We start from the raw sequence: 72,089 nt of genomic DNA on the forward strand, positions 1-72,089 counted from the left end.
TACCATAATTGGGGTTTGGACAAAAGAACGACACTTGTGGAAATTAGACTATGGGCTAATAATGGGCTTTATATTTGTTTAACTAAATGAAAGTTTGTTAATGTTAATATAAAGATTTACAATTGGGCGTCCCTATAAATTACCATATACACTCGATCGGACACGATGGGCGGGGTATTTATATGTACGAATAATCGTTCATTTAACCGGACACGGGAATGGATTAATAGCCACTAGAATAATTAAAACAGGGGTGAAATTACATTCAAGGGTAATTGGTGTAATTGTTAACAAAGTAGTAAAACCTTGGTTTACACGCAGTCGATAACCTGGTGTATTCATTAAACAAAGTATTAAAACCTTGTTACAATTTGAATCCCCAATTAGTTGGAATATTTATCTTCGGGTATAATAATAATTTGACAAGGACACTTGCAATTTATATTTATGACTGATGGACTGTTATGGACAAAAACCAGACGGACATATTGAATAATCCAGGACAAAGGACAATTAACCCATGGGCATAAAACTAAAATCAACACGTCAAACATCATGATTACGGAAGTTTAAATAAGCATAATTCTTTTATATCATATTTAATTTCCTTTATTTTATATTTAATTGCACTTCTAATTATCGCACTTTTATTTATTTTATTTTATCGCACTTTTAATTATCTTACTTTTTAATTATCGCAAGTTTATTTTATCGCACTTTTATTATTCGCAATTTCATTATCGTTATTTACTTTACGCTTTAATTTAAGTCTTGTATTTATTTTATATTTTACATTAGGTTTTAACTGCGACTAAAGTCTTAAAATCGACAAACCGGTCATTAAACGGTAAAAACCCCCCTTTATAATAATAATATTACTTATATATATATATTTGTATTTTTATAAAAGTAAACTAATATAGCGTTGAGCTTTGTTTAAAGATTTCCCTGTGGAACGAACCGGACTTACTAAAAACTACACTACTGTACGATTAGGTACACTGCCTATAAGTGTTGTAGCAAGGTTTAAGTATATCCATTCTATAAATAAATAAATATCTTGTGTAAAATTGTATCGTATTTAATAGTTTTTCCTAGTAAAATAATAACTATTTTATATACACCTCGTTCGACATCAAGTATATTTTTGGCGCCGCTGCCGGGGAAAACTCTTAAACGCCGGAAGCGCAACGCTAATATAAAAAAAAAAAATTTTAGTTACTTTTATTAAAAGTCGTTTTTGTAAAAATACGTTTTAAATATTCAAAAATATAAAAAGAAAAACAAAAATATAAGTATTTTTAAGATTTTGTAAATATTTAAGTTTTATAAGTTTCTTTATTTCTATTTTAGTTTATAAAAATATAAGTTTTATTTTAAAATCGTTTATTTAAATTAAAAAAACAGAAAACAGAAAATAAAAAAAAAATAAAGAAAACGCGTAAAAAGATAAATCTGTCAGCTCAAATTCTGAACCCCGCGACTCGCGGGGTTTTCTTCTTTATTTGCCGCGACTCGCGGAGGGTTTCTGACAGGCGACAAGGAAGCCCTAATCGAGCATTAATTACGAGATATTATTAATATTAATTATTAATTAAACCTAATTATTATTATTATTATTATTAGTTTTAATTTTACTTTTACTTTTTATTTATATATTTTAGTTAAATTAGTTTTATTAAATTGTAAAATTTGTAGTTTTATTAAATAAATAATATAAAAATAATATTTTTATAAAAATTGTACTTTTTACAACTTTTTTATATTTTGTCCCTTTTTAATCGTTGTAACGTAATATTTGTATTTTTTAGCTCATATTTAATTTTAAACTTAGTTTTTGCTATAGTTATTTTTACTCCTAGATTTTTAGGCTTTGCCGTAGAATTCCTTAAGTGCTTTTTCTTTAGACTAAGATTTAGGTGCTTTAGAATTTTGCGACGCCTTTTTAAGTTTTAGTTTCTTTTTAAGTTATTTCCATTTGGGATTTAGTTTTTCCTGTAAGCTTTAATATTTTTAGACCTTTTACTATGTACCAATTATCATTCCAATTAGTAATTTCAATTTGCGATTATAATTTTAAGTTAGTTGTAGTAATAAGGTTAAATTAGTTAAGTATTTTTAAGTTTTGATAAGTTTCTTTTATTTTTCCGTCACCTTTTATTTTTCAACCATTTTTTCTTTTTCGACCTTTTTTGACGAACTCTTTTTCTCTCTTATTTCTCGCTATTCTAGTTTTAGGACTTAGAATTTTTTTTTCTACTTCTTATCTAAATTTCTTAAAATTACGAAAATTTATTTTGAGTGGTTAAATTGATAGACATCAAAATTTTCTGGTTCGTAGTAATAGTTGGATTTGTACGTGGACCGGGTTATTGGAGCCAAACAGTCCTCAATTATATTGAGACCAAACGAATCCTGCCCCTCTGCTGCATCTTTTGGCTATTCGAAACGTGGGCAAAATCAGAAAAGTCTATTGATTGGATAACTTATTATAATTTTTCTTTCCTTTTAAAAACTAATAGGATATTCTGTGAATGCACCGAGCAAGACGTTCATCACCTTTTGTACGTTCACCACCTGTAACTCGATCAAGACATCGTTTAACAAATATAACCGCCGTTGATTTTTCTTTAGAATCGTCATCCAGTCGACCAAGTACTTCAGTTCAAATTACCGATAATCCATTTTTTGAACCCAACCTCACAATTGAGAATCCAGAAAATATTCAGGAACGGTTCGTAGATCCTGAACCATTAAACTTTCCTCCGAAACCACCAATCATTCAAACAGAGATTGTTGAGGAACGAACCATTAAATCTGAAGCATCTAGTGATACCGATTCAACAAATTCAATTATGGAGAATCTGGAACCTTTAAGTATGGAAGACCGAATGAGAGCTAAACGCACTGGCCAAGGTCACGCAATTACTCATCCAGACATTAATGCGCCAGATTATGAAATCAAAGGACAAATTTTACACATGGTGACTAATCAATGCCAATTTAGTGGTGCGCCGAAGGAAGATCCAAATGAACATCTACGTACCTTTAATAGGATCTGCACACTATTTAAAATACGAGAAGTGGAGGATGAACAGATATATCTCATGTTATTTCCCTGGACTTTAAAGGGAGAAGCCAAAGATTGGTTGGAATCGTTACCTGAAGGGGCGATCGATACATGGGATGTTTTAATTGACAAATTTCTTAAACAATTCTTTCCTGCATCTAAAGCCGTAAGACTTCAAGCAGAAATTGTTACGTTCACACAAAAGCCAAATGAAACTCTATATGAGGCGTGGACAAGATATGGAAAGTTGTTAAGAGGATGTCCGCAACATGGTTTAGACACCTGTCAAATAGTACAAATATTCTACCAAGGATGCGACATCACTACAAGAAAAGACATAGATATAGCAGCTGGTGGTTCTATTATGAAGAAAACCGAAACTGATGCTTACAAAATTATTGATAATACTGCTTCCCACTCACATGAGTGGCACCAAGAAAAAGATATCATTAGATCATCTAAAGCAGCTAGAGCCGATTCTAGCCATGACTTAGATTCCATTTCAGCAAAGATAGATGCTTTCGAGAGACGAATGGAAAAGATGACTAAGGATATTCACTCAATACGAATTAGTTGTGAGCAGTGTGGAGGACCACATTTGACAAAAGATTGTCTCAGTATTGAATTAACAATGGAACAAAGAGAGAATATTTCATACATAAACCAAAGGCCTGGAAATAATTATCAGAATAATTATCAACCGCCAAGACCGATTTACAATCAAAACCAGAATTATAACCGAAATATTCCATACAACAACCAACAAGGTCCTAGCAATCAACAAGTATCCAATAATACTTACAATCAGCAAAGACCGAATTTTCAAAACAAACCACCACAACAAACCGATGATAAAAAGCCGAATTTAGAAGATATGATGACGAAGCTAGTTGAAACTCAAACGCAGTTTTTCACATCTCAAAAACAAACCAATGAACAAAATGCTCAAGCATTTAGAAATCAACAAGCTTCTATTCAAAATCTGGAACAAGAAGTAAGTAACCTAGCAAGGTTAATAGGTGAAAGAAAACCGGGAAGTTTACCTAGTGATACAAATGCTAACCCCCGGAATGAAACAGCTAAAGCTATTACCACAAGAAGTGGTACAACACTTAAACCACCTGAAATACCTGTAACTTCTGATGAAACTATTCCTACTCCACAAGAACCACAACCTGATCAAGATAAGGAAAAAGAACCGGTAGTTGAAAAGGTTAATGAAGATAACACAGTTAAGGATAAACCTTATGTTAAACCATACCAACCACCACTTCCTTATCCGAGTAAAATGAAGAAAGAAAAACTTGAAGCCGAGCAATCCAAATTCTTGGATATGTTTAAACAGATAAATGTAAATCTTCCTTTCATTGATGTGATTTCAGGAATGCCTAGATATGCTAAATTCTTGAAAGATCTGATCACGAATAGAAAGAAAATGGAAGAACTTTCGGCTGTTACTATGAATGCTAATTGTTCAGCAGTGCTGTTGAATAAGATACCAGAAAAATTATCTGATCCAGGAAGTTTCACAATTCCATGTTTTCTGGGTAGTCTTAGTTCAATAGAAGCATTGGCAGACTTAGGTGCTAGTATAAATCTAATGCCGTATTCACTATACGCTAAACTAGACCTTGGAGAATTGAAACCAACAAGAATAAGCATACAACTAGCCGATCGATCAATAAAATATCCTAGAGGGATAATGGAGAACATGCTAGTTAAAGTTGGTACTTTAGTATTTCCAGTAGATTTTGTTGTTTTGGACATGGAAGAAGATTCTCAAGTTCCTCTCATATTAGGAAGACCATTCTTAAACACGGCTAAAGCAATGATAGACGTGTTCGGTAAGAAACTGACCCTAAGTATAGAGGATGAGAGTGTTACCTTTTCAGTTGATAGAGCAATGCAACAACCACAATCTGCAGATGATACATGTTATTATATTCAAACTATAGATGCACATGCAGAATTATTAGAAGAATTTCCAGAATTACAAGGAACAGGAGAATGTTCTTTAGGAGAAGGTAATGAACCAATTGATGAAGCTGAAATGTTAGCTACACTTATAGCTAATGGATATGAACCAACAACAGAAGAAATTCAAATGCTAAAAGAAGAAGACAGATATCGATATAAATCATCGATAGAAGAACCTCCGAAATTAGAATTAAAGCCACTTCCAAACCATTTGGAATACGCTTATTTACATGGTGAATCTGAATTACCTGTAATAATATCGTCTTCTCTTACTGAAAATGAGAAATCACAACTCATTTCTGTGTTGAAAGCTCATAAACCAGCCATTGCATGGAAGATTCATGATATTAAAGGAATAAGTCCTTCGTATTGCACACATAAAATCCTTATGGAAGAAGGTCATAAAACGTATGTGCAACGCCAACGAAGACTAAATCCTAATATGCAAGATGTAGTTAAGAAAGAGATTATTAAACTGCTAGATGCAGGTTTAATATATCCAATTTCTGATAGTCCATGGGTAAGCCCAGTTCAATGCGTGCCTAAGAAGGGTGGCATGACTGTCATCACAAATGAGAAAAATGAGCTTATTCCTACTAGGACTGTAACAGGATGGCGTGTATGTATTGATTATAGAAAATTAAATGACGCCACCAGAAAAGATCACTTTCCCTTACCTTTCATAGATCAAATGTTGGAAAGATTAGCCGGAAATAGTTACTATTGTTTTCTAGATGGATTTTCCGGATATTTTCAAATTCCAATAGCACCCGAAGATCAAGAGAAAACCACATTCACGTGCCCTTATGGTACGTTTGCTTACAAACGCATGCCATTTGGACTTTGTAACGCCCCTGCAACCTTTCAAAGGTGTATGATGGCGATTTTTCATGACATGATAGAAGAATGCATGGAAGTATTCATGGATGACTTTTCAGTCTTCGGTGATACATTTAAATCATGTCTAGTTAATCTGGAACGAATGCTAATTAGATGCGAAAAATCAAATCTAGTACTTAATTGGGAGAAATGCCATTTCATGGTTAAAGAAGGCATCGTTCTTGGACATAAAATTTCAAAAGAAGGAATTGAAGTGGATAGAGCTAAAGTAGATGTAATTGCTAAACTTCCACATCCCACCAATGTTAGAGGAGTTAGGAGTTTTCTAGGGCATGCCGGTTTTTACCGACGTTTCATAAAAGATTTTTCTAAAATTGCCACTCCTATGAATAAACTCCTAGAAAAGGATGCGCCATTCATCTTTTCAGATGAATGTATCAAATCTTTTAATATTCTTAAAGAAAAACTCACTAATGAGCCGATCATGATAACACCAAATTGGAATCTACCATTTGAACTAATGTGCGATGCAAGTGATTTTGCAATGGGAGCCGTTTTAGGACAAAGGATTGAAAAACAATTTCAACCTATATATTATGCTAGTAAGACATTACAAGGAGCACAAACGAACTATACAACTACTGAAAAAGAACTCCTTGCTATTGTCTTTGCTTTTGACAAATTTCGATCATATCTAGTTCTAGCAAAAACGGTGGTCTATACCGACCATTCTGCTCTTAGATACCTATTTTCAAAACAAGATGCTAAACCAAGGTTAATCCGTTGGATCTTACTCTTACAAGAGTTTGATATTGAAATCCGAGATAAAAAAGGAGCAGAAAATCTCGCCGCTGATCATCTTTCTCGTCTTGAAAATCCCGAATTAGAAGTTCTAAATGAATCGGCCATACAAGACAACTTTCCTGATGAATATCTATTGAAGATAGATTATAAAGAAATCCCATGGTTTGCAGACTATGCAAACTACTTAGTTTGTGGATTCCTTGAAAAAGGATTATCATACCAAAGACGAAAGAAATTCTTCAGTGATATAAAACACTATTTCTGGGAAGATCCACATCTGTTTAAAAGTTGTCCCGATGGAATAATACGCCGATGCGTATTTGGAGATGAAGCTAGTAAAATTTTAAACCATTGTCACACAGGACCAACAGGAGGGCATTATGGGCCTCAACTAACAGCAAGAAAAGTTTATGAAGCTGGATTCTATTGGCCTACAATTTACAAAGACGCACACCTTCTTTGCAAATCCTGTGATGCATGTCAAAGGACCGGAAAAATAAGTCAACGTGATGAAATGCCACAAAATGTCATCCAAGTATGTGAAGTATTTGACATTTGGGGTATTGACTTTATGGGTCCATTTCCAAAATCTCATAATAATCTATATATACTCGTAGCCATTGATTATGTATCTAAATGGGCGGAAGCACAAGCTCTCCCAACTAACGATGCACGAGTTGTAGTCAACTTTTTAAAACGTCTTTTTGCAAGGTTTGGAACACCGAAAGCTTTAATAAGTGATCGGGGTACTCATTTCTGTAATAATCAACTTGAGAAAGTTCTTAAAAGATATGGAGTAACTCATAAAATCTCCACCGCATATCATCCACAAACAAGTGGACAAGTTGAAAATACCAACCGAGCTTTAAAACGTATTCTAGAGAAAACCGTAGGATCAAATCCGAAGGAATGGTCCATTAAATTGGAGGATGCACTCTGGGCTTTTAGAACAGCCTACAAAACTCCAATTGGAACCACACCTTTTAGACTTGTGTATGGAAAAGCATGTCATCTTCCAGTAGAAATTGAACACAAAGCATTTTGGGCTTTGAAGACATGTAATCTTGATTTACATGAAGCCGGGCGTCTACGATTAAGTCAACTAAACGAATTAGAAGAATTAAGACATGAAGCATACGAAAATTCGTTAATCTATAAGGAAAGAAAGAAGAAATGGCATGATAAAAGAATCAGAAGTTCAAAAGAATTTAAAGAAGGAGACAGAGTTCTTCTTTTCAATTCACGATTCAAGCTATTTCCTGGAAAATTGAAATCAAGATGGTCTGGACCATTCATAGTAAAAAGAGTTTTCCCATACGGAACGATAGAATTGATAAATTCAAATGGGATTGAATTTAAAGTTAATGGTCACAGAGTTAAACATTACATACATGGTCCGATGGAAGTCGACAACGAAGTTAATCACAATTTCGACACCACAGCTAACTAAGTGTGGGGAGAATCTAGTCTTTAAAGGATAATATGTATTTCTGTTAGAGTTAGATTGTCTGTTTTCGTGTAGTTCTCGAAAATGGAACACGTATGGTCTTTCCCTAGCAGACCCTAAAGAACTAGTCTTCTCCCCCCATTCTGAATTTTTATTTTTTTAGGTTTTTACGAAATGAAGACTGCCTGTGAATTAAACCATGGTCTAATGCTACACGCTTTGATCACTAAAAGAAATAATGACATACTACCGAGTGAAATAGTATCAGTAATCAGAGAAAGAATGGACGGAGTTAGAAAAGGATCCAGATGCGAAGATAATAAGTTACAATTTGGTAAAGGAAAATCAAAATCCGCAGCGAAAAGAAGAGCACGACACCTAGAACGATGTCACAAATGCGGAAAATGGTCACATGGAGGTAAATGTTCAAATAATCAAACCTATTCAAATACCGAATTTGTTACTTTATGCAGAGACGGACCGTTCATATGTTTAGAAGAAAAGACAATGAATGCTCGAGGTTACGCCTATGCAGCCATGGAAAACCAATTAAACCGACTATCTTATGAATATAATAGATCATATAACTAAGAAATCTATTTCACAGGTATGTCTGTACAGTTTTTATTTTTATTTTTATTTTTAACCTTTTGATAATAAACGCTAATTTGTTCGCTAAAAAGTATTAAATTGGTATTAAATAAAATTAGGTTTGGCGACCGAAATTATTGATATCGTTCAAAAATTTATTACATCACTGCGAAATTTAACGTTTATTCTTAAGGTATAAATATCTTTAATCAATCAACCCAAAATATTTCAAGAATTCGTCATGAGTTAAATTAGGTCTTGGAACCGAAATTACTTTACCGAAAAGAGGGGCGCATATTTTTGATAATATTTGATTGATTAAAAGTGGGATAAAAAGACAAAAAGATTTTTAATTTTTTTTTTTTACCATGTTTTTAAAATTAATATTTAAATCTTAAATTAATATTGTAAATTTTGTAAAAATAATATATTTAAAATTGTAAATATTTGAAAAATTAATATAAGTGTGGTATGAATTTATAAATTTTTAAATTAAGTTTGGTGTGAATTTTTAAAATATTAATTTTTAATTTTATGCATTTTAAATTTTGAGTTTGGTGTGAATTTTTAATTTTTAATTTTTAATTTTGAATTTTATATTTAAGTTGTGTGAATTTAAAAACAAAAATTTACTTTATCTCATTAAGTTAAAAATATGATTTTTAAAATTCGTCGTAAGTTGAAGACTAGGTCTTTGAACCGAAATTGCTTTACCCAAGGAAGGGACGAGAACTTTTATTATCATTATTTTTAATCTTATTGATTTAAAGTATGCCAAAAACATTAAAAAACCCAAAAATCTTAGCTTTTAAAACAATCGCTACAAAAAGACAAATTTTAAAATTTTGTCGAGGGACGGACTAGGACATCGATCCGAAACGACCTCGTCCTAAATAACAAGGGAAACAAAATTTTAAAATTAATTTCTTAATTGTTTTATAAGTTAAAGATTATATATAAAAAAAAAAAAAAAAAAAAAGGGTAAACTCCGCGACTCTCGGAGTTTGCAGTGCAAACCTCCGCGACTCGCGGAGGGACCAAATTACAGAAAAAAAAAATAAAAGAGCTGCACGATCAGTTCACTCAACCCACACAAAAACACCCAAAATAACAGCGAAATAGCTGCGAAAAAACCCGAAAATCACCCCCAAAAATCTCAATTTTTAACCGTTAATCACCAAATTTTTTGCTAAAATCATGTTGAGAAGGATGATATCTAAGAACTACTCAAGAAAAACGGTATATTTCTACACCTAAACACCATTTAATTCGAATTTTAGTGTTCTTGAGCTATTTTTCCCCAATTTGATTTTGATGCTTTTTAGTGTAATTAGACTTAAATTGTTTATGTATTATGCTTGTATAACCTAGATTGATGCTGTTTAACATGATTAGAAGCCTTAAACTTCAAATTTTGAATAATCTAGGGTTTGTGTTCTTGAGCAATTTGGGGCTTTTTGATATAAACAGGTTATGGCCGATTTTTTTCATGAATTGTTGCTAAATTGAGTAGTGTAACATGTCTAGGTAGTTAAATGATCCAAACTTTGAGCCTAAACATGATTTTGAGAATTAAAGTGGACTTTTTCAAGTCCAAAATTCATGAACTTGATTTTTGAAAGATAATGCCATTTGAGACTTGTTTATTTGCTAGTAATGATTATTTTGACATGTTATTTGAGTTGAATGCTTATGAACTTGGCAAAAATTTTCGTATATGCTTATTTGAAAAAGTGTAGATTTGATAAAAATGTGAAAATAAGCTTAAGTTTGATATAAATTGATAATGTCATTATAATTATTTTGATTGATGATTTTGCTGACACTAATGCATATTTGGATGCACAAAATTTGTGTTTGATGTGTTTTGCAGAATGAAAGGGGTGAATCTTCATCCCAAGCCCGCCATGCTCCTGCTGAGAACTTGGAACAACAGGAGGTAGATAACTACTACAAGCAGGATGTACCTCATCCAGTCATGACCTTTTCAGATATGCACTTGGAACAGTTGCACCCGAACCTGCGATTTGACAGACTTTGGATAGATTATCCAAAATATCAACGGGGTTTGCATACTCTTCATTCCAAGGTTGTTGAGGTACCGAGGGTCATAGAATGGGGACCCTTGGAAGCTGTAGAATTGGCCGGGCCAATTAGGGAATTACTAGTACAGAGGTATGGTAATTCTTCTTTTAATGACTGGATATGTTTATTCACCATACGCAGACCTGTATATAAAGTATGGTGTGAAGAGTTGTTATGTAGTATAGAGTTGAATGATCGGGTAGCTAGTTTAACCGATCGTTCTTTTATTAGATTTTTGTTAGGCGGTTCGATGCGCCACATGTCTTTACTAGACATGGCTCAGGCTTTACGTATATATACGCCTGAGGAGTTAGCGTCTGCCGATTGTAGAGGATTGATACTAAACGGTAGAAAGATAGATGAGAATTTTGATACACACGGTGTGTGGAGTCAAATGACAAGCCATCACCGTTTCAAAGGGGGAAACTACTCTTATTTGGATATAGATAGAGCCGAATTAAGAGTGATACATAGGTTTTTAGCCAATTCGATTACACAAAGGGGTAAGAACAAAGAAAAGGTAAATGAACAAGATTTGTTTTACCATATGTGTATTCGAGACCCACAGAGCGCTGTAAGTATACCATATTGTGTGGGTTATTATTTATCAGCTATGGTTCGGGGGATGCGTCCACATAGCATAATAGGAGGTGGTATTTTTATTACTTTGATTGGTGAATATCTCGGTGTGGATATAAGTCGGGGGGGATTATTACTAGAAGAGCCGGAACCCCGCGACACTATAGGTTTAAATGTATACCATGGTGCGAAAGTTTTGAAGCGGCGAAATAACGCCGCAGTACGATACCATGGTAGACATCCACAGGTGGAGAGAAACCAGGAACAAGGTAATGTAGGAGGGGGGAATGAGATGCAAGAAATGCATAGGTTTATAGCTTCTCAGGAATACGAAAATGCTAGACAGAGAGCATTTGAAGATTGGCAAGTTCATCAGAACCAGATCATAGCGCATTGCCAACATATAGGTAGAAACTATATTCCTACACCGAAACCCGTCTTCCCTCCTTGGTCGATAGAGATGCAGCCACCATATCCTACGTATGATCCTGCCGAAGCATTCTATAGCACGTATGGTTATGCCTGGAACCCCTATTGGTACCAATATCATCCTTAGTTTACTTATTATTTTTTATTATTTTGTAATTTGTAATTATTGATACATTTAATATTTTTGTTAATATTGTAATCATTTTTATAATTATCTAACTTTTATTCTTAGATTTTAATAATTTTTGAATGTGGGGTAATAAACCAAACTTCAAAAATATGTATATATGTTTGCAGTTTATCTTATTTACACAACAGGGTAAAACAACGCATTTTCAAAGACTGGCATTAAGTTCAGCAAAAGCAACTAATTTTGACGACAAGATGCAAAATATATGTGAAATAACAACAAGACGGGATGAACAAATGATGTGCACCATTTATCATTCAGCAAACAAACGCCAATATATTTGGAAACTTTGGTAAAAATTTAATCATTTTCACACAAATCACCCTCAATAATTTAAATTGTTACTGATTTCTTGCAAATGAGGGCATTGCAAGATCTTAAGTGTGGGAAGGGATTAAATTCTTTCGGATTTTAAAATTTTTATATTAAACACTTGGTTACCATTAAAAATACTAGTAAAGCAGTAGTTGTATTAGAATCTAGTGCTCTCTGATAAAAAAGAACAGCCCTAGTCTTATATACTGACTACCCAATTCTAGTAAAATTTTTCAAAATTTTCAATTAAATGAATTCAAATCATGTTTATACATATTTATGAACGATAAAACTAGGTTTTAACACCGAAATTATTGTTACCTCGGAAAGGACATAAATTGAGAAACAAACTAAAATGTTAAAATTCATTTAAAATGGAATAGAGGACGATAAAAAGGAAAATAAAAGCCAAGTGTGGGAAAATTTACCAAATTATTTTAAACATATGTCACATATATCTGTAACAAATAACTGAAAATACTTTTGCTTTGAACTAAACTAAACTGTTTTACCCGATGAAAGAAAAGAAGAGATGGATCTACACGATGAATCAATTCCATCATTAAAAGGAAGTAAAGTCTTCCAAAAAAGAAACGCGCTTCTTGATTTAGGTCATGAAGTTGTCGTCCAGACCAGCTGTAGGTTGACGAAAAATCTAGAAAAGTCATCACTAAAATCAGCAGGAAATCCACGGACCTCAGCATTAAACAGGGTCGCCAAGTGGTCAGATTTATCCTAACCATGAGAAGGATTTATCTCGTACAATGGGGAGGCACCATGCAAATTAGCTGGATAAGACTAATGAATCAGATCCCCAGAAAGGATAATCTCCTTAAAGATTAAAAATCAGCTTTTAAGCCTGATATTACTCAATCCTAGAGATTGACCTTAAAGATTGAGAATTACAAACTCATGGAATTCGATGATATCTAAACTCGAGCTTAAACGAGAAAATATTTTGATCAAAATTATAAACCGATTTGTTTTCTGAAAACCCTATTTTCAATGCGTTCATTACCATTGAACGTAAAATCCTAGGAATTCACCTGGAATTCATTAGGTCACCTGAACCAAATCGGGTGTCAACCGTAAGAACGGTGGTTGCATAGCATGGTCAAAGACAGGACCTTGTGCCAGACCGACAAATTATAAGGGTGAGCTTTACTATTGCTCCTACCAAGGATAGTAATTGCGTCCGACACGTTATAGACCATAATCAAAAGCATGTCACAGGACATTGCCTTAAACAGTTGCTTGTTCAACGCTTTCCTTTACAACCGGACGGTAGTTTGCCGAAAGGTAATATACGGAACAAGTAAACTGGACGTGTTGCTTTCCAAATACAAGGTTAGCAAGTGGGTGACACAAAACCGCAAGTTTTGAGCTAAAATTTTCAAATCTGAAACCCACCAAACCCACAAAAATATTTTGCAAACACCGGTAAAGGGTTATCCCGGAAAACTTATCTAGGGTAAAAACTAGATTTAATTTTCAAAAGATCAAATGTTTTCATAAAGATCCAATTTCCTTAATGGATCTAAATTTTTATAGTCATGTGGGACTGTAAACCATATCGTTACTACCATTGTTTATACCGCCGTATAGAAATCACTGATGTACAAAGTGTGAAGAATAAAGAAGTGATTCTAGTATTTCAAGACGATATTGCTTGAGGACAAGCAACGCTCAAGTGTGGGAATATTTGATAATGCTAAAAACGAACATATATTTCATAGCATTATTCCTCAAGAAAGACAAGCTTTTAGTTGCAATTGTTCTATTTACAAGAGTAAAAAATGGTTGAAAAATAAAAGGTGACGGAAAAATAAAAGAAACTTATCAAAACTAAAAAATACTTAACTAATTTAACCTTATTACTACAACTAACTTAAAATTATAATCGCAAATTGAAATTACTAATTGGAATGATAATTGGTACATAGTAAAAGGTCTAAAAATATTAAAGCTTACTAGGAAAAACTATTAAATACGATACAATTTTACACAAGATATTTATTTATTTATAGAATGGATATACTTAAACCTTGCTACAACACTTATAGGCAGTGTACCTAATCGTACAGTAGTGTAGTTTTTAGTAAGTCCGGTTCGTTCCACAGGGAAATCTTTAAACAAAGCTCAACGCTATATTAGTTTACTTTTATAAAAATACAAATATATATATAAGTAATATTATTATTATAAAGGGGGGTTTTTACCGTTTAATGACCGGTTTGTCGATTTTAAGACTTTTGTCGCAGTTAAAACCTAATGTAAAATATAAAATAAATACAAGACTTAAATTAAAGCGTAAAGTAAATAACGATAATGAAATTGCGAATAATAAAAGTGCGATAAAATAAACTTGCGATAATTAAAAAGTAAGATAATTAAAAGTGCGATAAAATAAAATAAATAAAAGTGCGATAATTAGAAGTGCAATTAAATATAAAATAAAGGAAATTAAATATGATATAAAAGAATTATGCTTATTTAAACTTCCGTAATCATGATGTTTGACGTGTTGATTTTAGTTTTATGCCCATGGGTTAATTGTCCTTTGTCCTGGATTATTCAATATGTCCGTCTGGTTTTTGTCCATAACAGTCCATCAGTCATAAATATAAATTGCAAGTGTCCTTGTCAAATTATTATTATACCCGAAGATAAATATTCCAACTAATTGGGGATTCGAATTGTAACAAGGTTTTAATACTTTGTTTAATGAATACACCAGGTTATCGACTGCGTGTAAACCAAGGTTTTACTACTTTGTTAACAATTACACCAATTACCCTTGAATGTAATTTCACCCCTGTTTTAATTATTCTAGTGGCTATTAATCCATTCCCGTGTCCGGTTAAATGAACGATTATTCGTACATATAAATACCCCGCCCATCGTGTCCGATCGAGTGTATATGGTAATTTATAGGGACGCCCAATTGTAAATCTTTATATTAACATTAACAAACTTTCATTTAGTTAAACAAATATAAAGCCCATTATTAGCCCATAGTCTAATTTCCACAAGTGTCGTTCTTTTGTCCAAACCCCAATTATGGTACAAAGCCCAATTACCCAATTTTAGTAATTAGCCCAACATCATGATTACTTCGTTTTAAATAAGCATAATAATAACTTAGCTACGAGACATTAATATAAAAAGGTTGAACATAACTTACAATGATTAAAAATAGCGTAGCGTTACACGGACAGAATTTCGACTTACACCCTTACAACATTCGCTAACATACCCTTATTATTAGAATTATAATTAAAATTAAAATATAAATTATAAATATAAATATATTTACGTATGAAGAGGAAGAAAAAAGATGTGATAAATTTGATCAGAATTCGGTTGGCTTTATAGCCAGACTTGATTTTTGGGGCTCCGCGACTCGCGGCAAAATGCCCTTAAAACTCCGCGAGTCGCGGAGAGGTATTTACAGCTCACACCCTTGGAGTTTCTTGCTGCCGACGGTTTTTATTATATATATATAATATATATATAATTAATATAATTAATTATATATTATATTATATTTATATACATAGTTAACTTGTAATTTTTAGTCCGTTGCGTCGAGCGTTAAGAGTTGACTCTAGTCCCGGTTCCGGATTTTCGAACGTCCTCGCGTACAATTTAATATCTTGTACTTTGCGTTTTGAATCTTGTACTCTTGTGATTTCGAGACGTTTCTTATCAATAATTGGAACCTTTTTGATTGTCTTTTGTACTTTTGAGCTTTTTGGTCGTTTGCGTCTTCAATTCGTCGAATCTGTCTTTTGTCTTTACCTTTTATTATTTAAACGAATATCTCTTGTAAATAGAACAATTGCAACTAAAAGCTTGTCTTTCTTGAGGAATAATGCTATGAAATATATGTTCGTTTTTAGCATTATCATCTATATACACATAATTGTTCGTGAATCGTCGAACACGGTCAAAGGGTAATTGATTACATGAATGTAGTTCCAAACTTTTTGAGATTCAACATTACAAATTCTGCTTATCGTGTCGGAAACATATAAAGGTTAAGTTTAAATTTGGTCGGAAATTTCCGGGTCGTCACAGAATTTAATGCCTAGTGGGGTTAAACTCCTCCACACTTTATCGGACGAGACGTGAAGTCGGTGGAAAAAGTTCCACGAATCAGAATAGTGAGCCAATCATTTACACCTCGGGTGGTGTATATTATATGTGATAAATCCTTTTTTAGTTTCCCGAAAAAGGATGACCTAACCGGAGGGTTAACATACGACTCCTCTCCAAGTGCGTATTTCAGTAAAACTTTTATTCTTATTGGTGGATCTTGGTCAAATGGGTCTTTAAAGATTGTCTTCCCCAAATTGACATCCTCTGGATTAAGCGTGGACCCGCTGTGAATCTCAACTATTGAGCGGAGCTCAATTTCCAGCTTCAATTCCTTTAATTCTTCAGTTGTACGTTCATAACCATTAGCCATGAGAACGAGTAGCAAACCGTCTTCCTCCTTTACCACAATCTCATCTTTATAAGTAGAAGAGTAAGAATGTAACTCGGGGAAATCCTGCAAAAGCTCAGAAAGTGGATCTAAACGAGTACATTTTTCAACAACCAGTTCGTCTTACAAAATAAATTGTGAAGTTATAAGTTGTGGAGCTAGACTGGACTCTGTCACATTTGAATGTTCCGGAAATAGAATCAATGGTGAATAATGATCGGTAGAGAGTTGCATAGTGGGTAGGGGACTCGAATGTTTTACGTCCGGATTCATGCAACATTGCCAAGACCCATAAAAACACGGGCAGAAACCTTCGACTATCATCCTCTCTTTCATAGACATGTTTTTAATGTTAACCACAACTTCATCTTCTTCTTTCTCTTGGTACCCCTCGTTGGTAACACTAGGAGATAAATATAATTCGATTAGTTTCCTTCGTTCTACTCTCATTCTCTCACCCATTGTCATATTCCTGTGGTCAACCATTTCCCTGCAACTGGTAAAAACTAGAAAAGAATAAAAGCATCGACACTAAACAGTGATAAAAATAATAATAAAAACTCTACAAAAAAATGATAAAATCTAAAAAATAATAATCACAACTTAGTTAACAATTCTTATCTTGACACAACTATCCCCGGCAGCGGCGCCAAAAACTTGATGTGCGAAACGTGGTATATGAATTGTTGTATGGAAAATACTGGTTTTAAAGATTACACACACTAACGGGCAGTGTACCCGATCGTGTAGTAGTATGGATAATGGTAAAATCCGTGTATCGTTCCAAGGACAGTTATATGTGCAAGTTAAGATTGCATAAACTAAATTGAGTTTTAACTAGATAAAATGAAATCAAACAAATACAAGATATTGGGTTGCCGTTTAACGATGGACAAATCAATAAAGGAATAAGTTTAAAGGACAATATTTTTGGTCTTTTAAGTTTATGAAAACAAAAAGATAGTTTTGATATCAAATTAAAGAAATATGCTCATCTAGACTTTTTACCCTTAATGTTGATTGTTATTTAGGATTAAGATCGGATTGATTGGTTATGCACGAGAACTAATTAATTGGTTTACCAAGAGTAGTCTTGTGCAAACACTCAAACGGGATTACACGACGCAAGTGATGTTCTTGTCATCTAAGACCTCCTATTTGTAATCAATTAATTCAACTAGCCTAAAGACTTGAATGATGATCATGCCAATGATGTGTTGATCATGATCCACTCCTATGTCAGCTAATGGTTTAGCTTAGTTCATTCCCTTGGTCCGGTTAAATGCCCAATTTACCCAACCCAAGTAATCAATTTAATGTAGCAATAGGATCCTTATAAATGTCACTAGATAAGGCAAATTACTAACACCTATTAGTTATATGGAATTAAGTAATGAAAATATGTATAACAGATTCTAGGGAATTGATCGTTCTCCTTGACAACTATACATATCAATTAAGCTATCCGAAAGTATCTACAAGAGTCGTTCTTACATTCCTATATAGATTAATCGTTTGAACGCAACTTACCCCTTTTGGTAAAAGACGGGCAAACACTTGTCACTAGGTGCAAATCAATATACTAAATCAACAAGATGGTGTTTCTTAGTTGAACAAGTATACTAACTAATTGAATCGAAAAGATTAAACTTAACAAGAATGGTTCTTATATTCAAACATCAAACTATCATGCATAAGAACAATCAATCAACAAAGGTAAACAATCAACATCTCGATTATTAATCTAGACAAGCATAAAAAGAACTAGCTAACAATCATATTTAAAGACAATAACAAACTGCAAACAAAGATAGAATTCATTGATCTAACAAGAATCGACCTCTTGAAGAAATCTTGGATGATGATCCTGATGATTCTTGATTCCGGATTGAAATGATGGATTAGGTGATCCTGGATTACTCCAAGGATCACCTTGAATCATAACCTCTGCCTCTGAAAATGACTGTGTAGTGGTGTCTCAAGAATGAAGCTGGAAAGGGGTTTAAAAAGGCTGAACAGTAGCTGGAAAGTAGGGTGCGCCGAGCGCACAAAAGCACGTGCGCGACGCGCACTGTTCACCTACCACAATTTCACTTTACAGCTCGAGTTGCACGTTCAGATCTGCTTTACACGTCAGAGTGCGCGGAGAAAGTGCGCTGAGCGCACTCCTTGGCGCACTCCACTATTCATGCTTTTTGACTTGTTTTCGATCCCAGAATTCTCTGATCAAAATTTGGACGAGTGAGCTGAGCGCACACCCGTGGCGCACTCCTTGGCGCACTCTACTATTCATCGACTTTTTAACTTGTTTTCGATCTCTGAGTAGTATCATCCAAAATCTTCCATATTTCTTCAATTACACAATGATTCTAACTATTTTACAATAAAATGGAATACAAACGAAAATACTATGTTTACACACGAAATAAACAACGATAGAACTTGATATTGCGACTAAAGATATGTCTAATTTGAGCAATATCAAGCAGACCTGACGGTTTCTGATGTTCCGCCCTGACTTTGGAGCAAGTCAAACATTCTCCGATGTACGTTGCAATATCAGCTTTCAAATTTGGCCACCAAAAGTGTGCTTTAAGATCTTGATACATCTTTCCATCTCCGAGATGTATCGAGTATCTCATCTTATGTGCCTCATCCAAAACCAATTTTCTTAACCCTTTAAACTTCGGTACCCAAATGCGTCCAGCGAAGTATCGGGTTCCATTCTCCTGTGTAACAAGCTGTTTACCTAACCCTTTAAGCATCTCATTTCCAAAGTTTTCTTCAGAAAGAGCTCCTTGTTGAGCCTCCTTAATTTGGGTAGTGAGGTTCGTACGAATTTTCATATTCATTGCTCGTACTCGAATCGGCTCTCTTTCCTTCCTGCTTAAAGCATCTGCTACTACATTTGCTTTCCCGTGATGATATCGAATTTCACAATCATAGTCGTTTATCAGCTCGACCCACCTACGTTGCCACATGTTCAGTTGTTTTTGGTTGAAGATATGTTGAAGGCTTTTATGATCGGTATACACAGTACATTTAACCCCGTACAAGTAGTGTCTCCAAATCTTTAATGCAAGCACCACTGCTCCCAATTCTAGATCATGAGTCGTATAATTTTGTTCATAAATCTTCAGTTGTCGGGATGCATATGCAATAACCTTCTTTCGTTGCATGAGGACACAACCAAAACCTTGTCGCGAAGCGTCACAATAAATTACAAAATCATCGTTCCCTTCAGGTAACGATAGAATAGGCGATGTAGTCAACTTCTTCTTCAATAATTGAAATGCGGCTTCCTGCTCAGAAGTCCATTCATACTTCTTCCCTTTGTGTGTTAATGCTATTAATGGTTTGGCTATCCGGGAAAAATCTTGAATAAACCTTCTGTAATAGCCAGCAAGACCCAAAAATTGGCGTATTTGCGTTGGAGTCTTTGGGGTCTCCCACTTTTCAATGGCTTCAATCTTGGTTGGATCAACCTGAATTCCTTCACTGCTGACAACGTGACTAAGGAACTGTACTTCCTTCAGCCAAAAGGCGCACTTGGAAAACTTTGCGTATAACTGTTCTTTCTTTAACAGTTCTAGTACCAACCTTAAATGTTGTTCATGTTCTGTTTCATTCTTAGAATAAATAATAATGTCATCAATAAAGGAAATAACAAACTTATCCAAATACGGACTGCATACCCGATTCATGAGGTCCATGAATACAGCTGGTGCATTTGTCAGCCCGAACGGCATGACTAAAAATTCATAATGACCGTAGCGTGTCTGAAATGCGGTTTTCGGAATATCTTCTTCTTTGACACGCAACTGATGATAACCCGATCTTAGATCAATTTTGGAGTAAACACGTGATCCTTGCAGCTGATCAAACAAGTCATCAATTCTCGGTAATGGGTACCGATTCTTGATAGTTAACTTGTTTAATTCGCGATAATCTATACACATTCGAAAGGATCCATCTTTCTTCTTAACGAATAAAATCGGAGCTCCACACAGTGAAGTGCTCGGTTGAATGAATCCACGGTCCAGTAATTCTTGTAACTGGCTTTGTAACTCTTTCATCTCAGACGGTGCAAGTCTGTATGGAGCACGAGCCACTGGTGAAGCTCCTGGTACTAGATCTATTTGAAATTCTACAGATCTAAATGGAGGTAATCCTGGCAACTCTTCCGAAAAGACTTCGGGAAAATCTCTTGCCACAGGCACGTCATTGATGCTCTTCTCTTTTTCTTTCGTTTCGACTTTATTAACATGTGTTAGGATAGCATAGCACCCTTTCTTCAAGCACTTTTGGACTTTCAAGCAGCTAATGAGTTTTAGCTTTGAGTTACCCTTCTCTCCATAAATCATTACTTCCGTTTTATCCTTACGGGGAATGCGAATTGCCTTCTTGGCACACACAACTTCAGCTCCTATTTTGGACATCCAATTCATGCCGATTATTACATCAAAACTTCCTAATTCTACGGGTATCAAATCAATTTTAAACGTTTCTCCGGCTAAATTTATTTTACAATCACGGAAAATTTTATCGGCTTTAATTAGTTTACCATTAGCTAACTCAATCATGTACTTAGCATCTAGAGGTAATGATGAACAATTCAATTTAGCGTAAAAGTCTCTACATATGTAACTTCTATCGGCACCATTATTAAATATAATAGATGCAGATAAGTCATTAATGGTAAACGTATCCGTAACAAGCTCCGGGTCTTCACACGCCTCTCTAGCATTAATAACAAATGCTCTTCCCCGTACAGGTCCATTATTCTTCTCTAGATTCAGGCACTGGCTCTTAATATAACCCTGTTTCCCACACCCGTAACAAGTAACAGTAGCCAAGGCAGTTCTATTTGCATTGGTGGCAGGAGTTTTGGTGCCATTTGTATTTGTAACGGGAACCCAACAATCTTCAGCAAGATGACCCCTTCGATTACATTTGTTGCACACCACATTACAAAAACCAGTGTGACGTTTGTGGCATCTGTTACATAAGGGATTTCGTCCTTTGTAACCTGAACTTGAACCACTACACGTACCTTGCGTGGTTTCCTGTTTCTTGGGAGATTGTTGTTGGTGACCTCGATCACGGTTTCCATCCCACTTTCTTTTGTTATCCGATACCTTGGCATCGGTATTTTATGTGTTCTTATCCAGGATGATCTGATCCATTAGTTCATTTGCCATGGTTATAGCTTCATGAATTGTCTTGGGTTTGGATGCTGTAACATTGGCCTTGATGTTCTTTGGTAGACCATCTTTGTACAATTCAATCTTTCGCTTTTCCGTTGGTACCAATTCAGGACATAACAAGGCTAATTCCATGAATCGCCTGTTATAGTTGGTAAGTTCGGTTCCGACAACTTTCAGATTTCGTAACTCGGCTTCCATTTTTCTAACCTCATTCCTTGGGCAGTATTCATTGATTAGCATATTTTTCAACTCCTCCCAAGGAGTATCATATGCTTCATCGCCCCCTACAGCTTTTACATAGTTTTTTCACCATGTAAGTGCACCATCATGTAATGTGCATGAAGCATACTTTGTCCTATCTCCTTCCGCACAACCACTGATTTTAAATACGGACTCGAGCTTTTCGAACCATCGGGTTAAACTGACTGGTCCTTCTGTTCCGCTGAATGATGAAGGTTTGCAACCTTGAAATGCTTTATATGTACATCCAACACGAGGGTTGGTGTTATTTGCTGATGCTCTTGCTAACTCCAAAAATCTCCTGTTGTAACCATCAAGGTCGTTCCCAACGGCCTTTAACTGCATGAATTCCATTTCCATCTTTTAGATTTCGGTTCTCGGACAATACTCCTCAATCATGGCACACTTAAATTCTTCCCATGGCGTAGCATACGCCTCATCAATGCCTTGTGCCTGTGCCATTGTGTTCCACCACGTGAGTGTGCCGTCAGATAGCGTGCAAGAAGAAAATTTGATTTTGTTGTCCTCCGAACAGTTGCTAACTCGGAATACTGATTCAAGTTTCTCGAACCATCTGGTGAGACCAACCGGTCCCTCAGTGCCGCTGAAGTTATGTGGTTTACAGCTCTGGAATTCCTTGTAAGTACACCCATTTCGTATGGGTTGAATAACCGGTGGTGGTGGCGGTGGCGGTGGAGCTTGGGGTTGCATTTCCGCAATGGCTGCGGCTACACGTTCTTGGATCATCTCTTCAATTTGAGTAGTAATAGTTGTGGATCGACCGTTAGCCATGATGTTCTAAACAAAAATTTTGACTCAAGTCAAAATCCAGTATTCAAATAGTAATAATACAGTATATAGTAACCAACATGGAATCAAAATATCACATGTTATTAAATAATGCATCTAGGTACAAATACCACAGAATCATCATACAGTAATGTAAATAGAAAGTCGTGCAAGAATTAAATAACGCAAAGTTCCATTCATTAATAGTAATAAGTTTCATACATCTGAATAAGTTCGTACAATACATAAATGAAACATAAAACTACAACTAGATTTCATAATGAAATCTAAATACAAAAGCCCTACGGTGAAGGTGGGTGAAGGATGTCCATAACCTGAGACATCTGCTCCTCAAGCTCAGCTACCCGAGCTCGGAGGATCTCCACCTCCCTTGTCAATTCCTCGATAGTGGGAGATGGTGGGGGCAGGTGGTGCCGGCGGTTCAGGTGGTGCCGGTGGTGCAGACATTACATAACGGGGTGCAGATGTTCCGGCTCCAGAAACAGTTAGTACGTAACGGGGTGCCTTACGCACTTATGGGTCGGCAGGGTACGTCACAAGCCGCTTACGAGCAGTAACCCTACGACGCCGACTAAATGCGTCAGTGAAGGCTCGTCCTCCGTTGATCCCCGGAATGATGGTACCGTCGAAGCGATACCGCTTCTTCGGCGGGGTGGAGGGTGGCTGAATAGGTATATCAGCAGTGTCCTCATCATCACTGGAGTCGTCTGAGGAGGTGTCATCGGATGAAGCATCAGTGGATGGCGGGTCGTCCGAATCATGTGGTGGCTGTACGGGTGGCTGAACTGGCCATCCGTGGGCGGCCATCATCTGTCTGTATCTACCTGGCGGAATCGGCACTAAACGTCCATTAGGAGTGCGTCGGCACGACATGCGCATATGGTTACGGAATGGCCCTTCCCCGAACTCCTCGGGAATCACAACACCACCGATGCGGGGCTGTGGCTCCGAGGGTCCGGGAGCAGACGGAGCTGGAATCTCCGTAGGGTCCACGTGTCCGTCAATAGTAGCCACTGGTGCCGACGCACTACTACTAGCTCCGGAAGACGAAGCGCCGAGGTCACTGGTGCGTATCGGGATCGGTGTGTCGGCAGCAGCAGCAGGTGGGGTGGCTGATGAGTCTGGACTGCCCAAAACGATATCAGGTGGAGTATCCGACATCTGAACAAGGAAAAATAAATTTTTCCATGTCAGTAAGTCATAAAGTAAGCATGTATTAGGCCAACAGTTTAAATCATGTATAAGAATAAGTAGCATGGTAATAATAACGAATCGTACCGAAGTAGCATGCAATCGAAAGCAAGTAATATCATGCAGTAGTGAAATCATGTAATAGCATACGGCATATAGCAGTAAAAGTAAGCAGCAGCATGCAGTAAGTTCAGCGAAAACAAGTAAACTAGCAAGTTGTAGATTAGTCCTATTAGTGAATCCTACTCGGGTCGGTCTTAGACTCACTAATGCAACCTAATTCCCTACAACCAATGCTCTGATACCAAATGTGATGCCCCGTACAAAACCATCGTGTACAAATCATCAACAACAGGATCATTACAAGGTTAAGTACTATATGCTGTAATAAAAGAAGTTGCATTCACGATAAAAAGGTGACGTCATAACCGACATCAAATGTTTTACACCAACAGTATGCTTCTACGGATAGCAAGCATGAATAAATGTATGTGACCCTTAGGTCGTTACAAAACATAGTTTCAAATGTAATAAAGTTTGAATGCAAGATAAAGTAGTTCATGTAGTGATAACACTAGAGCAGCGGGTGTCTACGGCAAGACTAACACGACAGCGGAAGCAAATAACCTTAAGCACCTGAGAAAAACATGCTTAAAAACGTCAACACAAAGGTTGGTGAGCTATAGTTTAAGTATAACAGTAAGTAAGGTAGGCCACGAGATTTCAGTGCTACAAAGAGCGTTTCAAAACAGTATGATAAAGTATATGTTAACCGTGGGCACTTGGTAACTAACTTAACGTTTATACCCCCTGAAAGTACACTTGGAAAGTGCGTATGTTTACGAAGTATTAAACACTCATTAAATTCTAGCGCTACTAGCCCGAGTGGGGATGTCAAACCCTATGGATCCATATCTAAGATTCGCATTCACGGTTCAAAAACCAATGATTAAACGTTACCGAGCTAAAGGGAATGTTTATGCCGTTGTATAACCCACACATATATAAAGTTTAAGTACTCGTACCTAGTATGTAAAACATAAAATCCGCATGTATTCTCAGTTCCCAAAATAAGTTAAAGTAAAAAAGGGAATGCTATAACTCACAATGATAATGTAGCGGTAAAGTATGACTCGAAAAGTAAGCAATTAATGAAGGTTGTCCAAACGGGTCCTCAACCTAAGTCAAATAGTACTAAGTCAGTAAATCGTTCGAATAAGTTTAAAAGTATGTAAATAAGGTCTTAAGGGTCATCATCATTCATCATCAAACAAAAGGTGTAAAGTAAGTTTCGTTCATGAAAAGAGTTTAAAACAAAGGCTGACTTTGATCAGTCACCACGGCCTCTACCCTTACTGAAATAAATTGAGACCAGTGGCCATGGCTCCGTATATGAGTCCTTTAAGTGTGGTAAAATTTACAGAAGCAAACTTGTCTTCGTTTGACCGTGGAGACGGTCTAAGTGCGAGTAGGTCAGAAATTTCTGCACAACGTTAAAAGGACATAGTGACGGTCGGAGGGCCATAAATCCTAAACCGTAACTCGGATTAAGACGAGTCCTATATGAAAAGTTATCTACTAGAACATAGCTATCTGAAAATCATAATTTCAGTAGGCCAGGTCGTACGGGTCAGACACAGAAACAGTATAACAGTAGGGTCAGTCGGTTCCGGTGGTTCTTGTTATCACGGTTCTCATCCTTGATGCATATAGCTTCAAGTGTACAACTTGTTGATGTGTTTGCATCATTTTCACCAAAGTTTGACCATCATAACCTAAGTGTAAGTCTAAGACATGAAGCACAACTCACTTAAGTGTTGCAAGTGTTTTGATGAACCAAAGTTACATCAGAGTCTTAGATTCAACACATACATGAAATGTAAAAGTAATATTAACCAAGTTTTGACTATTATGACACAAGTGTAGGTATAAGACATGTAGCACAACTCACTTAAGAGTGGTATGAAGTTTTATGAACCAAAGTTACATCAAAGTCTTAGATCTAACACATACACGAACTTTAAAACTAATAATAAGTTACAAACTTGAAAGTGAACTTATGAAATTAAGATCTTAAGTTGTAGAACATAGTTCTTAGTTTGATCTTGAAGATCCAAGACTCAAAAGTCTAGATCTATCATAAGTGTACAAAGTTATAATTAAAAAGTTTCATTTACATGTTCTTGAACTAGTAAAGTTAACTTTTAGTTCAAGAGAAATGAGATCAAGACTAACTTGTAGTACTTGACCAACAACAACTAAAGTCACAAAATTAAAGTGTAAGTAAATGAAGTAGTAAACTAAATAAACAAGTAACTAGTTCATGAGTTTCATACTTTAAAGATTCAAGCCTAAGTCTTGACCTTTAAGAAAGTAAACTTTAAAGTTTACTAACATGAATTACAAGTATGCTTTCACAACTCATGAACTTAAATCTTTTAACAAGTAAAGGTAGAATCATAAACTAGTAAGTTTATGTTCTTGAGTGTTCTTGTAAATACAAGATATAATGAAGAATCAAACTAAAGAGTTGATTCTTGAAACTAGTAAGTAACAAACAACAACTAGTAACTACAAGTAAGTAAATAATAATCAAAGGCAAGTAACAAGTTAACAACAAAGAATGATGATGATGATGCATGTTCTTGGTTTCGGTTTTAGGCAAGAAAGAAGAGAAGAAATATGTTCATAATACTTACAAGTATTGGAGAGAAAGAGAGAAAAAAAAGTTGAGAGATTATGAGAGGTAAGTGTGTGTTTGTAAATGAGAGTAAACAAGTGAAGTAGTAATAAGAAAAATGAAACAAAAAAAAACACTCCTAGGCCTTCTAAGGCCACGGCCTGCAGCTCACAAAGGGGGAAGAGAAGTGTTCTTTGGTCACTAGCATGTAAAGCTCTTTAAAGTTGGTTACAAGGTGGTTGTTTATGGGAATGATGTGCAACTAGATTCTAAAAGCCTTAATCAAACTAGTTACATCTTTAATTAATACTTACATGGAAGAGTGGGCTAGTTAGTCCATGAAAGAAGTATGGTGGGCTTTTATAAGCCCAATATCATGAGTTCATAACATTAACAAGGCCCAAGTTCAAGTAAGTAACAAATAAATCCAATTAAAGCCCAAGTAACTAAATAATCACCATAGTTAATTAAAATGATTAATAAAATCAATCATGAATGTAAATAATACTTGAAAATATTATTCGTGTAAGTTTCGCGTGTCACAAAGACGTTTCGGGCAATTAAAGTCAAGTACGGGCAATCATGGCAACATGTAAATGTAATAACATACATTCGTTTAATCACACGTATTAATAATAATAATTATTAATAAATAAACGTTGGAAAATCCAAGGTCGTTACATTACCCACCTGTTAAAGAAAATTTCGTCCCGAAATTTTAAGCTGAGGTAGATGGAGGAGTCGGGAAAAGGTGAGGATACTTCCGCATCATTTGATCCTCTCACTCCCAGGTAAACTCAGGTCCTCGTTTGGCATTTCATCGTACTCGGACGATCGAAATCTTGTTGCGTTGCAAAGTTTTAACCTCACGATCCATAATTTCAACAGGCTCTTCCACGAAGTGGAGTTTGTCATCAATCGTAAGTTCCTCCAGTGGTATGATAAGTTCATGTGCAGCAAGACACTTCTTCAAGTTTGACATGTGGAAGGTAGGATGAACTGAGCTCAATTATGCTGGTAGATCCAAACGGTAAGCAACGGGTCTAACACGTTCCAAGATTTCAAAAGGACCAATGTATCGTGGGTTTAACTTTCCACGTTTTCCAAAGCGAATCACACCCTTCCAAGGTGCAACCTTCAACATTACACGGTCACCAACGTTGAATTCAAAGTCTTTACGTTTAAGATCGGCATAACTCTTTTGGCGATCACGGGCAGTCTTAAGTCTAGCTTGAATCTGAGCAATCTTCTCCCTGGTTTCATGGACTACCTCGGGTCCGGTGATTTGCTTTTCACCTACTTCGGCCCAACAAATAGGAGATCGACACTTGCGGCCATACAATGCTTCAAAAGGTGCAGCATTAATGCTTGAGTGATAACTGTTGTTGTACGAGAATTCGGCTAATGGCAAATGTATTTCCCAGGCCTTTCCAAAATCAATGACACATGCACGTAACATTTCTTCCAACGTCTGAATCGTTCGTTCACTTTGCCCGTCGGTCTGTGGGTGATATGCTGTACTCATGTCGAGATGAGTTCCTATGGCTTCTTGTAAAGAACGCCAAAATCTAGAAGCAAAACGGGGATCGCGATCTGAGATGATCGATAAAGGTACACCATGACGAGATACAACCTCTTTGATGTATAATTGAGCAAGTCTCTCCATTGTATCTGTTTCCTTCATCGCTAGAAAGTGTGCAGATTTGGTAAGACGGTCAATGATAACCTAGATGGTATCGTATCCGCCCACCGTCTTTGGTAGCTTGGTGATGAAATCCATTGTGATCCTTTCCCACTTACATTGTGGGATTTCCGATTGTTGGAGTAAACCAGAAGGTCTCTGATGCTCGGCCTTAACTTTCGAGCAAGTTAAACACTTACCAACATAGGTTGCAACGTCTTTCTTAAGATTCGGCCACCAATACTATTCTTTAAGGTCGTGGTATATTTTACCCGCTCCGGGATGAATCGAATATCTCTATTTGTGTGCTTCATCAAGTATAAGGTTCCGTAGATCTCCATAATAAGGTACCCAAATTCTTCCGGCATAACATCGGAGTCCAGACTCCCTAACCTCGAATCGAGAGACAAGTATGTTCAAATGTTCGTGAGATATGTTCTCCTCCTTGAGAGCCTCATCTTGGGCTACTCTGATCTGGCTGTTGAGGTCCGAATGGATGGTGATGTTCAGAGCCCTAACACGAAGAGGTGACGTCCTCTCCTTTCGGCTTAAAGCATCAGCTACAACATTGGCCTTGCCAGGATGATAACGAAGTTCACAATCGTAGTCGTTGAGCGTCTCGATCCATCGACGCTGTCTCATATTCAGTTGCTTTTGATCGAAGATGTGCTGGAGACTCTTGTGATCGGTGAAGATAGTACTCTTAGTTCCATACAAATAGTGTCTCCACAATTTGAGCGCAAACACAACGGCTCTAAGTTCAAGATCATGAGTAGTGTAGTTCCGCTCGTGAATCTTCAATTGTCGGGAGGCATAAGCGATAACCTTTGATCTTTGCATCAGTACACAACCAAAACCACTCTTCGATGCATCACAATAAACAACAAAGTCGTCACTGCCCTCAGGAAGTGATAGGATAGGTGCGGAGGTTAACTTCTTTTTCAAAGTTTGGAATGTTGATTCGTGTGCGGGTTCCCAAATGAAATTTTTGTCCTTGTGAGTCAGTGCGGTCAAAGGACGCGCAATCATAGAAAATCCTTCAATGAACCTTCGGTAGTAACCAGCGAGACCTAGGAATTGGCGAATGTGAGTTGGAGTAGTGGGGGTCTCCCACTTGCTGATGGCTTCAATCTTGGCGGGATCAACTTTGATACCCTGGTCGCTCACAACATGACCCAGAAATTGAACTTCCTTCAACCAAAATTCACACTTGGAGAATTTGGCGTAAAGTTGCTCTTGTCTCAAGAGTTCAAGCACTAGTCGGAGGTGTTGCTCATGTTCTTCTTCGCTCTTAGAGTAGATGAGGATATCATCTATGAAGACGATAACGAACTTATCCAAATATGGCTTGCAGACACGATTCATGAGGTCCATTGGTGTTCGGCTTCCCATTCAAAGTGGTGACCTTGCAGTCCTTTCCGATATGCCCAGACCGTTGGCACTTCTCGCAGACAACATTGCAATACCCAGTGTGGTGTTTGTAACACCTCTTGCATTGTGGTAAGGTTCCTTTGTAGTTCGGGTTCGTGTTGGTGTTCGGATTGGGGTTTCCACCGTTGTTGTTTCCCCTGAAACCCTCATGTCGTTTCGCTGGGTTTTGATCATAGTTCCTTCCCCTGTTGTTGTTGTTGTTGTTGTGGTTATCCCATTTGCGTTTCTCACTAGTACCCGCTTCAGACTTAGTTTTCTCCGGTTCATTGATGGTTATCTGATTCATTAAAGTATGCGCCATGCGCATCGCTTCGGGAACATTCGGTGGCTTGGACGTGGTGACATTTCCCTTGATGGACTTAGGGAGTCCCCAGAAGTATCTCTCCATACGCTTGAATTCTGGGGTGACCATTGTCGGACACATCAGGGCTAACTCCAAAAATCTCCTGTTGTAACCATCAAGGTCGTTCCCAACGGCCTTTAACTGCATGAATTCCATTTCCATCTTTTGGATTTCGGTTCTCGGACAATACTCCTCAATCATGGCACACTTAAATTCTTCCCATGGCGTAGCATACGCCTCATCAATGCCTTGTGCCTGTGCCATTGTGTTCCACCACGTGAGTACGCCGTCAGATAGCGTGCAAGAAGCAAATTTGATTTTGTTGTCCTCCGAACAGTTGCTAACTCGGAATACTGATTCAAGTTTCTCGAACCATCTGGTGAGACCAACCGGCCCCTCAGTGCCGCTGAAGTTATGTGGTTTACAGCTCTGGAATTCCTTGTAAGTACACCCATTTCGTATGGGTTGAATAACCGGTGGTGGTGGCGGTGGCGGTGGAGCTTGGGGTTGCATTTCCGCAATGGCTGCGGCTACACGTTCTTGGATCATCTCTTCAATTTGAGCAGTAGTAGGTGTGGATCGACCGTTAGCCATGATGTTCTAAACAAAAATTTTGACTCAAGTCAAAATCCAGTATTCAAATAGTAATAATACAGTATATAGTAACCAAAATGGAATCAAAACATCACATGTTATTAAATAACGCATCTAGGTACAAATACCACAGAATCATCATACAGTAATGTAAATAGAAAGTCGTGCAAGAATTAAATAACGCAAAGTTCCATTCATTAATAGTAATAAGTTTCATACATCTGAATAAGTTCATACAATACATAAATGAAACATAAAACTACAACTAGATTTCATAATGAAATCTAAATACAAAAGCCCTACGGTGAAGGTGGGTGAAGGATGCCCATAACCTGAGACATCTGCTCCTCAAGCTCAGCTACCCGAGCTCGGAGGATCTCCACCTCCCTTGTCAATTCCTCGACAGTGGGAGATGGTGGGGCAGGTGGTGCCGGCGGTGCAAGTGGTGCCGGTGGTGCAGACATTACATAACGGGGTGCAGATGTTCCAGTTCTAGAAACAGTCAGTACGTAACGAGGTGCCTTACGCACTTATGGGTCGGCAGGGTATGGCACAAGCCGCTTACGAGCAGTAACCCTACGACGCCGACCAAATGCGTCAGTGAAGGCTCGTCCTCTGTTGATCCCCGGAATGATGGTACCGTCGAAGCGATACCGCTTCTTCGGCGGGGTGGAGGGTAGCTGAATAGGTATATCAGCAGGGTCCTCATCATCACTAGAGTCGTCTGAGGAGGTGTCGTCGGATGAAGCATCAGTAGATGACGGGTCGTCCGAATCATGTGGTGGCTGTACGGGTGGCTGAACTGGCCGTCCGTGGGTGGCCATCATCTGTCTGTATCTGCCTGGCGGAATCGGCACTAAACGTCCATTAGGAGTGCGTCGGCACAGCATGCGCATATGGTTACGGAATGGCCCTTCCCCGAACTCCGCGGGAATCACAACACCACCGATGCGGGGCTGTGGCTCCGACGGTCCGGGAGCAGACGGAGCTGGAATCTCCGTAGGGTCCACGTGTCCGTCAATAGTAGCCACTGGTTCCGGCGCACTACTACTAGCTCCGAAAGACGAAGCGCCGGGGTCACTGGTGCGTATCGGGATCGGTGTGTCGGCAGCAGCAGCAGGTGGGGTGGCTGACGAGTCTGGACTGCCCAAAACGATAGCAGGTGGAGTATCCGACATCTGAACAAGGAAAAATAAATTTTTCCATGTCAGTAAGTCATAAAGCAAGCACGTATTAGGCCAATATTTTAAATCATGTATAACAATAAGTAGCATGGCAATAATAACGAATCATACCGAAGTAGCATGCAATCGAAAACAAGTAATATCATGCAGTAGTGAAATCATGTAATAGCATACGACATATAGCAGTAAAAGTAAGCAGCAGCATGCAGTAAGTTCAGCGGAAACAAGTAAACTAGCAAGTTGTAGATTAGTCCTATTAGTGAATCCTACTCGGGTCGGTCTTAGACTCACTAATGCAACCTAATTCCCTACAACCAATGCTCTGATACCAAATGTGATGCCCCGTACAAAATCATCGTGTACGAATCATCAACAACAGGATCATTACAAGGTTAAGTACTGTATGCTGTAATAAAAGAAGTTGCATTCACGATAAAAAGGTGACATCATAACCGACATCAAATGTTTTACACCAACAGTATGCTTCTACGGATAGCAAGCATGAATAAATGTATGTGACCCTTAGGTCGTTACAAAACATAGTTTCAAATGTAATAAAGTTTGAATGCAAGATAAAGTAGTTCATGCAGTGATAACACTAGAGCAGCGGGTGTCTACGGCAAGACTAGCACGACAGCGGAATCAAATAACCTTAAGCACCTGAGAAAAACATGCTTAAAAACGTCAACACAAAGGTTGGGGAGCTATAGTTTAAGTATAACAGTAAGTAAGGTAGGCCACGAGATTTCAGTGCTACAAAGAGCGTTTCAAAACAGTATGATAAAGTATATGTTAACCGTGGGCACTTGGTAACTAACTTAACGTTTATACCCCCTGAAAGTACACTTGGCAAGTGCGTATGTTTAAGAAGTATTAAACACTTGTTAAATGCTAGCGCTACTAGCCCGAGTGGGGATGTCAAACCCTATGGATCCATATCTAAGATTCGCGTTCACGGTTCAAAAACCAATGATTAAACGTTACCGAGCTAAAGAGAATGTTTATGCCGTTGTATAACCCACACATATATAAAGTTTAAGTACTCGTGCCTAGTATGTAAAACATAAAATCCGCATGTATTCTCAGTTCCCAAAATAAGTTAAAGTAAAAAGGGAATGCTGTAACTCACAATGATAATGTAGCGGTAAAGTATGACTGGGAAAGTAAGCAAGTAATGAAGGTTGTCCAAACGGGCCCTCAACCTAAGTCAAATAGTACTAAGTCAGTAAATCGTCCGAATAGGTTTAAAAGTATGTAAATAAGGTCTTAAGGGTCATCATCATTCATCATCAAACAAAAGGTGTAAAGTAAGTTTCGTTCATGAAAAGAGTTTAAAACAAAGGCTGACTTTGATCAGTCACCACGGCCTCTACCCTTACTGAAATAAGGTGAGACCAGTGGCCATGGCTCCGAATATGAGTCCTTTAAGTGTGGTAAAATTTACAGAAGCAAACTCGTCTTCGTTTTACCGTGGAGAAGGTCTAAGTGCGAGTAGGTCAGAAATTTCTGCACAACGTTAAAAGGACATAGTGACGATCGGAGGGCCATAAATCCTAAACTGTAACTCGGATTAAGACGAGTCCTATATGAAAAGTTATCTAATTGAACAGAGCTATCTGAAAATCATAATTGCAGTAGCCCAGGTCGTACGGGTCAGACACAGAAACAGTATAACAGTAGGGTCAGTAGGTTCCGGTGGTTCTTGGTGTTCGATGCTTATCACGGTTCTCATCCTTGATGCATATAGCTTCAAGTGTACAACTCGTTGATGTGTTTGCATCATTTTCACCAAAGTTTGACCATCATAACCCAAGTGTAAGTCTAAGACATGAATCACAACTCACTTAAGTGTTGCAAGTGTTTTGATGAACCAAAGTTACATCAGAGTCTTAGATTCAACACATACATGAAATGTAAAAGTAATATTAACCAAGTTTTGACTATTATGACACAAGTGTAGGTCTAAGACATGTAGCACAACTCACTTAAGAGTTGTATGAAGTTTGATGAACCAAAGTTACATCAAAGTCTTAGATCTAACACATACATGAACTTTAAAACTAATAATAAGTTACAAACTTGAAAGTGAACTTATGAAATCAAGATCTTAAGTTGTAGAACATAGTTCTTAGTTTGATCTTGAAGATCCAAGACTCAAAAGTCTAGTTCTATCATAAGTGTACAAAGTTATAATTAAAAAGTTTCATTTACATGTTCTTGAACTAGTAAAGTTAACTTTTAGTTCAAGAGAAATGAGATCAAGACTAACTTGTAGTACTTGACCAACAACAACCAAAATCACAAAATTAAAGTGTAAGTAAATGAAGTAGTAAACTAAATAAACAAGTAACTAGTTCATGAGTTTCATACTTTAAAGATTCAAGCCTAAGTCTTGACCTTTAAGAAAGTAAACTTTAAAGTTTACTAACATGAATTACAAGTATGCTTTCACAACTCATGAACTTAAATCTTTTAACAAGTAAAGGTAGAATCATAAACTAGTAAGTTTATGTTCTTGAGTGTTCTTGTAAATACAAGATATAATGAAGAATCAAACTAAAGAGTTGATTCTTGAAACTAGTAAGTAACAAACAACAACTAGTAACTACAAGTAAGTAAATAATAATCAAAGACAAGCAACAAGTTAACAACAAAGAATGATGATGATGCATGTTCTTGGTTTCGGTTTTAGGCAAGAAAGAAGAGAAGAAATATGTTCATAATACTTACAAGTATTGGAGAGAAAGAGAGAAAAAAAAGTTGAGAGATTATGAGAGGTAAGTGTGTGTTTGTAAATGAGAGTGAACAAGTGAAGTAGTAATAAGAAAAATGAAACAAAAAAAAACACTCCTAGGCCTTCTAAGGCCACGGCCTGCAGCTCACAAAGGGGGAAGAGAAGTGTTCTTTGGTCACTAGCATGTAAAGCTCTTTAAAGTTGGTTACAAGGTGGTTGTTTATGGGAATGATGTGCAACTAGATTCTAAAAGCCTTAATCAAACTAGTTACATCTTTAATTAATACTTACATGGAAGAGTGGGTTAGTTAGTCCATGAAAGAAGTAGGGTGGGCTTTTATAAGCCCAATATCATGAGTTCATAACATTAACAAGGCCCAAGTTCAAGTAAGTAACAAATAAATCCAATTAAAGCCCAAGTAACTAACTAATCACCATAGTTAATTAAAATGATTAATAAAATCAATCATGAATGTAAATAATACTTGAAAATATTAATCGTGTAAGTTTCGCGTGTCACAAAGACGTTTCGGGCAATTAAAGTCAAGTACGGGCAATCATGGCAACATGTAAATGTAATAACATACATTCGTTTAATCACACGTATTAATAATAATAATTATTAATAAATAAACGTTGGAAAATCCAAGGTCGTTATACATTTTCTTTTTATTAGCATTTTATAATTATTTCTAGGGTATTACCTACCCGTTAAAGTTCATACTTAATAGCTTAGTACAAAAATTAACTACTACAATCTAGATAATATTCTATTATGAAAAATTTAAAGTAAAATCACATAATTATTTCACGCCTATTCATGATATAGCAATACAATACCAGTATTTCACATAGGTATATTTTACATAATACATATGTAGGATAAAATAAAGCACACTACATAATATTATACATGGCGTGAAATGTTATCATAGCGGGAGGTGATTCAAAAATGACGGGGCCTTTTAGTTGTTGGTGAATCAATTTGTTTAGGTGGAATGAGGGATAGACGCACTGTGTATTTTTTTGTTGGTCGTGGGTTGGAGGTACTTGGTATCTTGGTGGGATTATCAGGGAGATTTATATGGTAAGGGTGGTTTGGTGGTAAAAAGTGTCGGTTCTCAAGCCCTACTACAATAGGAAGTTTAACATCCCTTGTTGCGTTATTCCAATCTTGTTTAGAAATTTCTTTGACTTCCTCCTCCGTCTCCGGATCGTTTTCAGGTTCTTTCACTTCTGGTTCTTCTGGAATTTGTGAATCTTCTCAAAATGCATCCCACTCTAGGTCATCATCGTCATCAGTTATATAGATGATTGATACATCTTTCTTCGAGTCATCGTGGTTATCAGATAAGTCAATGATTGGTACTTTTGCTGCAGATTCCTCTTCGGAGTTGCTGAATGTGAGAATGAGATTGGTGCTAGAAGTAGACATCTATCACACATTAACTACCACATTAGAAATATATCACATAATATTTATATGTTATAATATTCAATTTTCTACCAAAAATGATAAGCGATGGTTTTCAAAAACAAGTTTGGTCAAAGTCCAGACTCACTAATGCATCCTAACAAATACCGGTCAGACACACTAATGCAATTTCTGGTTCGCTAAGACCTCTGCTCTGATACCAACTGAAATGACCCGTCTATATTACTATAAACGCAGTACGTTATTCATTGGTCCCATAGCGAGGTATTTGACCTCTATATAATACGTTTTAGAAAATATTGCATTCGTTTCATAAAAAGCACACCATTATTATACATAATACGAGTTTCAAACATATGGGTGATTATTTACAAAATAATCCCCATGATACATCGATTTTTAAATATTACAAAGGTGACATAACAGTCGAATATAATACATGACCAAAGTTTTATTGAATGCAACCCTCTTTTAAACAAAAGCATGAGACTCCATGCAAAGCTTGCTCAGATAATGCGACAGCAGAAGACTTTCTTAAGGACCTGAGAATAAACATGCTTAAACAGTCAACACAAAGGTTGGTGAGATATATAGGTTTAAAGCTAGCATCGATATAAATATAGACCACAAGATTTCATAGTTACAAATATTTCAATAAAGATATTCTATAAGTTGTTGAGCGCTTCGGTAACCATACTTAACCATTAATGTGGCATATTCCCTTTATTATGAAATCTCCCTACACTATACCAAGTGTAGTAAAAATGAAGTACTATGCAACCATTTACGATACTAGAGCGACTAGCCCGGTTGGGGTTGTCAAACCCGATAGATCTATCAATAGGATTCGCGCTTACATGTTCTTACAACATGTAAATATTAGTTACCAAGCTATTAGGGAAAAATATGCAAAGTGGTACAACTCAACGTAGAACATGTTTTTAGTACTTGTGTCCATTCCGTAAATAATTATAAAACAGCGCATGTATACTCAGCCCAAAAATATTTGTAGAGTTTAAAAATGGGAATTAATAATAAGTTTTCAACTTATTAAAGATATGGCCGTCGTCCTTGGATTCACGAACCTATAATAATAATAATGATTCAGATAATAATACAACATATGAAGAAAGAAAAAAACAAGTTCATAGAATACTTATATAATAATTTTTAACATTTTATGTTGGTAGTCCAAAATAGTTCGAAAAGTCCATTAATCGGTATATATATATATATATATATATAATCTTAGAATTACCCCACGACGTATTGTGTACGTATTGTCTTGCATCAATCCAGAGACATATTGTATACTTATTGTCTTAGAATTAACTAAGACGTATTGTGTACGTATTGTCTTAGGATTTATCAAAACATATTGTGCACGTATTGTCATGGAACGTACCAAGATTATTATATATATACAATCTCGGATTTAACCAAGATTATAATATTTTGTTTTAATAATGATAACATGTACAAATATATATAGGATATAGGAAAAGTTAACAAGGATATGGTTAATATAGTTTTTATAATATAAATTTCGTCCATACAACGTTAATTTTAGCAGATTTTGTTTTGCTCGCCAAATATTCATTACAACTCCGTTTAAAGTGAATCAAATTGATATGGATTCCTTAAGAAGTAAATCTTATAAAACCAATTCGAAAAGTTCATCCCAAGTAGTAATTTTTAGAGCTTTACCCTCTTTTTGTGTTGGTGGACAGATTTGGAAAAATCCCGGCATCCACCTAATATATGATTTTTGATAAAATACTTCCACTTTGTCTAAAATCATGAAAAACAATACTGGAAGTCTTATTTACATATATTAATATATTTCCAAAGTCTTAGCCTCGAACTCAAAGTCTAAGATAGGTTTTTAATTCCCAACCCAAAACAGCCCGCTTTTTACCGAATGGAGATTAAAGGATATATGTTAAATTTCAAGGTGTTCTTCATATGTACAAGTTATAAGTTCTTATATTAACTTAATATAACATCATAATACATATAAATAAGTTTTATTAGAGTTAAGTTAGAAAGATTAAATTAGTTTTTCAAACAAGTTTAGAATCAACTAAACTATGTTCTAGTTTATAAACTCTTATATAGATAGCTATAAACATATGAATTGACAAGAGTTGAAGTAGAGTTTTTACCTCAAGTTTAGAATGTAAAGTTGCTGGAAAGAAGTAGTAGAACAAAACTTGAGAGAGTTCTTGCAAGTGTGTGTAAAAATGAGTTAGAAATGGTGCTTATTTATAGGCTTGAAAATTTGGTTTTTAGTAAAAATATCTAAGATAAGTTAAAATGTATTAAGTCATGGATGACATATTAAATTGATTAGGTCATGGATGACATATTACACAAATAATTGCAGATTTTTATTGGTATATACCAATAGTAAATACTTCTAGAAGTTGTGTATAATACGGGTAAAAAATACCGTATGAATGCGAGTAGAATTCTTGAGGAAATTGAATGGAAATACGAGTATAGCTATCCTTTATATGTATTGGTATATTATAAAGTGTATTCAATACTTGTAAAGATGTATTTACACTCGTAATACATTGTATGTAAATACATTTTAATTTAAGTTAATTACGTCGTTTAAATAGTAACATATATATTGTTCAAAAACTCTTTAAATTAGTAGTATGAAAATATATATATAATACTTTGTTAATATACTTAATGAGATATTTAATTATCATATTTTCAAGTTAAATATATGTATATATACACATATATATAATTAATACAAATTATGACGTTCGTGAATCGTAGAAATAAAAGGGTGGTCAACTGCTTATATAAAATTCTTTCCGGAGGTTCAAGACTTATTAAAATTCATTGCTTATCATGTCGAAATTATTAAATCATATAAATAGTATAATCAAGTAGTCGGAAAAATCCGGGTCATTACATCTTCCTACACACGAAAATACTTCTGTTCAGCCCACTACCTCTTATGATTCAACTCACACATCTCCTCCACACTCTCCTGTTTCGAATCATTCCCAGCCTTATCATCTTCGAACGACAACAATTCCACAAACATACCTCCTGTACGTGACCCAACCCCACCTCGTACGATTATCACTCAAAGCAAATCTGGAATTCACAAACCCAAAGTTCAATTTAATCTATCCACCACCACTACCACTCTCTCACCTCTTCCTAAAACACCGAAAGACGCCTTATCTGACCCTAACTGGAACATGGCTATGACCGATGAGTTTCGTGCTCTAATGGATAATAAGACTTGGGTGCTTGTACCACGGACACCTGACATGCATGTTATACGTAGTATGTGGATCTTTCGCCACAAAATGCGATCCAACGGGACACTTGAACACTATAAAGCACGGCTAGTAGGTGATGGTCGTTCTCAAACTATTGGTATTGATTGTAATGAAACGTTTAGTCCTGTAGTCAAACCAGCTACCATTCGCTTAGTATTATCGATCGCCTTATCTAAATCATGGAATATAAATCAGTTAGACGTCAAAAATGCGTTTCTTCACGGGTCCTTAAACGAGACTGACTACATGCACCAACCTTACGGATTCCGTGATCCGACGAAGCTTGGCCATGTTTGTCTTCTACAACGTTCATTGTATGGTTTGAAACAAGCCCCTCGTGCGTGGTACCAACGATTTTCCACCTTTGCTTCTTCCATTGGTTTCCAACACAGTTAATTCGATCACTCCTTGTTTGTGTACAATCATGGTGCCTCAACTGCCTACCTTCTTCTTTATGTAGATGATATCATCCTAGTCACCTCATCTACACAATTACGCACCACACTCATGTCCTTGTTTGCTAATGAATTTGCTATGAAGGACCTTGGCTCACTAAGTTATTTCTTAGGTATCGCTGTCCAACGCAATGAAGCTGGGTTATTTTTAAGTCAGGCTACTTATGCACAGGAAATGTTAAATCGCGCTGGTATGGGCACTTGTAACACGGTAAAAACACCGGTTGATACTAATGGAAAACTTAGTCCCAATTCTGGTGTTCCCTATTCGCAACCATCTGAGTTTCGAAGTCTCGCAGGTACCTTGCAATATTTAACGTTCACACGACCGGATATCGCCTACGCAGTTCAACAAATATGTCTCCACATGCATGTAGTGACCCGAACTTTTCCATGTTTATATATATTAATTGAAATTGATATTTACATGATTAAATGTTTCCAACATGTTAAGCAATCAAACTTGTTAAGACTTGATTAATTGAAATATGTTTCATATAGACAATTGACCACCCAAGTTGACCGGCGATTCACGAACGTTAAAACTTGTAAAAACGACATGACGATATATATATGGATATACATATGGTTAACATGAGATTATGATAAGTAAGTATCTCCATAAGTATATTAACAATGAGTTATATACATATAAACAAGACTACTAACTTAAGGATTTCGAAACGAGACATATATGTAACGATTATCGTTGTAACGACATTTAAATGTATATATATCATATTAAGATATATTAATATCATAATATCATGATAATATAATAATTTAACATCTCATTAGATATAATAAACAATGGGTTAACAACATTAATTGAGATCGTTAACTTAAAGGTTTCAAAACAACACTTACATGTAACGACTAACGATGACTTAACGACTCAGTTAAAATGTATATACATGTAGTGTATTTAGATGTATTAAAATACTTTTGGAAGACTTCAAGACATATATCAAAACACTCATACTTAACGAAAATGGTTACAGTTACTTTCCCATTCTTTTCTTTCATCAAGAATTCTAGTCGTATTCTTACACGTATTATACACAGCTTCAAAACGTACTTACTATGGGTATATACCAATAGGAACTAGCATGGGATTCCACTCTTGATTATGTCATGTATGACTAATCAATTTTAACTTCTACCATGAGCTAGTCAACTAACTAGAACTCCTTTTAACCCCACTCACCACTCACCAATTACCACTCATCATTCACTCCATTTTACTTCCAATTCTCTTTCTAATTCTCTCTCAACCCACACACACACTATTATGAATGTATTTTTCCAGTAGTTAATCATCGTCTTCATCAAAAATCACTTCAAGAATCAAGCTATAATCATCATAGGAAGAACACTTCAAGAACACTTCAAAAATCCCTTCAAGTTTACTAATTTACTTCCAAGCTTTCTAATTCATTCCAAGTAATCATCTAAGATCAAGAAACCTTTGTTATATATAGTAGGTTATCTTTCTTATTCAAGGTAATATTCATATTCAAACTTTGATTCAATTTCTATAACTATAAACTATCTTAATTCGAGTAAAAATCTTACTTGAACTTGTTTTTGTGTCATGATCCTACTTCAAGAACTTTCAAGCCATCCAAGATCCTTTGAAGCTAGATCATTTCTTGTCACTTCCAGTAGGTTTACCTACTAAACTTGAGGTAGTAATGATGTTCATAACATCATTCGATTCATATATATAAAACTATCTTATTCGAAGGTTTAAACTCGTAATCACTAGAACATAGTTTAGTTAATTCTAAACTTGTTCGCAAACAAAAGTTAATCCTTCTAACTTGACTTTTAAAATTAACTAAACACATGTTCTATATCTATATGATATGCTAACTTAATGATTTAAAACCTGGAAACACGAAAAACACCGTAAAACCGGATTTACGCCGTCGTAGTAACACCGCGGGCTGTTTTGGGTTAGTTAATTAAAAACTATGATAAACTTTGATTTAAAAGTTGTTATTCTGAGAAAATGATTTTTATTATGAACATAAAACTATATCCAAAAATTATGGTTAAACTCAAAGTGGAAGTATGTTTTCTAAAATGGTCATCTAGACGTCGTTCTTTCGACTGAAATGACTACCTTTAAAAAACGACTTGTAACTTATTTTTCCGACTATAAACCTATACTTTTTCTGTTTAGATTCATAAAATAGAGTTCAATATGAAACCATAGCAATTTAATTCACTCAAAACGGATTTAAAATGAAGAAGTTATGGGTAAAACAAGATTGGATAATTTTTCTCATTTTAGCTACGTGAAAATTGGTAACAAATCTATTCCAACCATAACTTAATCAACTTGTATTGTATATTATGTAATCTTGAGATACCATAGACACGTATACAATGTTTCGACCTATCATGTCGACACATCTATATATATTTCGGAACAACCATAGACACTCTATATGTGAATGTTGGAGTTAGCTATACAGGGTTGAGGTTGATTCCAAAATATATATAGTTTGAGTTGTAATCAATACTGAGATACGTATACACTGGGTCGTGGATTGATTCAAGATAATATTTATCGATTTATTTCTGTACATCTAACTGTGGACAACTAGTTGTAGGTTACTAACGAGGACAGCTGACTTAATAAACTTAAAACATCAAAATATATTAAAAGTGTTGTAAATATATTTTGAACATACTTTAATATATATGTATATATTGTTATAGGTTCGTGAATCAACAGTGGCCAAGTCTTACTTCTCGACGAAGTAAAAATCTGTGAAAGTGAGTTATAGTCCCACTTTTAAAATCTAATATTTTTGGGATGAGAATACATGCAGGTTTTATAAATGATTTACAAAATAGACACAAGTACGTGAAACTACATTCTATGGTTGAATTATCGAAATCGAATATGCCCCTGTTTATTAAGTCTGGTAATCTAAGAATTAGGGAACAGACACCCTAATTGACGCGAATCCTAAAGATAGATCTATTGGGCCTAACAAACCCCATCCAAAGTATCGGATGCTTTAGTACTTCGAAATTTATATCATATCCGAAGGGTGTCCCGGAATGATGGGGATATTCTTATATATGCATCTTGTTAATGTCGGTTACCAGGTGTTCACCATATGAATGATTTTTATCTCTATGTATGGGATGTGTATTGAAATATGAAATCTTGTGGTCTATTGTTACGATTTGATATATATAGGTTAAACCTATAACTCACCAACATTATTGTTGACGTTTTAAGCATGTTTATTCTCAGGTGATTATTAAGAGCTTCCGCTGTCGCATACTTAAATAAGGACGAGATTTGGAGTCCATGCTTGTATGATATTGTGTAAAAACTGCATTCAAGAAACTTATTTTGTTGTAACATATTTGTATTGTAAATCATTATGTAATGGTCGTGTGTAAACAGGATATTTTAGATTATCATTATTTGATAATCTACGTAAAGCTTTTTAAACCTTTATTGATGAAATAAAGGTTATGGTTTGTTTTAAAATGAATGCAGTCTTTGAAAAACGTCTCATATAGAGGTCAAAACCTCGCAACGAAATCAATTAATATGGAACGTTTTTAATCAATAAGAACGGGACATTTCAATGCACGCACCAAAAGAATGCCACATGCATGCTCTACGTCGTATACTACGTTATATCAAGGGAACTGTTTCTTATGGTTTGCAATTGTCGCGATCATCATTCTCATCTCTCGTATCCTACACTGACGCTGACTAGGATGGTTGTCCAGACACACGTAGATCGACATCCGGTTACTGTGTTTACTTGGGAGGAAATTTAGTATCTTGGTCCGCGAAACGCCAACCGATAGTTTCTCGTTCGAGTGCAGAGGCAGAATATCGAGGCATTGCGAATGTTGTTCCTGAATCGTGCTGGTTGCGCAACATTCTTCTTGAACTTCGGTGTCCGATCACTAAAGCAACTATTGCATTTTGTGATAATGTCAGTGCTATGTTTCTTTCAGGAAATCCGGTTCAACATCAACGGACAAAACACATAGAAATGGATATACATTTTGTCCGGGAACAAGTGGCTTGAGGTCAAGTACGCGTGCTTCATGTTCCCACAAGATTTCAAATCGCGGACATTTTTACTAAGGGCCTTCCATGACTACTGTTCGAAGAATTCCGTACCAGTTTGAACGTTCGTCCGCCCTCTCGCTCAAACTGCGGGGCTGTATTAACCGATGGTTTATAACATTTTGTCAAAAGTCAATGTATGTTATATTGTGTCAATATTAGCTGTAGCATATGTTCCATATTTAAAAGATTTGGTTGAGCTGTCAAACCAATCTCTTCCTTGTATCTAGAAGAGTTGGTTAGGAATACTTGTATTTATACGTGACACATATTGAGGAATCAGTTCATCGAATTACATCTTCATACAGAGCCAACCAACGACAATAATAATACCCAATCTACGAATGTTGGGTATGGTGTAGGTGAGATGCTAACAATCATTCCTCTAGAATAGATGTCTTTTTTCTCCGACCACGGGTACTCATTCCTTCCTCTGATAGAGGACAGAGAGACTGCTTCCAGAAAGATCTCCGGCCAATGGATTGGGCCAACCAATAACTAGATTATGTACTAAATATGATTATGAAGTCTATGTTTTTTTTAAAAAAAGTGGTTCAACTTTAACGGATTCCAGATATTATTTTTAAGTGTACATTTGAATACACATCAAATGACTTCCAGCTTGTTTGATCCATTTCTTTTCAATTGAGTCCTTGAGCTAGATATCTTACTCATGAGTCATAGCTTCATGCCTCATTCATAAGTTTGATACCTTGATATATGGGGTAGTTCGCCCAACTTTTTATATTCAAATTACGGTTGAACCTCGGAGCCATGAGTAAAATAACTCTTTCCTGATCTGAGACTAAAAGGTCATGATACAACTCACTTAAACATCTCTACGAACTGTGTGAGACTGCATTGCATATATGAATACTGTTTATTTAAGGGTATTTTTTATTTCTATGTCAAGCCCGTCATTTAAAAAAGTGGTCGATGAGAGAATGGGTTAAAAATTGTCTAAAGTTTATTTCAAGTTCTCAAACTCCTAAGTCAGATTATATCAAAAGTTAAGATTGTTTATGTAATCGTAATCATTGCATTCAGTAGTTTTATTTATACACAGCAAAAGACTGTTAGTGAGTCAACACAACCGAATCCCATCCTATTAAGAATTTTACAAAACCCAAACGCATTCCCAACTTGCCCAATTTACCATTTTTAATAGGGCCTTATGTTAAATATGTTGCAATTGTTTAAACTAAGATTCAGCAAAAATGACCAAGGAGTGTAGTTCCTAGTTTCATTTAGTGCCTCATCTTGTTGTACCTAATCACTTGAAACCCACTTTCAGGTACAGGTGCAATTAGGCATGAACATGCCAGCATAGGCAAACCATAAGGTCTCACACGACGTTTCCAGTCTTCAGCCCCTAGAAGCTGAACTTCATGAGGTCTACGATGTTGTTCCACTACAAGAAAAATGAGCTCTAGTGTCGAGGCTATTGGTCACTAATAACACTAAATTGGTCACTAAATCGACTTAGTGACCAAAATACGTTGTTCACTTGTCACATTCATCACAAAATATTATTAGAGACCAAAATACATAGATTGGTCACTATAGTGACCATTTGTTTTGTCACTAATATCGTATAGTGACAAAAATTTTGTAATGACTTAGTGATGACTTTTTGATGGTAACTAAATAGCACTATTAGTTACCAAATAATAAGTCATATTTTTGAAGATATTTTCATAACTATTCTTATCTGAAATTATTTATCTCCTCGCACTATCAGTATTACATCATAAAGGAAGTCACAAATGACCATTTTTCTTGTATATATAGGTATAATCGATATACTTGAGGAATATAACATGATCCCAAGTTTTACTCCAAACGCTTCTTCAGTTTTCCGGAGAAGGTTTCCCCGGATAGTACTTACGAGTTTGAACGCTCAAACCACACGAAATGCTTCAATGTAGATATTCATGTTTACTCATCCTTCTGTTTCACTTGTATTGTTATAGTGGTTGTATTGTCATCAGTAAATATGTATTTTATATTTATATACAATATTATTATTATTGCTAGTAATAGTGGTTTCCAAATCTGCTAATCAATCACAATATTTGCGAATTACTTTGTAAATGTCAGCTAAAACATCAATGTCTTGTACATTTCATTGAAAATAAGTCAGCAGTTGTATTGTACAATAGTCAGTGTTGTAAAAAACGGGCGAAACGGGCGCCGCAACGGACGCCGCAACGGATTTGCCTTAGTATCGTTGCAACGGGCCTTGAAACGGCAAAAAAGACGGTCAACGCTTAAAAAACGGTCAACAACGCTAAAAAACGGTAAAAAAGGTCAAAGACGAGAAAAAACGGTCAAAGACGGGAAAAACGGAAAAAAGGGTCAACTTTTTATTTATATATATAAATATATATAGTGGCAGGATCAAGAGGGAAGTAACCATTCGAGGGAAGCAAAAACTTTTTTTTTTTCGTTTTTTGAAAAAACTTTGTTCACGAACATTATAGATGAGATAAAAATATGAACATTTAGTAGAGACACTTTGTGATAAATGTTTTTATTTTGGCGGGAAAATGCTCGAAGAAGTAATATATAACAATTATCGTGTTTTTCGAGCGTATTTTGAGGTTTTAGCTATTGGGGTTTAGATATTAGGGTTTAGATATTAGGGTTTATAGGGTTTAGATATTAGGGTTTAGAAATTTAGGGTTTAGGGTTTAGATTTAGGGTTTAGATTTAGGATTTAGATTGAGTTTTTAACACGAAGGGTTTAGGGTTTAGGGTTTAGGGTTTGGTGTTTTGGGTTTATGGGTTTATTTAGGGTTTGGTGTTTTGGGTTTATGGAATAAACCCAAAACACCAAACCCTAAACCCTAAACTCTAAACCCTAAACCCTAAACTCTAAATCGGGCTAAATTTTACTTCACAAAACATGAAGAAAAAAAACGTTCATATTTTTCACGAACAATATTATCTTGAATGTTATTTTTGTCGATCGTTTTCCCGCCTAAATAATTAAATTCAACACGAGGTGTCTCTTCTAAATGTTCATATTTTCGTGTGATCTTGATGCCGGAAAAAAAAATTTAAAAAAAACAAAAAAAAAAATTTTGCTTCCGCCCGCTTCCCCCCGATTGGTTACTTCCCCATTGATCCTGCCCCAATATATATATATATATATATATATATATATATATATATATATATATATATATATATATATATATATATATATATAAGTCAACGTTAGTCAACATCCGATTCAACCCCGTTTTTTCCGTTGCGACGTTTTGAGTTCGCTAACGTTTCGGCCCCGTCTCACGTCTTTTTCAACCTTGACAATAGTTATTGATACACCCTTTCTAGCCCCCCTGTTAATGCGCATTGCTAACTCACTAATTGATCATTGTTTGTGGTTTGACTTTTGACTGGTTTTGTGTTTCTGAGTGAAAACAAGGACATGGGTCTTTTCGTTACAAAAAAAAGTGCAGGGTTGGATCCAGCCTCTTTCTGTGTGGACTGGCAAAGTAAATACTGGAACTCACAGCAATTGTGGGCCCACAATCTGGTGGTGAATGTGATGGCACACTCAATGACTACTTAATAATGTAAGTTCTGTTTCTTGGTACATGCATACCCTTTTTTTTAAGTCAATGTTTGTTGGATAGGTAACCTTAAGCTTAATCACTTCTTTTAATACTATTCCTAATCCTGACTGTAATGTGTAGTCAAATTGTGTATTTTTTGATGAAAAAATTGGTTTTTGAGTGTGACTCTATTTGACCTTCATTAACTCAAAATGTCAAATTTTTGTGTCAAATATTGGTTGGGTGATATGGTAAAATCTGATTGGAAATTGGGTGGTTAAAAATAAATGTAATAAATATATAAAAAAATGTCTTAAATTGTGATTGGTTACAAGCTTTTCTCACGCTCCATATCTATTCCGTCAACATTGACGGGAGGTTGGGTCAAAAAGTCACGCCACGATAATAGGCATCAACGTCGCCACCTCATCTGACGGATCAAATGTGACACTCGGTTGGGAGGAGTCTAATACGAGTATATATTATATTTATCATATTACTTAATTTTTTGTTTGAAATCATATGAGTTTTATTTTTATTTTTGTATGTTATATCAACAAGGTTAGGTCCTAAACAATGCAACCTTTTTCAATATTGAAAAAACATAAAGATTCTTGCTTGGTGCTTACTATGTACTCTTGTATGTGGGCCAACAAAATGTTTAATACAAATACAAAACTGGCCTTGTTTCCAGAGTCAAGAATTTGAAATTCAAACTAATTACTGCATGATGTACAACATAGTGTAACAGGTTGCCTATCTGTTTGAGAATTTTAGGTCTGGAAAAAAATACCACATATAAATTTCACAATTTGTTCCAAAGTTTTCATTCATCCATCAATCACAACATATAGCCATTGGTATTTATTATATTGATTTGATGTGTCCTTTTCAAAATTGAATTAGGCACTATACAATTGCAGACAATTCAGGGTCCTTTTTTGGTGGTATCTAATTTGATATACATACATGTACTTATGGTATGTATTTTTGTTGTTTCTTATACATATATGAAGGGTCCATTTGCATTAACATAAAATTACTAGGGTGTTACATTCTTTTACATTTTGTCTATATGCTCTAAATACTCTGTTGATAATGGTTGCTCACTTGGTCTAGTCACTTTGAAGTGGCCAATATAATTGTGGTCTTGTGGTAGTTTTAAGTGAACCTATTTAAGGTCAAGTAGGAGAAAATTTATGATTGCTAAAAGAGGTTGGGGTCGAACTCTTATACTTTTTTTCACTCGTACATTTATTTTTTTGGGTAAAAGTTTTAGAAGTTTAAGGACGAGGAGCGAGAGGGGCAGTTGTTTCTGGGCGGTGGTTGTTGCAGACTCGCACTGAGTCATCGGAATCAAGTAATGATTAAATTAACATAGGTTAATTAAGGGGAATTAGTATTTTGCATCTGAAAGTTTTCTACCTAGTGCATGTATGATTTTTAAGGTTTTTAAAGTGACAGTTGAGATTTTACCTTACTATAACAGTGGCCTTTTTATATCTTGCAATGAATGGTAGACTACTAATAATTGAGTTACTACTTGCTTCTTATAAATGAGTTAATACTTATACATCTTTGGTTCAATTTAGCTCAGAATTAATATGTTTCCGAAAATAGTCTGGTACTTGGACTCACAAGATGTCTCGGGTTTCAAATTTCACTAGCTACGAGCGTATACCCATCAAGAAAATGGTCGGAATTGGTACCCAGTTAGATCGTATATCTTGATCGAAAAGAATTGTCCTCTCGGGGTATCCTGAACGGGATAAATCTTATCTCCTTAAAGGCGTTACTATTATTCAAATTATGCAAATTCGAGTTGTAAATAATATATTATATTTAATTAAGTAGCTTTGTAAATTTATCCTTTATAGATGTCCTTTTGTGTAAGATTCATGAATGCTCAATAAGTGTCTTTGTGTTGGCTGGTTCAAGTAGAAAAAGGTGCCCAAAAACAAAAAAGTTGTTTCAAACGATTGCTGCATCACTTTCAAGGTCTTACCATTAAAAGGCATATTAATAAATTTTTTATTTTTTATTTTTTATTTTTTATTTATAGAAGCATGGTACTTAAACATCAATATATTTTATAGAAAGCATCGATAAATGATTCTTAAAAGTTTTCACAAATGAATTAGTAATTTCCAATTGAGCTCAAGATAAAGAAGAGTTCGATACATGTGGCATGATGCATTGAGCATGTATCGATTTATTAAGACCAATTTTAACGCAAGACCAATTTTAACGCAATGTAATGGAGCGCTACGAGAGCATCACGCTGTTAACACGGGCATATGAGGAGATTTTTTCCGGCGTGATTGAAGATATCACTGGAAGAAATTGTGAAAGAAATTGTGCGTGGTGGAGGCATTGTCCAATCAACACTCTCCAAGTTATTATACCCGGTTGATTTAAAAAAAAAAAAAAAAAATACTCTTCATCACACTCCATTTTTATCACCACTAGAAATCTTTTTTTTCCCTCCTCACGTTTGCCACATCCTCACGAAAATCTATCATCACACCATCACCATTAAATAAGGTGTTAATTCTTTATATTGTAACGTAGTAATTCTATTTGTGATTTATTCCTACCAATTAAAATTACCTTTTTATTTCTAAATTATGCTGGTATATGGGAGTCAATAAGTCATTGTAGGATAATGCCCGAAGCATACAACAACTATGCGAGACTGAATGATGTGTAGACAATCTTAATTTCTTTTATTCAAAAATAAAAGATTTGTCTTGTAACATAAACATGATATTTTTTGTTTTTATTTTATTGTAAATAAAAAGTTTATTAAATCATGACAAAAGCATTAACAATAAACAAAAGAAGCATTTATGTCCAAGACACAAACTTCTAAAGTATTCCAAAAATCAAGGGAGTTGAAATTAAATAAGGGTAAATTAACAGTGGGAAATTGAGTAATGTATACTGTATAGTAGGGATAATTAGGCCAACGTGTAGGTATGTCGCACGTCAATAAACACAGAAATTATACTCGAAAAGTCAAATAAATTGGCATGTTGCCTATTGTCAACATATGTTTACAACTTTTACCCTCGAACCCAAGTGTTTGTCACAAATTCCTTATCTCGTGTAAAAGATGTAATAATTCTTTTATACTCTGTATATGTTCATTAACGACACTAATATTCACTTAAAACGACAATTAACTGGAGCTACGCCTAAGATATTAAATTAAATGATACAACAGAATGTAGTTATAATATATGAATTTATATCTAGGGTTTCGACTCTTGAAACATCAATTAGCTAGCTAGGTTAATTAAGCTTTACAATATGTGTGTTTGTGCAACTATTTTACAAAAATCAACTTAAACAAGTCGATGCATCAATTAAACGGACATTTACATTATACGCATGTGTTGTGACTAACCGCTGTTTTTTTTCCCGACTAAAAGCGATTACTATTAACAAAAGTTAATTCATCGAAAGATGAAAAAACCGAACAATGATACAACGATAAATAGGAAGGTTCGAAACTAGCTAGAAAACGTTACCCTACTCGCTATATATAACCGAGTCATACCGAACCACAAAACGATTGCAAACAACAAAAACCATAATGTGCCCAAACTAAACCTATTAAACCAAAACAAACAAAATTAACAAACCGGCGAAACAAAACAACCACCACACCAAGGGAAACACTTATTCATTTTACCGTTAATAATCTCTCGATTAATTCTTTTTCCGGCCCGATTAATGATCTTGTAAGTCAAAACAGTAAAAGACGGGAAGGGGCGCTAGCCCCACCCCTTCAAATTTGAGTATAATCATTCGTTTTTATTCGTAAGACACACTTAGTATTTGTTTTTCGTGATTTATACTTGATCATGCATCCTCAATATCATTAGTATGAGGTTAGTATTGATTAACAAAAATATAGTTAATACTGAGTCCACTTATAAGTCTTTAATCGAAAAGTTTACGGAAACTAATTTTACTAATTAAGATGTAGAAGCTTGTTGATTGAAAAATGATTACTTTGGCTTTGTATCATTTTAGGGTTTTCATGCATCACTTGTACTGATCATTAATCATTAATGCATCATGCAACTGAACCCCATGACAACTAAAACACTTTACTTCTGATTGATTATTTTTGAATAACTAGATCCAAACAACTATTGACCAAAAAGAACACATCCAGCTCTTTCTTCACCAAAACAGTACACAGAAAGATAACCACATAAACCATTTTGCATAGAATGTCCTGTGTTTATGACATTGATTGCATCATATATAATAATAATACCTTGTAATTCAAGGCTTTGAACACTCTTTGTGGCATCTCAGAACAACACAAGATGGATCGATAAACAAATTAAAGACGGATCGATAATTACAAAAGAGTTTGAAAGGAATGAAGCCTGGTCCGATGTCGTCACCCTTTTATTACAAATTAAAATGTAAGGTGAATACACTGAGCCAGCCAACATCCCTCACAAACTGCTAATTGCCTCTTACTAGCTTCTTTACAAGTATAAATAAATGAATATAAAGTTTAATGAGAAGTTAGAGATATGATGTTGGATGGGAAATATTGAAACCCTAAGGCCACATATATGTATCTCAGTGAAGGCATATATAGAGAGTTAGCTAGGGTTTGAGTGACACCCTATAAATAAATTTATAATTATACAACAAAGTTTGTTTTTTCAACTTGCACCCTCAAGGTGCGTCATACTCCCATTCTAGTCCACTTTTATTCTTTAACTAGTTTTATAAGCCCGTGCGTTGCACGGAATTTGTATAAATTAGTAGTCGATAACGTTAATATTGATACTTTATTAAATGTATAATACAATTACAATTAAATTTTTTTTATTATTGACAATATTTGTATCAAAAACATTAGTATTGAATAGTAACGTATAGATTATGAACTCATCCATTAGAATTATTCTAACTTAAATTGACAAAGAATCGAAAATAGACCAAACATAAGTCCATAAAAATTTGTTTTAAAACTAATCGTTGAGAATCTCTGATTCAAAATGTAACTTTGGAAGGATTAATATATTGAATCCTGAATCATAATTATATTTCCATCCATTGGCTTGTTGATAAATACTTATATAGTCTCGTTAGCTGGAATCTTCTGGATTGATTCATTCAATTGATGTATATAAAAAGATTTATTTTTATAAGGTAACTACGATCTATAATATGTTTTCCTAATATATTTATAATATTTTAATCCTTTTCCTAATTATTAAATTTAATTCCGTTTAATAATAGAATGACATGTAGAATTATTAAATTCAGTTTAATTGATAAAATGACACGTAGGATTTATAGCACGTGCTTTATAATAATGTATAAATTAATAAAAACTAGATATCAAGTTTCCTTTTTAAACAAATATGCCCGATCTTATATTGAAGGCAATTATTAATTATTCAACGGCGTGACGAAATTTAGAATTTGTTAGGATCCCATCACATACTAACTTCATATCAAGTCTAAGTGTAGAAATTATTCTTTTTAACACCCAAGGTCTTTGTTGATCATAACTATATTGATGAGTGATCACGGTTAGCATCTTTTCTTCGAGTTCAAGTCACCACTCTAAGGTGTTGGAACTCGAGAAGATAGGTCGTTCTGATTCCATTTATTATGATTTTATTTCATGCCACGCTGAGATCAAATTATAATTTAAGTGTAAAACCAGTGGCGAATCTAAGATCAAAACGCAATGAGGTCTTATAAAATTTGTGTAGTACTTATAAAAAATTTTCTCCAAAATATGACTATTTACTTAAAAAAAACCATTGATTTCAAAACATATAGGGTCATGTATTTAAATTTAGTCCTATAAAATTTTAATAGTAATTAACAATAAGAATTTAAAAAATAACTAGTGAAATGACCCGTGGAATCACGGGTTTGTTTAAACAAAACAATTTCATGACATGTTTTAGGTATTAAGTAAATGTAAAGGCTAAAGTCATTTATTTTTAATGACCCGTTCAAATAAGAAACTTGTCATTGTTTTTACAAATATATAGAGACAAGTATTTTCTTATACATATGTAACGTAATTAATCTTGTAAAGAGAATCCATATATGAATATTAATAATATAATAATTATAATTATAATTATTATAATAAAAATAAATAATAATAATAATAATAATAATAATAATAATAATAATAAAGTTTGCTCAAAGTTGAGTATTTATAGTTTTAATAATAATTATTAGTAATAATAATAAATGCCTTTTGAAAGTTTTTTAGAAAAATTAAAATACAATTATTTTATAAAAGTGGTACAATATGCTTTAAAATTTGTAAATGTGAGAGATTAATTAGTATTTTCTTTTATAAAAAATTTCTTTAATTATTTAATTTTAAATTAATTAAGAATTATGACATCATGCACATGGTCTCTAAATTTTTAATTTTTTTTTTTTGATTTCTTTTAATAAAGAAAAAAGTCTATTTATGATGTCATCATTTTAAAAATATACTACGTAATAGAACTTATAGATTGTGACGACCCGGAAATTTTCGAACAAATTTAAACTTTATCTTTATATCATTAGATAATTATTTCAAACATATATATTACGTACAAATTTACAATTCTAAATATATATATATATATATATATATATATATATATATATATATATATATATATATATATATATATATATATATATATATATATATATATATTTTAACTTAGTCATAAACCGTCCTGATTTAAAATAATATATTTTGATAAACAACGAGCCACTGATTTATAGAAGCAAATGACCACAACGCTCAATTGAATAAGTTACACTTTGAGTGAGTTAGTTTTTCATTGATTTGAGTCTAATTATTGATAAAGGTACATGTCGCGAAACGTAAAGTACAAGTTTTCTAAGCGTAAGAAAGGGCGTTCGAAAAACTGAAACCGGCACATAAGTCGAGAGTCAACGTACAACACATCGGTGTAAAAATTTCAAACCAACTATGCACGAAAATATAATATAATATTTAATTAATTCTAAAGATTAAATAATATTATATATTAAATAATAGTATTTATGTTACACAAATGAAGAATTGGGTGTCGGCAGAGCTTTATGAGCTGTATTTTCAGTCCATGCGATCGCATGGACATATAGGCAAAATCTCATGCGATCGTATGGTGGTGGTAGGTGGCTAACATCCTTTTTAAAAACCGAATTCGTTTCATTCTTTCATTCAGTTTTCATTTCACTCTTACGGAGTATCACTTATAATTATTAATAATATTATTATTATTGTTATTGTTATTATTATTATTATTATTATTATTATTATTATTATTAATAATATTAAGATTATTAATATTAATCTTATTATTATTAGTATTAGTATTAGGAGCGATAATATTAGTATATACATAAAATACTACAACGAGGTTCTACTCGCGTGTTTTCAAAACGGGTTTTATGAGCGGGATAAAGCTAAGGAAATTATGGGTTATAGCTATGGAGGTTATGGGTATGGTTCGGGGGTTATGCTCGTAAAGTCAAACCTAGTGTTTATCATCTCCGTTACGTCTACGTACTTTTCTACAATATTAAATCTCAATATTGATACGTAAGCACTCATATTTTATCTTTTATATATTAATTGTGTATCCATGTCTAGTGCTCGAGTATATATATTTATACATGCTTGTATACTAAATTTCGTCGCTAAACAGTTTATAATGAATCATGAATTAAATACATATATTACTGGTAAAAGGTATATGATATACATGTTTTTGGAAAGTTGGCGAAAAATCAATAACTTTTCATTTAGATATCGAATAGTTTCGATGAACGGATTAAAAGATATGGACAACTGAATTATGATTAACAATAATTGGAATTCCTTTTGAATCTGCAATTAAGATTTAAACAACTTGTTTACGAGATTGATAAAGTGAATTTTTAAATATTACCAACCGAGTAAATGAATCCTTATATAAGGCACGTCTCGTTTTGATGAACTATTGTCAAAATTGACTTTTTGAAACGACTTTGGATAACTTTTGTATGTCGATCTCGAGCATTAGGATTGTGATACACTATGACCTGACCTAGCTTGATAGACATTTATTGACCAACATATGTTCTCTAGGTTGAGATCCACGATTATTTGATATTCCGAGTTTCGGTCACTTTTTGGTGAATGACCTTATGTGCTGCTAAGGTGAGTTTCATTTGCTCCCTTTTTAAATGATTTTGCAATATATATTTTTGGGCTGAGAATACATGCACTTTATTTTAAACGCAATGGATACAAGTACATACTAAATTCTACACTGAGTTTGAACCGAAAATCCCTTAGCTTTGGTAACTAGTAACTGCCAGTTATAAGAACTGGTGGGCGTGAGTAGTAGTATATGGATCCATAGGGCTTGATATCCCCGTTCGAGCTAGAGCACTAGCCTTTTAACGGACGTATGCTATTTGAGAAGCGTACACGTTAGTTTGCGTGTATTATTAAGATGATTATACAAAGGGTATAAATTATATATACGTTAAGTTTAGTTACCAGGGTGCTCAATTTCGTAGAATATTTTGATAAACGTTTCTGGATGAAACAATTGAAAACTTGTGATTCACCTTTATATACAGATTATGCGCAACATTAAAACTATGAACTTACCAACCTTTGTGTTGACACTTTTTAGCATGTTTATTCTCAGGTTTCTAGAAGTCTTCTGCTGTTTGCTTATGCGTTATACAAGCTATGTGCATGGAGTCATACATACTTTATTCAAGAAAACTTTGCATTCACAAAATCATCACCATGTATCTTATTTTGACTGCATTGTCAACGGATGTAGTATTGTAAACTATTATAGACGGTAATTATCTATACGTAGAAATCATCAGACGTTGAAAACGTTGGATTTATATATTCATTTAGGATTTGCCTTTTTAAAAGAATGCAATGTTTACAAAATGTATCATATAGAGGTCAAAACCTCACTATGAAATCAATGAATGATGTATTCGTCCAAAGGGATTTGGACGGGTTATCACAGTTGGTATCAGAGCTTGAGGTCATAGGGAACCAGAATTTGCATTAGTGTGTTTAACTGGTAATCGTTAGGATGCATTAGTGAGTCTGGACTATGACCGTATCTGTTTTTACCGAGTTTTGCTTACCATTGATTGTCAGAAATTACTTGCTTATCATTCCTAAGTCTAGACATGTCTTACTATATTTACTACATAGATAGCGTATCGACAAAATTCATATCTTAGCATATCTGTTACTATAAAATTTTCATGACAGCTTTCGAAAATTCTTCCGTAATTTGCGGGATCCCTTGTGCTATATATAGGTATTCTATATAATTAGAATATCATTAGATATCTAAAAATCATTTCATATCAAAAATCCTTTATCCAAACTGTGTAAGATGAATTCCGCATCTAGTTCAAATTCCTCAGATTCTGACAGCTATTCCGATATGGATTTCCACTAGAGCTCCGAAAGCAGCGTAACCGGAATGGATCAACCAATTAGCCATCATCTATTCTGGATGAATTGGGGATGAGTTCGTAATCTACTTAATCATTGGAGATAAGAATAAGGTGATCCCTTCCATCCACCACATTCACCTCTTGGCGAAGAACCTAAAGCACTTACCCGCGAACCCATTCGTAACACCATTTTCACCCTCATTTCCAGAACAGCTCGCAACGACTACGTAATATCCAATATTGTAAATCTTATTCATCCACTTGTCCGAACCACCAATCATCCCAGTATAATAGAAGAAGTCAACAAGCTTCGCGCTCGAGTAGTGGCTTTGGAGAATATGGTGCAAGGATTACAAACACCAGCAGCAGCACCAGCAGCATAACTTATAATGCTAAAAACGAACATATATTTCATAGCATTATCCCTCAAGAAAGACAAGCTTTTAGTTGCAATTGTTCTATTTACAAGTAATATTCGTTTAAATAATAAAAGGTGAAGACAAAAGACAGATTCGACGAATTGAAGACGCAAACGACCAAAAAGCTCAAAAGTACAAAGTACAATCAAAGTGGTTCAAATTATTGATGAGAAACGTCTCAAAATTACAAGAGTACAAGTCGCAAAACGCAAAATACAAGATATTAAATTGTACGCAAGGACGTTCGAAAATCCGGAACCGGGACCAGAGTCAACTCTCAACGCTCGACGCAACGGACTAAAAATTACAAGTCAACTATGCACATAAATATAATATAATATTTAAATAATTCTTAAAATTATTTATATATTATATATTATATTTAAAACCGTCGGCAAGCTAGGAAACAAGTTCATGTGAGCTGGAAAAAGGGGCCATGCGATCGCATGGCCTGGAAGAGCATTTTCCATGCCATCGCATGGCAGTAGGTGGCTGGCCACCTGTCTATAAATTTCATAGTTTGGTGATCATATATCCATATATCTTTCATCTATCTCTCACTCGTATACATATACATATATATATATATATATATATATATATATATATATATATATATATATATATATATATATATATATATATATATATATTATATTTTAATTTTAATTTTAATTTTAATTTTAATTTTAATTTTAATTTTAAATTCTAATAATAAGGGTATGTTAGCGAATGTTGTAAGGGTGTAAGTCGAAATTATGTCCGTGTAACACTACGCTATTTTTAATCATTGTAAGTTATGTTCAACCTTTTTAAATTAATGTCTCGTAGCTAAGTTATTATTATGCTTATTTAATGCTGAAGTAATCGTGATGTTGGGCTAAATATTAAAATTGGGTAATTGGCTTTGTACCATAATTGGGGTTTGGATAAAAGAATGACACTTGTAGAAATTAGACTATGGGCTATTAATGGGTTTTATATTAACTAAACGATACCTAAATAATTTAATATATAGACTTATAATTTGACGTATTTATATATAACCACATACGCTTGACTGGATATGGTGGGCGGGATATCTATAAATACCAATAATTATTCATTTTACCGGACACGGGATTGGATTAATAGTTAATAGACTTGTTGAAACAGGGGTGGATTACATTCAAGGGTAATTGGTGTAATTGTTAACAAAGTAGTAAAACCTTGGACTACACGCAGTCGATAACCTGGTGTATTCATTAAACAAAGTATTAAGACCTTGTTACAATTCGAATCCCCAATTAGTTAGAATATTTGACTTCGGGAATAAGAATAATTTGATGAAGACTTCTGCACTTTATGATTATGACTGATGGACTATTATGGACAAATCCGTATGGACATATTGAATAATCCAGGACAAAGGACAATTAACCCATGAGAATAAACTAAAAACAACACGTCGAACATCATGATTACGGAAGTTTAAATAAGCATAATTTCTTTATTTCATATTTAATTGCATTTTTAATTATCGCACTTTTATTTACCGTCATTGTACTTAATTGAACTTTTAATTATCGTACTCTTTAATTATCGTCATTTTATTTATCGCACTTTTATTTATCGAAATTTCATTATCGTTATTTACTTTACGCTTAAAATTAAGTTATATTTATTTTTAATATTTTACATTAGGTTTTAACTGCGACTAAAGTTTTAAAATCGACAAACCGGTCATTAAACGGTAAAAACCCCCTTTTATAATAATAATACTACTTATATATTTTTTTGTATTTTTAGAATTATAAGTAAAAAATATAGCGTTAAGCTTGGCTAAAGATCCCTGTGGAACGAACCGGACTTACTAAAAACTACATGATTAAGTGAAATTGTTATTAAATGAAATTGTTATTAAATGAAATTGTTATTTTACATGATTAAGTGTTACCAACATGTTAAGCAATCAAACTTGTTAAGACTTGATTAATTGAAATAGGTTTCATATAGACAATTGACCACCCAAGTTGACCGGTGATTCACGAACGTTAAAACTTGTAAAAACTATACGATGACATATATATGGTTATATATATATAGTTAACATGATTTTATTATAAGTATGTATCTCATTAGGTATTTTAACAATGAGTTATATACATAAAAAATGAGACTATTAATTTAAGAAACTCGAAAACGATATATATAACGATTATCGTTATTACAACGTCTTACTAGGTACATATGAATCATATTAAGATATTGATACACTTGGTTAATTATGTTAAATGATAAGTAAATATATTATTAAGTGTATTAACAATGAAATACATATGTAAAAAATAAGACTACTAACTTAATGATTTCGAAACGAGACATATATGTAACGATTATCGTTGTAACGACATTTAACTGTATATATATCATACTAAGATATATTATATATCATAATATCAGGATAATATAACAATTTAACATCTCATTTGTTATAATAAACAATGAGTTAACAACATTCAACAAGATCGTTAACCTAAAGGTTTCAAAACAACATTTACATGTAACGACTAACGATGACTTAACGACTCAGTTAAAATGTATATACATGTAGTGTTTTAATATGTATTCATACACTTTTGAAAGACTTCAAGACACTTATCAAAATACTTCTACTTAACAAAAATGCTTACAATTACATCCTCGTTCAGTTTCATCAACAATTCTACTCGTATGCACCCGTATTCGTACTCGTACAATACACAGCTTTTAGATGTATGTACTATTGGTATATACACTCTAATGATCAGCTCTTAGCAGCCCATGTGAGTCACCTAACACATGTGGGAACCATCATTTGGCAACTAGCATGAAATATCTCATAAAATTACAAAAATATGAGTAATCATTCATGACTTATTTACATGAAAACAAAATTACATATCCTTTATATCTAATCCATACACCAACGACCAAAAATACCTACAAACACTTTCATTCTTCAATTTTATTCATCTAATTGATCTCTCTCAAGTTCTATCTTCAAGTTCTAAGTGTTCTTCATAAATTCCAAAAGTTCTAGTTTCATAAAATCAAGAATACTTCCAAGATTGCAAGTTTACTTCCAAGTTTTCTAAATCCATTCCAAGTAATCATCCAAGATCAAGAAACCTTTGTTACTTACAGTAGGTTATCTTTATAATACAAGGTAATAATCATATTCAAACTTTAATTCAATTTCTATAACTATAACAATCTTATTTCGAGTGGAAATCTTACTTGAAATTGTTTTCGTGTCATGATTCTGCTTCAAGAACTTTCAAGCCATCCAAGGATCCTTTGAAGCTAGATCTATTTTTCTAATTTCCAGTAGGTTTATCCAAGGAACTTGAGGTAATAATGATGTTCATAACATCATTCGATTCATACATATAAAGCTATCTTATTCGAAGGTTTAAACTTGTAATCACTAGAACATAGTTTAGTTAATTCTAAACTTGTTCGCAAATAAAAGTTAATCCTTCTAACTTGACTTTTAAAATCAACTAAACACATGTTCTATATCTATATGATATGCTAACTTGATGATTTAAAACCTGGAAACACGAAAAACACCGTAAAACCGGATTTACGCCGTCGTAGTAACACCGCGGGCTGTTTTGGGTTAGTTAATTAAAAACTATGATAAACTTTGATTTAAAAGTTGTTATTCTGGGAAAATGATTTTTATTATGAACATGAAACTATATCCAAAAATTATGGTTAAACTCAAAGTGGAAGTATGTTTTCTAAAATGGTCATCTAGACGTCGTTCTTTCGACTGAAATGACTACCTTTACAAAAACGACTTGTAACTTATTTTTCTGACTCTAAACCTATACTTTTTATGTTTAGATTCATAAAATAGAGTTCAATATGAAACCATAGCAATTTGATTCACTCAAAACGGATTTAAAATGAAGAAGTTATGGGTAAAACAAGATTGGATAATTTTTCTCATTTTAGCTACGTGAAAATTGGTAACAAATCTATTCCAACCATAACTTAATCAACTTGTATTGTATATTATGTAATCTTGAGATACCATAGACACGTATACAATGTTTCGACCTATCATGTCGACACATCTATATATATTTCGGAACAACCATAGACACTCTATATGTGAATGTTGGAGTTAGCTATACAGGGTTGAGGTTGATTCCAAAATATATATAGTTTGAGTTCTGATCAATACTGAGATACGTATACACTGGGTCGTGGATTGATTCAAGATAATATTTATCGATTTATTTCTGTACATCTAACTGTGGACAACTAGTTGTAGGTTACTAACGAGGACAGCTGACTTAATAAACTTAAAACATCAAAATATATTAAAAGTGTTGTAAATATATTTTGAACATACTTTGATATATATGTATATATTGTTATAGGTTCGTGAATCAACCAGTGGCCAAGTCTTACTTCCCGACGAAGTAAAAATCTGTGAAAGTGAGTTATAGTCCCACTTTTAAAATCTAATATTTTTGGGATGAGAATACATGTAGGTTTTATAAATGATTTACAAAATAGACACAAGTACGTGAAACTACATTCTATGGTTGAATTATTGAAATCGAATATGCCCCTTTTTATTAAGTCTGGTAATCTAAGAATTAGGGAACAGACACCCTAATTGACACGAATCCTAAAGATAGATCTATTGGACCTAACAAATCCCATCCAAAGTACCGGATGCTTTAGTACTTCGAAATTTATATCATATCCGAAGGGTGTCCCGGAATGATGGGGATATTCTTATATATGCATCTTGTTAATGTCGGTTACCAGGTGTTCACCATATGAATGATTTTTATCTCTATGTATGGGATGTGTATTGAAATATGAAATCTTGTGGTCTATTGTAACGATTTGATATATATAGGTTAAACCTATAACTCACCAACATTTTTGTTGACGTTTAAAGCATGTTTATTCTCAGGTGAATACTAAGAGCTTCCGCTGTTGCATACTAAAATAAGGACAAGATTTGGAGTCCATGTTTGTATGATATTGTGTAAAAACTGCATTCAAGAAACTGATTTCGATGTAACATATTTGTATTGTAAACCATTATGTAATGGTCGTGTGTAAACATGATATTTTAGATTATCATTATTTGATAATCTACGTAGAGCTTTTTAAACCTTTATTTATGAAATAAAGGTTATGGTTTGTTTTAAAAATGAATGCAGTCTTTGAAAAACGTCTCATATAGAGGTCAAAACCTCGCAACGAAATCAATTAATATGGAACGTTTTTAATCAATAAGAATGGGACATTTCACACTGCCTATAAGTGTTGTAGCAATGTTTAGGTATATCCACTCTATAAATAAATAAATCACTTGTGTAAAATTGTATCGTATTTAATAGTATTTCCTTGTAAAAATTAATAGTATTTTATACCCCTTCGCTTTAACATCAAGTATTTTTGGCGCCGCTGCCGGGGAACTTCTTGCTTAAATGCCGGAAGCGCAACGCTATATAAAAAAAAAGATTTTATTAGAGTTTTATTAAGTTTTTATTAAAAATATACATTTTTAAAAAATATATAAAAATTTTTAAGAAAATATAAAAAAAATCTATATATTTGTTGTTAAGAGTTGTTAAAAATTTATAAAAGTATTTTTATTTTAGTTTTTAAAATTAAATTTTTATTTAAGTTATTTATATTTTATTTAATCTAAAATAGAAAACAGAAAAAAAAATAGTAAACCACTCGGCCCGATCACTGTAGCAGCCCAAAGTCTGGCCCAAATTTGCAGACCATGCGACCGCATGGTATTACAACGGTCAGGCCATGCGATCGCATGACCTGATTTGACTGGTCTGGTACCTGGTACGACCAGTTTAGGGTTAGATTATAATTATATTTATTATTATTTTTAAACCCTAATTAGGTTTTCATTTATTTATTATTAGTTTAGTTTTTAATTAATTTGTATTATTTAGTTTAATTAGTTTTAATAAATTATAAGATTAATAGTTTTATAAAATAAATAATATAAAAATAATATTTTTATAAAAATTGTACTTTTTACAACTTTAAGATTATTTTTTTTATTTTGTATCTTTTTATTTGTTTTAGCGTAATATTTGTATTTTTCGCTCGTATTTACTTTTAAGTCATAGTTTTTGCCATAGTTATTTTTATTTCAAGATTTTTAGGCTTTGCCGTAAAATCCTTTAAGTGCTTTTTCTTTAGACTAAGATTTAGGTGCTTTAGAATTTTGCGACGCCGTTTTTATATTTTAGTACTTTTTAAGTTATTGCCATTTGAGATATAGTATTTCTTTTAAGCTTTAATATTTTTAGACGCAACTTTTAATTCTTAGTTTTTAGACTTTTAAGTTATTGACGCGCTACGTTCTTTTTATTATTTTTTGACTTTTTATTTTTCGACGTTTTCCGACGCGCTCTTTTTCTTTCTTATTTCTTGACGCTCTAGTTTTTAGGACTTAGAATTTTAATTTTCTATTTCTTCTCTAAAATTTCAACGAAAAATTATTTTAAGTGGTTAAATTGATAGACATCCAAATTTTCTGCTTCGTAGTAATAGTTGGATTTGTTAGTGGCTGAGTTGTGAGCTTCCGGTTTAAAGGGTTCTGGCTCCCTGCGACATCTTTTGGCTATTCGAAACGTGGGCAAAAGCAGAAAAGTCTATTAATTTGATAACTTATATAATTTTTATCTTTTATAACTAATAAGATATTCAGTGAATGCACCGAGCAAAACGTTCACCACCTTTCAGACGTTCACCACCTATAACTCGATCAAGACATCTAGCCAATATTGCCGCCGTTGATTTTTCTTTAGAATCGTCATCTAGTCGACCAAGTACTCCAATTCAAATTTCCGATAATCCATTTTTTGAACCCGACCTCACAATTGAGAATCCGGAGGATATTCAGGGACAATTCAGAGATCCTGAACCACTAATCTTTCCTCCGGAACCACCAATCATTCAAACGGAGATTGTCGAGGAACAACCCATTAAATCAGAATCCTATAGTGATTCAGATTCAACAAATTCAATCATGGAAAATCTGGAACCTCTAAGTATGGAAGACCGAATGCGAGCTAAACGCACTGGCCAAGGTCACACATTTACTCAACCAGACATTAATGCGCCAGATTATGAAATCAAAGGACAAATCCTACACATGGTAACTAATCAATGCCAATTTAGTGGTGCGCGGAAGGAAGATCCAAATGAACATCTTCGTACCTTTAATAGGATCTGTACACTATTCAAAATCAGAGAAGTTGAGGATGAACAGGTATATCTCATGTTATTTCCCTGAACTTTAAAGGGAGAAGCCAAAGATTGGTTAGAATCGTTACCTGAAGGGGCGATTGATACATGGGACGTTTTAGTTGCAAAATTTCTTAAACAATTCTTTCCGGCATCTAAAGCCGTGAGACTTCAAGGAGAAATAGTCACGTTCACGCAAAAGCCAAACGAAACTCTGTATGAGGCGTGGACAAGATTTGGAAAGTTATTAAGAGAATATCCGCAACATGGTTTAGACACTTGTCAAATAGTACAAATATTCTACCAAGGATGCGACATCACTACAAGAAAAGACATCGATATAGCAGCTGGTGGTTCCATTATGAAGAAAACCACAACTGACGCTTACAAAATTATTGATAACACTGCTTCCCACTCACATGAGTGGCACCAAGAAAAAGATATCGTTAGATTATCTAAAGTAGCTAGAGCCGATTCTAGCCATGACTTTGATTCCATTTCCGCAAAGATAGATGCTGTCGAGAGACGAATGGAAAAGATGACTAAGGATATACACTCAATACGAATTAGTTGTGAGCAGTGTGGAGGACCACATTTAACAAAAGATTGTCTCAGTATTGAACTAACAATGGAACAAAGAGAGAATGTTTCATACATGAACCAAAGGCCTGGAAATAATTATCAGAATAATTATCAACCGCCAAGACCAATCTACAATCAAAACCAGAATTATAACCGAAATGTTCCATACAACAACCAACAAGGTCCTAACAACCAACAAGTATCTAATAATACTTACAATCAGCAAAGACCTATTTTTCAAAACAAACCACCACAAACGGATGATAAAAAGCCAAATTTAGAAGACATAATGTCGAAGCTAGTTGAATCTCAAACTCAGTTTTTCACATCTCAGAAACAAACCAATGAACAAAATGCTCAAGCATTTAGAAATCAACAAGCTTCTATTCAAAATTTGGAACAAGAAGTGAGCAACCTAGCAAGGCTGATAGGTGAAAGAAAACCGGGAAGTTTACCTAGCGATACTAATGCTAACCCTCGGAATGAAACAGCTAAAGCCATTACCACAAGAAGTGGTATTACACTTAAACCACCTGAAATGCCTATAATTTCTGATGAATCTATTCCTACTCCACAAGAACCACAACCTGAACAAGATAAGGAAAAAGAACCGGTAGTTGAAAAGGTTAATGAAGATAACACAGTTAAAGCTAAACCTTATGTTAAACCATACCAACCACTACTTCCTTACCCGAGTAAAATGAGAAAAGAGAGACTTGAAGCCGAGAAATCCAAATTCTTGGATATGTTTAAACAGATAAATGTTAATCTTCCTTTCATTGATGTGATTTCAGGAATGCCAAGATATGCTAAATTCTTGAAAGATCTAATCACAAATAGAAAGAAAATGGAAGAACTCTCGGCTGTTACTATGAATGCTAATTGTTCTGTAGTGCTGTTGAATAAGATACCATAAAAACTTTCAGATCCAGGAAGTTTCACAATTCCATGTTTTCTGGGAAGTCTTAGTTCAATAGAAGCATTGGCAGACTTAGGTGCTAGTATAAATTTAATGCCATATTCACTATACGCTAAACTAGACCTTGGAGAATTGAAACCAACACGAATAAGCATACAACTAGCAGATCGATCAGTAAAATATCCTAGAGGGATAATGAAGAACATGCTAGTTAAAGTTGGTACTTTAGTATTTCCAGTAGATTTTGTTATTCTGGATATGGAAGAAGATTCTTGAGTTCTTCTCATATTAGGAAGACCATTCTTAAACACGGCTAAAGCAATAATAGACGTGTTTGGTAAGAAACTAACCCCAAGTATAGAGGACGAGAGTGTTACCTTTTCAGTGGATAGAGCCATGCAACAACCTCAATCTGTAGAAGATACATGTTATTATATTCAAACTATAGATTTACATGCAGAATTGTTAGAAGAATTTCCAGAATTACAAGGAACAGGAGAATGTTCTTTAGGAGAAGGAACTGAACCAATTGATGAAACTGAAATGTTAAGTACACTTATGGCTAATGGATATGAACCAACAACAGAAGAAATTCAAATGCTAAAAGAAGAAGACAGATATCGATATAAATCATCGATAGAAGAACCACCGACATTAGAGTTAAAGCCACTTCCAAACCATTTGGAATATGCTTATTTACATGGTGAATCTGAATTACCTGTAATAATATCGTCTTCTCTTACTGAAAATGAAAAATCTCAACTCATTTCTGTGTTAAAAGCTCATAAACCAGCTATTGCATGGAAAATTCATGATATTAAAGGAATAAGTCCTTCGTATTGCACACATAAAATCCTTATGGAAGAAGGTCATAAAACGTATGTACAACGCCAACGAAGACTAAATCCTAACATGCAAGATGTTGTTAAGAAAGAAATTATTAAACTGCTAGATGCAGGTTTAATTTATCCAATTTCTGATAGTCCATGGGTAAGCCCAGTTCAATGCGTACCTAAGAAAGGTGGCATGACTGTCATCACAAATGAGAAAAATGAGCTTATTCCTACTAGGACTGTAACAGGATGGCGTGTTTGTATTGATTATAGAAAATTAAATCACGCCACCAGAAAAGATCACTTTCCCTTACCTTTCATTGATCAAATATTGGAAAGATTAGCCGGAAATAGTTACTATTGTTTTCTTGATGGTTTTTCCGGATACTTTCAAATTTCAATAGCACCAGAGGACCAAGAGAAAACCACGTTCACGTGCCCTTATGGTACTTTTGCTTACAAACGTATGCTATTTGGACTTTGCAACGCCCCAACAACCTTTCAAAGGTGCATGATGTGACGCACTGTACAAAACCATCGTGTACGGATCATCAATCAACAGGATCATTACATGGGCAAACACTATATGCTGTTTGAAAACCGATTTGCATTCATAAAAAGATAGCGTTTTACAAAGGATAGCGCGCATCCTACGTATAGGAGCATAAACATAATTATTTGACCCTAAGTTCGTTACAAAGCCATTGTTTGAAATTAACATAAACTATGAATGCAAAAGAAAAGTTCCATGATTGAGACATCTCTAGTAATGCAGCGGATAACTAATACAACAGGTCCTTAACAGCAATTCAATAACAGCATGACATCAAGTCTAACAGCGGAAGCAATAAACCTCTAGGCACCTGAGAAATACACGCTTAAAAAGTCAAGACGAATGTTAGTGAGCTATAGTTTAAGTTGTAATAGTAACATAAGTTAGGCTACGAGATTTCAGTGCTGCAAACAGCGTGTCAAAACAGTATGAAAAGTATATGCATAACCGTGGGCACCCGGTAACTAGACTTAACATTTATAACCCCCTGAAAGTACACTTGGCGAGTGCGTATGTTCACGAAGTATTAAACACCCGTTAAATGCTAGCGCGACTAGCCCGAGTGGGGATGTCAAACCCTCTGGATCCATATCTAAGATTCGCGTTCACCGGTTCAAAGACCAATGACTAAACGTTACCGTGCTAAGGGGAATGTTTATGCCGTTGTATAACCCACACACATATAAAGTTTAAGTACTCGTGCCTAGTATGTAAAACGTAAAAAGCGCATGTATTCTCAGTTCCAAAATAATTGAAGTAAAAAGGAATGATATAACTCACAGTGATAAAAGCGGTAAAGTTGGTAATGAAAGTACGCAAGTAGTAAGTCGGTCCGAAAGGTCGTCAACCTAAATCAAAGGTTACTAGGTCAGTAGGTTGTCCTTATAAGTTCTAATAGTGCATAAAATAAGTTTAAGTATCATCATCATCATCATTCATCATCAGAAAAACTAAGTAAGTTCGACGAGAATAGAGATCGAAACAATAGGCTGACTTCGGTCAGCTGCTACGACCTCTACGTAAATCGAAAAGACGCATAGTCAGTGGCTATGGCTCCGAATATGAGTCCCCTAACCGCTGAAAATTTTCAGAACCTAACTCGTCTTCGTTTGACCGTGGAGACGGTTTAAGTGCGAGTAGGTCAGAAATTTCAGCACAACGTTAATAGGGTGTAGTGACTCTCGGAGGGCCATAAATCCTAAACCGTAACTCAGATTAAGACGAGGCTTAAATGGAAAATCATCTACTCGAACTGAACTAACTGAAAATCAACTTTACAGTAGCCCAGGTGGCCTAATCAGATACGAAAATTAGTGGACAAGTGCTCCGGTGGGGTTCTCGGTGCTTGATGCTCATCGCGGTTCTCATCCTTGATGCTTGTAGCTTCAATTGTACAACTCGTTGATGGGTTAGCATCACTTTGACTAAGATTCCACCATCAATACACAACATGTTAAGACCAAGTAAGAACACAACTCATTTATGAGTCTTAGATGGATGATGAACCAATGTTACATCATATCCTTAGTCTTAACACAATTACAAGTCACATTTACAACTAAAGCTACAAACTTTACATCAATCAAACAAGTATGAGCACAATTTAAGTCAAATAAGGTGATGGAACCCTAAGCTAGAGAGCTTGGATCCTTTTCACACAAGTTACAAGGTTGCAAAGCTAGAAAGCTTGAACATTTGATGTTTTTGAAGATCATGAAGCATAAAGCTTGGATCTTTAAGTTACATGAAGATAACAAACACAAGTTTGAATCTTTTTAACAAAATAACAAGATCATAAGTTAGAAAACTTAGATCTAACAAAAAGATAGGGAGATTCAAGCTAGAAAGCTTGCATCTTGATTGTTCTTGAAGATTTTGAAGCATAAAGCTTGGATCTTTAAGATACATGAAGATAACAAACAAAAGTTTGAATCTTTTTAACAAAACAACATGATTAAAGCTAAAATAATCTAGATCTACAAAGTTGGTGAAGATTCAAAGCTATAAAGCTTGAATCTTCCATGTTCTTAAAGGATTCATGCTTGAATCAACAAGATGTAATCAAGATCAAAGCTAAAAAGCTTGATCTTTAAGAATGATGATGATACACGAATTAGAAAGGGAAAGAAGAAGAAAAAAATCAAAAACTTACAAGTGAGAAATGCTAGAAAGGAAGTAAGAGAGTAAGTGTGTGTGTGAAATTCAAATGAGAGCATGTGTAAAATGAGAGGAATATGGCTAGTATTTATAGGCAAAATTTGACATGGATTGATGAGGTGGAGGCCCTAGTGGCCGTGATTTTCAAAGGGGGAGGGGGGGGGACACCATTTTGCTTTTTGGTTAGTGGTTGTCTAAAGTATGTACGTATGCTAGGATCCTATGTAACATTATGGATAATCCTTATCCAAATGCTAGTATGACTCATCTAATTAAATGGGCATTTATTTTATTTACTATAGATCACCAATAAATAATACTTGGGCTAATTAATTGGGCCACTAGCTAGTGTAGGGTGGGCTAAGGTCCAATAAGGTAGAAAGTCCAACAAGACTAACTTTTGTGATCTAGTAAATAATTAAATAAAATTAAGCATTCAAAAGCCCAAGTAATTATTATTATAAAATAATAATTAATATTTCATAGTCGTAATATTCCGGTTACGACAAAAGTTAAACGTGCGCGCAGTTCGCGGTTTATTCTAAATGTCAAGTGACACTAACGGGCATAAAGCATCCGGTGATCAAGTTAAGTATCCTACGTACTCTAAGGCACGTTTTAACATATAAATGAAAGTAAACCATGTATATAAAGGTTCCAGAGTATAAAGTAGCACAGTACGCACAAATACGCAGTTTCGCTAAAATACAAGGCACAAAAGCAAGTCGAAAAAGTTGTGTCGTTACATTACCCACCTGTTAATGGAAATTTCGTCCCAAAATTTGAGGAGTGACTAAAAATGGTACCGTATTTAAATAAGAAGTATCGTATCAAAGTTCCGAAAGATTCGTTGGCTCAAAAGTGAGCTATTGCCTTGAAAGGTACTTCGGCGTATAACAGTAAGAATAGGTATATGCCATTAATTAAGTCTCTTGTCCTAAGAGATCAATAAATTGATTTCGTTTCTGGTTAACATGTGTATGCCATCTGAATATATACCCACAATAGGAAAGATGATGTTTTTAGCCTTACAGGCATCTTCAGTAAGCTGGATGCATGAAAGGCATCATGAACGTTACCAACCTCATCTAAAACATTAAGCGCTTATGTCGCAATACAAAGCTGACAGGTAGGATGGAAAACATGGTGATCATAACCATGCGATTTGATGTCTGGATAGTGTTAGCCACAGATTTTACTAACCCCTTGATTTCAGAAGGAGACCATAGGCATAAAGAACTCGATATTTAAGAACGTTTCATTTGACTATATGAATTGAAACTTTTGCTGAAAGTGAATAATCAGACTTATATGCAATGCAAGCCATAATTATCTATAGTGCCTTCAGGACGGTCTGAACGAACAATGAAGGATATCACCCAGTCTACCATGCTGCAGGTGAACTTATCCTTAGATGGAATGAAAGAACAGTTCCATAATGTAACTTTATCCTTTCAGTTACATGTTGAAGTTAGGGTTAACATTAACTAGAACAACATATAGTTGCAACCAACGAAGGAAGGAATGTGTAGAGTAACCATATCCGTATTACAGACGTTTTAAGCAGTCCCTTCCAAGAGGATAACAAGATTCATAGATTCCTAAAGTATGTTAATTTACATTTCCGAAAGAGAATCGCACGAAAGGTGTGATCTTTGAACCAGGGTGAACTCTTCGAGCGGTTTGTTCTGAATTTGTCCTTATACTTAAGGAGATGCGCGGACAAGAAGATACGTGGATCCTTGGTCATAAAGAACGGTTTACTCTAAGTGAAAAGAATCTCAAAACGATTCCTTGTACCTCAACCTACTGATTCATAGAGATGATGTTTACGAGGATATTGCGATTAGCCGTGAAATATTGAGAATAGAAACCCACCTAGTGCCCTTCCTACAATGGGGTGACCATTGAGTGTACCTCAGAAAACTGATTTATCGGCCCGCGATTTTGCCATGTTTAACCTTAAAAGAAACATTTTTCAAGTACAAAGACTTCCTAACAAATTTTTATAAATCTGCCACCCAAAGTGGCTAAAGCATTTTTTACAAG

The sequence above is a fragment of the Rutidosis leptorrhynchoides genome, chromosome 2 (genome assembly GCF_046630445.1).
Source record: "Rutidosis leptorrhynchoides isolate AG116_Rl617_1_P2 chromosome 2, CSIRO_AGI_Rlap_v1, whole genome shotgun sequence".
NCBI classification, from domain to species: Eukaryota; Viridiplantae; Streptophyta; class Magnoliopsida; order Asterales; family Asteraceae; genus Rutidosis; species Rutidosis leptorrhynchoides.